This window comes from Humulus lupulus, chromosome 1 (genome assembly GCF_963169125.1).
Source record: "Humulus lupulus chromosome 1, drHumLupu1.1, whole genome shotgun sequence".
In the NCBI taxonomy this organism is placed as follows: Eukaryota; Viridiplantae; Streptophyta; class Magnoliopsida; order Rosales; family Cannabaceae; genus Humulus; species Humulus lupulus.
Window position 1 is genome coordinate 297,138,130 of NC_084793.1, and position 72,089 is coordinate 297,210,218.

At 35.4% G+C, this 72,089-nt stretch overlaps 4 protein-coding genes, 1 long non-coding RNA gene and 1 other non-coding gene across 7 annotated transcripts in view; 2 read left to right on the top strand and 4 right to left on the bottom strand.

Moving 5' to 3' along the window:
* The window catches only part of LOC133779444 (patatin-like protein 2), a 2,234-nt gene extending 273 nt beyond the window's left edge, over nucleotides 1-1,961 (top strand). The window contains exons 2-6 of the mRNA XM_062219405.1: nucleotides 12-229; nucleotides 289-454; nucleotides 565-726; nucleotides 1,186-1,497; nucleotides 1,613-1,961. Coding sequence (XP_062075389.1) covers nucleotides 12-229; nucleotides 289-454; nucleotides 565-726; nucleotides 1,186-1,497; nucleotides 1,613-1,840 — 1,086 coding nt within the window. The 3' untranslated portion in view covers nucleotides 1,841-1,961. The remainder of the gene's footprint in view (nucleotides 1-11; nucleotides 230-288; nucleotides 455-564; nucleotides 727-1,185; nucleotides 1,498-1,612) is intronic.
* Nucleotides 1,962-2,721: 760 nt separating this feature from the next.
* Nucleotides 2,722-4,495, bottom strand: LOC133779448 (peroxidase 10-like). Its single transcript, XM_062219410.1, has 4 exons — nucleotides 4,208-4,495; nucleotides 3,917-4,108; nucleotides 3,656-3,824; nucleotides 2,722-3,329 (listed from the first exon to the last, which is right to left on the bottom strand). Exons 1-4 carry the CDS (start codon nucleotides 4,436-4,438, stop codon nucleotides 2,920-2,922), a joined length of 1,002 nt encoding a protein of 333 aa, XP_062075394.1. The 5' UTR covers nucleotides 4,439-4,495; the 3' UTR covers nucleotides 2,722-2,919.
* Nucleotides 4,496-26,014: 21,519 nt separating this feature from the next.
* Nucleotides 26,015-26,691, bottom strand: LOC133779454 (uncharacterized). The gene is made up of 2 exons (XR_009869149.1): nucleotides 26,455-26,691; nucleotides 26,015-26,338 (listed from the first exon to the last, which is right to left on the bottom strand). It is a non-coding gene; the product is annotated as an uncharacterized LOC133779454 (long non-coding RNA).
* Nucleotides 26,692-27,643: 952 nt separating this feature from the next.
* Nucleotides 27,644-27,717, top strand: TRNAR-UCG (transfer RNA arginine (anticodon UCG)). The gene has a single exon. It is a non-coding gene; the product is annotated as a tRNA-Arg (tRNA).
* A 62-nt stretch (nucleotides 27,718-27,779) lies between these two features.
* On the bottom strand, nucleotides 27,780-31,547 carry LOC133811000 (mitogen-activated protein kinase kinase kinase 5). 2 transcript variants are annotated; one of them, XM_062246108.1, is made up of 11 exons: nucleotides 30,776-31,547; nucleotides 29,981-30,583; nucleotides 29,791-29,878; nucleotides 29,636-29,698; nucleotides 29,377-29,540; nucleotides 29,220-29,295; nucleotides 29,027-29,086; nucleotides 28,822-28,947; nucleotides 28,526-28,738; nucleotides 28,339-28,442; nucleotides 27,780-28,253 (listed from the first exon to the last, which is right to left on the bottom strand). In XM_062246108.1, exons 1-11 carry the CDS (start codon nucleotides 31,300-31,302, stop codon nucleotides 28,178-28,180), a joined length of 2,100 nt encoding a protein of 699 aa, XP_062102092.1. In that variant the 5' UTR covers nucleotides 31,303-31,547; the 3' UTR covers nucleotides 27,780-28,177. The 2 variants fall into 2 exon arrangements, with proteins under 2 accessions (XP_062102092.1, XP_062102091.1); XM_062246107.1 differs by having other exon boundaries at nucleotides 27,780-28,221; nucleotides 30,776-31,546.
* A 39,801-nt stretch (nucleotides 31,548-71,348) lies between these two features.
* The window catches only part of LOC133811026 (uncharacterized), a 1,793-nt gene continuing 1,052 nt past the window's right edge, over nucleotides 71,349-72,089 (bottom strand). The window contains exon 3 of the mRNA XM_062246109.1: nucleotides 71,349-71,923. Coding sequence (XP_062102093.1) covers nucleotides 71,697-71,923 — 227 coding nt within the window. The 3' untranslated portion in view covers nucleotides 71,349-71,696. The remainder of the gene's footprint in view (nucleotides 71,924-72,089) is intronic.

Below are 72,089 nucleotides of genomic sequence, written 5' to 3' on the forward strand. Positions count from 1 at the left end.
TATATCATCAGGAATTGGATGGAGCAGATGCAAGAATTGCAGACTATTTCGATGTAATATCTGGAACAAGCACTGGTGGCTTAGTCACCACCATGCTTACTGCCCCAAACAAGGATAACCGACCCTTATTTGCAGCCAAAGACATCAATGCTTTTTACTTAGAGCATACACCAAACATTTTTCCACAAAATAGGTATAACTACTTATCAATAATACATACAATTATTAGTTGTTATCAATGTCACCTTATATATATATAATTATATGATTTTGTTTTTTCAGATCGATGAGCTGGCTTGACGCATTGACCGGTCCTAAATACGACGGAAAGTATTTTCACAAACTTCTAAACAATCTTCTAGGCGACCTTACTCTTCATCAGACCCTAACCAACATCGTCGTACCAGCTTTTGATATCAAACTTTTTCAACCTTGCATTTTCTCCACTTCTGATGTATGATATCGATACAAAACATTATACCATTTCTTTGAACTTAGTATATATACATGCATTTTTACCATATATATATATATACTAACTTTGTTTTTTTTTTTTCTGTCTAGGGAAAAGAGACGGCTTTGAAAAATGCTCGACTTGCAGATATTTGCATCAGTACCGCTGCAGCTCCTACTTTTCTCCCGGCTCATAGTTTTACCACGACTGATCTCAATGGAAACTCTCGTAGTTTTGATCTCATCGATGGTGCTGCTGCTGCAAACAATCCTGTAAGTGGTAAATTTTGATGAAATAATCTAAGGGCCATTATATTGCACCCAAAAATTTGATTAGTAAATCTCATTTTTATTAAAAATTAATATATATTATATATTTCTTTAATTTGTGCTTGCATTTTTCTAATTTTTTTTTCTTTTTGGTATTCTTAAAAAATACATATAAATAATATATATTTTAAATATTTAAATAAAAAAAACTAAAATAAAAAATATATAAAAACTTATTAAAATAAGATTTTTTTTTTTCTAAAAAAATTATACATTATTTAAAAAAAATTATGAAAACAAGATAAAATAAAATTATTAAAATTAAAAAAAAATAAATAAAGAATCAACTTTTTGGGAAAGTATCTTTTTTGAAAAGCTAAAAGTAATACATTTTACTTTAAAATATATATATCATAGTACGTACAAACTATTAACCCTTTTTTGTTTCTTAATAAAATGAAGACAATGTTGGCAATAAGCCACGTTTTTAGAGAAATGGCAAAGGAGAACTCAGATGATGACGATGATGATGAGGCTCCTATAATGGAGGGTAAAAGAATGCTAGTTCTATCATTAGGGACTGGTTCAGCCAAGCGTCAAGAGAAATACAGTGCAGCCAAGGCCTCCCAATGGGGTCTCATTAATTGGATCTTTGACAATGGAAGCACACCCCTTATTGACATTTTTTCTGATGCAAGTTCTGATGTTGTTGATTTTCTTGTATCAACTCTCTTTCAATCTCATACCCTTAAGAAAAATTATCTGCGTATTCAGGTAGATTTAAATTTCTAATCCAATGATCATTATTCTTTTAATTATTAAACGATCGAGTACTGTATTAATTATATTAAAAATACAAGTATATATAATAGTTTGGTTATACTTATAGGAGGATACATTGGTTGGGGACGAATCATCAGTTGATATGGCGACTACTGAAAATCTGCAAAGACTGGTGGAAATTGGAAACAACCTACTAAAGAAGCCAGTTTCGAGGGTGGATTTGGAAACGGGCAAATGTCAAACTATCAATGGAGAAGGCACCAATGCTCAAGCTCTTACTCATTTCGCCAAACTTTTATCTGACCAGAGGAAACTACGTATGGTTGATCAATAAAAGCTGACAACTTAATTTTCATTAATTAGTCTTATTTTAATTCATTTTTTTATTACTTAATTGACTAGCTTGTATAATTAGTAGTGATTATTCAGATAAAGCTAGATTAATTACACTAGCTAATAAGCGGCATATATACTTTGTATCAAATAATTTTCACATTCATTTTTTGTGTAGTTTCATTCATCATTTAATAAAATTAATTTATTGATTTATTATGTACAGAAGTACATATTGTATCTTGATCACATCTTATATATAATGAAGAAAATAATTATAAAGAGGACTCTCTATTAGTTTGTATATTGATAAAAAATAATAACCGTTTAGATTCTTCTTTTGGACAATTTTTAACTTTATTGCTGATCGAATTTGAGTTAATTAAATATCAACTTTTATAAATTTACAAAATAGAAAGTCATGTTTGTAATTACAGAAAAATCAGAGATTCCAAACCACTATTAAAGCAAAATAATGATCATATCATATACCATTTAAATAACAATCAAATAAATTATATAGAGTTTTTTTTTTTGAGATTTTTACCGAAAATATTTAATTTTGCTAAAAATTATATTTTTAAGATCATTTTTTTTTCAATTTTAAGAAATAAGGAATATTTTTTTACATTTTTCAAGTTGTTTTTAGTTTTTTTAGTTGATATTTAGTTATACTAATATATTATTATTTTTAAGTTTATTTTGCAGTGAGTTGTTTTTTTTTTATTGTTTTTTCTAAGAAATTTTAAAAATTTGAGTAAGTATTTTTGAAAGAAGAGTAAATATATATATATATATATATTTATATATGTATTTAAGAAAAAAAACCATAGTTTTCTTAGTACGAATTTTTTATAGTTAATCGGTACTCTACTAAGACACGTGTAAGAAATTACCATACTTGTACATATTAATATTATTGTTCCAACAAAGCTAAGAGTCTTAAAAAAAAGACTACAAGACAGAGGAGTACAATTACAATACTAGGTATACGTAGTTTAGTAGTCTTGATGAACTTTGCCACATTTCTAGTATTTATATATGTATATAAAATAAAAGATCTGTTTAATTATTATTAATTTAATTTAAAGCTCTACAGTTGGTCCTGATTTCTCCATCTTGTCCAGTGAGCACACCCAAACTGCCCAACTTGAACATGGAAGCTCCAAAGTCCCTAAAGAAGGAAGAAGGGTAGTAAACATATCTCCTGACCATGAATGCAGTGGAATTGTCTGCCATGAGAGCTTGGTCCGACTGGAGAAGCCCTGAGTTATTTACTAGGTTTCTGAAGAAGCCATTGTCGAATTTGGATGAAGACGAAGCATCTAAGCCAACCAAGTTGGTGTCTGAATCATCTTGGTTAGGGCACACACTCTTCAACTTCTGTACAACTGACGAGTCCAGGGCTGGATCAGGATTCCCTGAACCATCGAAGTTGAATAGCCTTTTCTTGAACGTCGAGCATTGAGCAAATCCAATTGTATGGGCACCTATGATAAATAGTCATTCGTAAAACATTTAAAAATATATATATTATTTTAATTTTAACAAAATATTATTTCTTTAAAAAGATTGTAATTTGTAAAACATTCGTGATAAAGTTGGGACACTGACAAAGAACTAGTTGTTAAATTGTGAGAATAGAAAACTTGTCTGCTGATTTTATTTTTTCAAAGAAAGAAAAGTAGACATATATTCTTTCTCCCAAGTATGATGAAATTTACTTTCCTTTCTGTCAACACTTTTGTTACATAGAAATCTTTTAATTTGAATAGTAACATTTTTATATAAAGTTAGGACTATTAGGGAAACAAACCTGAAAGCGCAACAACGTCCTTTGAGTCAAAACCTTTTGAAGTGAATTTGGCAGTGATATTGGCTAGGGGCTCAAAAGGTGAGGGTAACTGGTTCACAACTCCATCCTCATCACTAGCTGTTCTTCCATCTCTACGGCCCAGCTGAACGTTCCAAAATGGGCCTCCAGCCTTATTGATGGTAGACAGGCCCAAAGTCAAAAATACAACATGAAATTTTCTTCAATTAGAAAAATACTAATATAATAGAAGAGATTTCTTACGAAGACAACAGCATCTCTAGCTGCCAGAGTGAGTATATCAGTGCAAGAAACGGTTGATGGGCAAGCTTTTTCCACTTCAGACTTGATGCTATCAATAACCTCGTAACCTCTCACTGAGTTTTTATTAGGCACTGCATTTTTCTCTCCCTTGAATGAGCTTGTTTCATCCAATAATATAGACCCATCACAACCCTATTACATCCAAAGCAAAAGAAAAGCCTCATTAGTGACACATAGCTAGCAAAACAGATTATATATGAGAATAATAGAGGGCTGAGTATATGTATATACATTGACAAAGCAATCATGAAAATGAAGCCTCAAAAGAGAGGCAGCCATCCTTGTATCGTTGGAGATAGCTAAACGAACGCCATTACGAACGATCCTTATAAGGTTTGGACAAGTTTTATCATAGTGTCTATAGTCAAGTTGAGATGACACTAGAGGGCTTGAGAATAAGAGGCAAAGCAAAAATAGGGCAATGGAGGAAAACATGAAAGGCTTGATGAGGAATTGCTCCATTATTATTATTATTCTCTTAACAATAGTTAATGTGCTAGAATATATCTCTGTTTTTCTCTCTAAGTGTACGAAATGAAGTTCTAATAGGACATCAATTTATACACAAACAACACTAGTACTAGACAATAGCAAACGTGTAAATTTTAAAACAAATTTTAATTTTGAAGAGTGACATAGCCACTACTAGAAAAATGCATATGTCACTCTTAATTGTTTGGTACAATTCCACATGAGTTTTATAAGGTTATATATTTAACTTAATATCACTAGCTAAGTGATAGGATGATGTATTAGCATAGTACTACAAAAACACATTTTTAGGACACTCGTATAAATGCGAGTCCTTAAAGAATTTGTTCTAGGACTCGCTAAAAATTATGTGTGTCCTAAAAGTTTGAGTTTTTTTTTTAAACAAACACCTCCTGGACTTTTTAGTACTCGCGTTGCGAGTCCTAAAAGAATGTTTTTAGGACTTGCATTGCGAGTCCTAAAAACTTATGTGTATCATAAAATTTTGAATTTTAAAAAATTGGAGTTTTTAGGACTCGCGTTGCGAGTCCTAAAAGAATATTTTTAGAACTCGTATTGCGAATCCTAAAAACTTATGTGTATCATAAAATTTTGAATTTTGAAAATTTTCGAATTCCCTCCAATTTTTTTTAACAAAAGTTTTATTATTATATATTAAAAAAAACAAAAAAATCACACAGCCCACATTTTCACTCTCTCTCCTCGGTTCCCTCTCTCTCTCTCCCAAAGTTCCTTCTCTCTCTCCCGAAGTGCCACCGCCGAACGCCGTCGTCCCACCGCCGAACGCCGTCGTCCCACCTCCGGCCACCGCCACGCGTCGGACCAATGGAAGCGTCGTCCCCCGAAACCCCCGACCCCCGGAGATGGCGACCTCACGCGCGGCCTAAGGCCCTCAATGGAGCACTTGAAGTTCGGTCGTTCATGGGTTTCTCCCAAACTTTCCGAGCATATTCCGGCCACCTCGAGCCACCACGAGCTAAACCACCACCACCACCATACTCCTTGCTTCTTGGGCTTTAAAACCCAATAGTTTGTTTTCCGAACCACCACCTTTTAATGTTGGCGCCGCCACCGTCGCCGGAGCCCCGCCGCCGAATTCAAAACCCACAAATTAATTTTTTTAAAATAAAAAATAAAACTTTTCAGGACTCGCGAAACCCCAGTTTTTTAAGGATCTCAAATAGAGGACTCGCGGTTTTTGTAGTAGTAACTCTAGGGAGTTGGGGTCTTGTATTATTTAGTAGTATATATATGGACACTAAAAATGGACACATGTTTGACTTAAACTCTCCAATTTGGAAAATTTTGAATAAAACAAGGATAAAGTGTCACTATTTTCATGAAGTACGTATAAATATAGCTATATATATATATATGTATATTTCTGTTTGCGGCTGAAATTTGTATCAGCTATATATTTAAGATGTAATATATTTATGTGGGAGATTTGCTGGAACGCATATATTTTTTTTCTCATGGAAGATGATCAAATTTATATGTAGGAGCCGAAAGTGTGTGATTTTAATAGATAAACTACAATGCGGTTTATCAAATGTAGTAGTGGAATTTGAGTGTACAGTATTATAAATACAATGGGAGCTGTTAAAACAGATATATATACATATATATTTATAGATGAGCCACTACTACATATGCCATGAAAAAGGGTCTTTGAATCGTCAATGAGAGTCAGTACGTAATAAGAATAAGTGGGATTTAGATGGCTAAGGTGGGAGTTGGAGTTGACTTAATAATATGCTAATTGGGTTTGTTTGAAAAGCAAATATTGAATAAAATTTTGTAATTCATTGCGGTTTATTATATTTGAACTACCAAGCCAATTGAAAGATTATTATAAGAGAGAAAAAACACAGCCACACACGAGATTATTGAGCTCCAATTATTGGAATTCCCACTTGTGATGCATGTAGGAGAATATTATTATTTGTTTACAATTCAGAAGCAAAGTTAACATGAATTTGCTAAGTACATTGTATAATATATAATATTTATATATATTGATGATCAATTAATGATCAGTGTGGATAGCATCGACAAACAAAATCAGATTAATTAATTAAATGTTCAGCTGAAAAATTAATAGGGATGGTACTTTTCTCTTATTGGTGATTTAGTTGGAGGAGTTTCGGATCTTTATCTCTTCTCTTGCTTTTCCAACTCACTCCAGTAATTAATGGGGATTTGATTCTTAGATGAAACTGAAGGAAAAGGAAAAAATTTGAGACGTCAATTAAGGTTAAACATGTTAAGAGAGCTTCACAACAATATTATAATCATAGACGTGCATGGAGGAAATCCAAAACCAAAAGACGCAGAATGGGAAGGAATGCCACCTATTACTTCGTGCATAAACTCTTTTTTATTTGAGGAATTTACATAAAATAGAAAATTAACTAAATTTTGATATCTCTTTTATATAATAAACTAGAAAACATAACCGCGCTTCGCGCAGTCTTTTGTAATTATTAAAAAATATACATATTTTAAAATACTTTTACGAGAATGCTATGACATAGATTGTTTTTCACCCTACTCATACAACATGTTCCTTATATGGACACGTGAAGGCGTATTGAATACAATTTTTTTTTCATAATGGTGTCCATTGTATATCAAATCTCTTGCAAGTTTTTGAAAAATTATGAATAATTAAAGTACCGAAAACAAAGTTAAAAAAAAAATTTGTACGTGTGCATTTATTTTTTATTATTATTATCATTATTATACGCTTTGCGTGATTTTTTTTTTTTATAAAAAGTCTAAATTATGTATATGGAAATTTATGTTTTGTGTAAGACTTATTTTGGGCGATTACCCGTTTGAACCTTTTATTTTTAAAAATTAACTTTTAGAACTCGTATTTTATCAAAAGGTTAAATATAGGATTGGATAGATCGATTATTTGAACATTGTATTTTGGCCGATTACCCGTTTCGACCCTTTATTTTTATAAATTAACATTTGGACCATATATTTATTCAAAAGGTTAAAAATTCTTTATAAAAATTCAATTATATATAATTTATGTTTTTTTGTAAGGGTTCACATCATTTTGAATATTGTATTTTAGCCGATTACTCGTTGGGGTCTTTATTTTTAAAAATTAACTTGTGGACCTCAAGTTTTGTCAAGATGTTAAAAATAGGAATAGATAGATTGATTATCTGAACACTATACTTTGGCCGATTACTTGTTTTGACTCTTTATTTTTAAAAATTAACCTTTGGACTGTGTATTTATTCAAAGTGTTAAAAATTCTTTATAGAAAGTAAACTATATATACACACCATTTTGAACTTTGTATTTTAGCCGATTACCCATTTGGACCCTTTATTTTTTAAAATTAATTCGTGGACCTTGTGTTTTATCAAAATGTTGATTACTCATTTGGATAATCTTTTATATACCGCTTGAAATATGTTATGTTATTAGTATATTATGTAGTATATATTTGTAGTTTTTTTTATTATTTTATTTTTTGTTAGTTCATTAGGTATTTAATTCAAAAAATATCTTATTTAAATATCTAAAAAAATAACGTTTAATGTAGTTTTTGTTTTATTTTATTTTTTGTTAATTTATTAGGTATTTAATTAAAAAAATATCTTATTTAAATATCTAAAAAAATAAAGTTTAAATAATTATTAATAAAAATAGATTAAAGAAGAAAATAGAAAAATAGTTTGAAGTAATTTTAGAATGACACATCATCTCCTTATTAATAAAAATGAATTCAAAAATTAAATTAAAGGAGAAAATAGAAAAAATAGTTTGGAGTAATTTTAGAGTGCCACATCATCTCCTTGAAGCTCTCCTTTATATATATATATAGATATGTAGATAACGGAAATTTTTGGTTTTAATGATTTTTTATTTTTTTTAATGATAACTTTAACAGAATATTCTTATATTTAACAGTAGTTTATAAACACTTCAACTTACACAAAATAAAATTTAAAATTTAAAAATTAAAATAAGATATTTTTGAGATATTTTACAATGATAATTATTTAAAAATAATAAATAATTAAACAAATTAAAATAAGATATTTTTTAGATATTTTACAATAATAATTATTTAAAAATAATAAATAATTAAATAAATTAAAATATGATATTTTTGAGATATTTTACAATGATAATTATTTAAAAATAACAAAATCATATGTTTTATAAGTTAAATCAAATTTAATTAAACCTAAACTCACTTATCAGAATAATAATATAATAATATAATCTACTGTCAATTAGCAACAAATTGTTTTTTTTTTAAAACTAGCAAGAAACTTAAATTTAAAATACATGTATAATATTTAATATTACATTAAACCTATAATATATAATCTTTTATTGTCACTCTCAAATTCAAAAGCTAGAATAAACATAAATTTAAACAAAAATAAATAAATTATTTAATTAAAATAGGATATTTTTATTTGAAATTTATATGACATTAATATAAATTTAATAAAAATAATTAATAAATTCTACACATAAAACTAAGCAAACGTGCATAATGCACGTTGTTTGTATCTAGTATATATATATATATGGCTTTTTTTGTGTGCATTTTTTATTGTATTTTTTGTTGTTGAACTTTTTTATAGGATTTGTTTTATGATATTTATCAAATAAATTATTAGGTTTCCATATTTAATTATATAAGATTATGTATGCTAAATTTGAATTTTTGTGAGGGTATTTTAGTAATTGTATGTAATTTTTTTTTTTGTTCAAGTTTTGGAAAACATTTTTTTAACAAAAATCAGACATGTTCTTCCTTCTGCCATGCAGGTACCCGAGTACCTATAGCTACCATTTTTTTTAGGTTGCTTCATTATCACGCTTTTATATTTCCCCCATTTCGTCTTACTTGTATCCATCACCTTTGTTTTTCTTATTTTTTTTCTTCTTTTTTGTTTTGTTTTTAGGGTTTGCTAACAAATTCTGTTTGTGATTTTGTAGCGATTGTGTGGTTTTGACTCAGTGAGTGCCTGGTTACATAGGTTATGTTTTAGTTTTTTAATGTCTATTTTTGTTCATTTTTCTTTGGATTATCTATTTTCTGTCGTGGGTGGTTGATTTTTCCGGTTGTGGTTGGTTTTTTTTTAATTGGTGTTAATGGTGGTTTTTGTTTTTGGTGCACGTTTTGATGGTTAGTTTTTTAGTGTGGGGGGTTTTGGCAGTTTTTGATCAGTTTTTTGGAAAATTTTATGGGTAGTTATTTGGAATTTGTGATCTATATATATATATATATATGTTTTTCATTTTCATTTGTGTTGTTTGTTTTTTATTATGCAGTGTGTTTTGTATTTTAATAAGTTCGAAGATTTCTGATGGATCAGTCTAAGTTCTATAGTGATGAAGTTGGTGGTGCTCTTGGTTCTGAGAAGAAATATTCTAAAGTAGTAGAGGATGATTCAAGGGATGGCTGTGTTGGGGATGATATTGGTGAGGTTCTTCCTCGAAGGAGTAACATTACTCGTTTGAAGTCTGTTGCAAGGAAGAAGTGTAAATCTCCTTTCACTGTTAAACAGAAGAGGGAAACATGTGCATCTAATAGTAAGGATGCTATAGATGATTCTGTTGAGACTAAGCATGTTGTGGTATGTGTTTATTTTCTTAAGTATAATAATAAAAAAAAAATTCATATGTTGATATTACTGTAATCGGGTTCACATTCGAGGGATTGTGTTTGTTTTATTTTTATCGTTGTGTTTTTTTGTTCTTAAAGTGTTACGTTTCTCTGTATCTGGTTACATGTGTAACTGGTTACGGGTAGATAAGTAGTTTATTTTGCATAATGTTCAATTTTTGAGTGTGTAACTGGTTACCTTAGTGAATGTGTTGTCTTTTTTTTTTTTTTTATAATTCAAATATGCAAAAGTTAAAGACATATTATGTAACTGATTTCATAAACGTAAATCAAGATCTATTTTCCATGTTTCTATTTCAAGAAACCGGTTACATGATGTGTAATTAGTTTGTTTGTTTCTTCTGCAGACTCATTTAAAGATCAATCCCTCTAAGAAGTTTGGAAGTAAGGTACAACATTTCAATGAGAAGCATGTCATTAAAGACTTGAAAGCTAAGTTCACCAAAATCAAAAAGCATTGTTTAAGAAGACGCCATTTGGGCACTTCTTAGAATCTTCTGATATTCATTTCCAAACTCAACTTGCACAACTGATTTTGTTGAGAGAGGTGTCTCATGAGAGGGAGGATGAGGAGATGTGGTTTAAGTTGGGTTGTAGGGTTTGTAGATTTTCTATTAAGGAGTTTGTCCTTGTTATACGTCATAAATGTGATGGTCTTTATGATTTAAGTCTTTTTCATAAAAAGAAAGCTCATTTTAAGAAAGAAAAAAATATTTGGTCGTTTTGGTGGTAAAGTGTCAAAGGCAGAATTGTGAAATGCTTTCAATAGTAAGGAGTTAGTAGATGATGACGATGATGTTGTGCAGTTGGGGATAGTTCATATTTTAGGAAACTATTTGTATGGATATACTAGTGAGAAATTGGTTGTTGACTTTTTTTTTTTTTGAGATGGTTGATCATGATCTGTCGAAATTAGGAAGTATTGGTTTTGGGAAGTTCGTTTGGGATAGAACTTTTCATTATATGTGTAAAGACTCAAAAATATATATATTATTAAAAAAAATTCTTTTATGTGGGTGGGACCCACCTAAGTAAAAAAAAGTCAATACTCTTTTTTTTCTTCTACTTTTCCCCTTCTCTTTCCCCAAAACATCTTCTTCTTCTCCTTCTTTCCTTTTCTTTTTCTTTTCTTTCCTTTTTGTTTTGTCTCCAAACCAGCCACGGCCACAACCAGTCGGGTCACTGCCGGAGCGCCATTTCCAACACGCGCCGGAGCTACAACTTCTCTGACCGGCGACGACAGCGACCCCAAAGTTTGGTGACCATCGGAGCAAGGATGCGCCCGTACGACCACTCCGAAGTTTTGCCGTCAAAACTTTGAGGTGACTTTCCAGCGAACTCCGACCACCGTTCGGTGAGTGGGTGGCATCATTGGAATCAGCGTCACGAGAGGAATGTCGCCCACTAAGTCATTCCGGTCAACTCGCCATTTTTCTCTGGCGAGATTTTGGGTTTCTCCGCCCCTTTGGAAGCATTTTCCGATGACATCAGAGGTCATTTGGGCAAAGGAGTTGTACTTTCGTGATGTACCCATCGAGGGGATCGTTTTGATATATGCCATGCATATATTAATTGACGTTTCCGGTACACCGCTCACTGTCGCCACCAACCACTACTGTACACCGCTTGGGTGAGGTTCTAGAACTTAAAAATTTTAAATATGGTCATATTATATGTCGTTGGACATGATTTTGAATAAGGAATGCAATAATGATAATTGTTTACTCATTTGATGCACGTAGGAAAAACGTAATATATAAATTGAATTAAATCACTCTAGGATAATCGTTAAGCTTGGAAGTGTCGCTTTGGGCTCGGATTGAAAATTCTAAAGAGGTATGGACTCAACTTGACTATTGGACTTATTTTACTCGTATTGAATTGCATTAAACATATTCCAATTTTGATATTTATAAAATGTTTGAAAATTTGAAAACTTAACTGGCATGTTTTCTGATCTGTTCTGAGGGTACTGAGTGCCAAATATATTTTTGTTCACTTATTTATGCAGGTTGTGATTTTTGGATTTTATTCAAATGCAGCTGTTATGCTGTCCAGTTTTCTAAAATATAAAGGGAATATGTTTCTTGTGGTTTTTATAGATCAAATCAGAGATTATACGTAGCGGAACAACAATCAAAATTGTTAATTTAACCCCACAAGATTTCTAGATCTACTTCTTCACATACATATATATATATATATTAAATCAAAGATACGAATAGAAAATTACCTCAAGTCTTTCCTTGCTGCTATCTTGACATGCATGGTTATTCATGATGCATGTTGAATGTTTAAATGTGGACATGGATTGAATATTGAATGCTTAGCAAATCTTGCTCACTTGTGTATGGCACTGACTGAATAGTCAGAATTGGCAATGGTGTCAGTATCAACTGTGAAGCTATGACTCATTAGTCAAGTTCGGCAATGGTACTGGGCACTAGTCACACAGTGTTGACTCATAAGTCAAGAACGGTCTTAGCGTGTTTAACGCAAGCCAATAAAGATTGAATCTTATCGACATCTGCATTGAATGACTCGAATGAGGATTGATGCCGGACCGACCTCAAGTTCGATGAATACTATAAGCGCTTGTCTAGCCAAAGGCTAGTCATTTAGAGCCAGGGCCAGCGAGCCCAGTGACTGTTTAGTTGCATGGCTATAGGTGCCGAGCCCCGTGAGACTTACCCATCAGTCACTCATCTGTTTAAGCTAGTGACTTGCTTGTCAGTCACTCGGTATGGTTTACCAGAACCTCAAGTGTTAAATCACTCATCTGATTAGAGATATAAGCTCCTTCATGGTTAACGTAACCACAAAGTGATATTCACTCATTTGTTCAAAGCTTTAAGCTTTGTGTGATTATAATGATAATCATTTGATAATATTTATATGCATTATTGTGTTTTCTTGCTGGGCTTTCGCTCATGGGTGCTATGTGGTGCAGGTGAAGGGAAAGAAAAGCTCACCCAGCCTTAAGTGGAGAGCTTAGGTGGTGATGTGTACATATGCGGCCGCTTGACCACCGGCCAAGGAGTTCTTAGAGGAACTAGGGGGTTTACCCTATTTTTGCTGTTTAGGTCGGCGGGTTGTAAATTTAAACTGTAATGACCATTTTGAGTTGTAAATAACTGGTAAATGTTTTTATGGGCCCATGAACAGTTTTATGTTTTAAATAAAATATATCATTTTCTTTTGATTGGTTTTTCCACCTTAACTTATTAATAACACCTAGAAGCACGTTTTTAACCAAAGAACTTGGGTATCGAGTTAAATTCACGGTTCAACGTTCACCTAACGGTCTTGGGTTAACCAGGGCGTTACACTAGGATTTGGGACTACTAAGTCACCCCGAGGCCCATTGCCCTATCCTTTGTATAACCAGCTTGGAGCTGGCCTAGCATACCAGACGCTTTAGTTTTCCATAACCATTGGGTCGGACAAGCGTATAATGCGCTCCTGATTAGGTCTAACAATATCGACCAGCGCTCAGCGTGCTATTGTCGCCCTTGACTCATAAGTCAATGATTTTTTACCAGCGCTCAACGCTATTGCCGTCCTTGACTAATAAGTCAATGCTTTTCGACCAGCGCTCGGTGCTATTGTCATCTTTGACTGATAAGTCAATGCTTTTCCAATTATACAATGCTAACAGGAATTCATCACAGAACACATATCCATATACAGAGCACTCAACATGCTTAATCAATAATTCACAGACATAATCATAATCATGCACATTTACAAGGGTCTAAGCCCTAATAAAATATGTATTCAACATTCGGACCAAGCCCTAATCATGTATATCACATATTGGGTGCAGTTTTCTTACCTCAGGTCCAAGTGTAAGGTAAAATAAGAACGACCCTCGAGCACAATCCTGATCCCTAGCCCCTAGTGATAACCTAGTCACAACTAAGTATATAATCTCGTAAAAAACGAGTAAATAAAGGCTTCCGGATCGAGTCCTAGCCCTTAGGACATTGAATCCTAACAAACCAGATAATAGGATTGATCCCAAGCCCTTAGGTTTGAGTTCCCACGCTCAAAACCTCCCCAAGGCAAAAAAATCCCTTAAGCGTCGCGACCCCAAGCTTAGAAGTCGCGGCACGCCCAAGTCAGAGGCCTCAGCCTCTCTTCTCACTGAACACATGCCGTGGTGCAGCCTAACAAGTGGCGCGGCGCGACCTTGCAATCAGAAAAGTGTCATTTACACCTGGGTTCAGGAGGTTCGCGGCACCCCAAGAACAAGGCCACCCGCGAACCCAAAATTCTCAACTTCAAATCCTCTAAATCTCACTCCAAATGTGTACCAAACCCACCATTCAATCTCACAACAACCCTAGAACCTCCCAAGCATCAAAACCCGCATTTTCAGTGGATCAAAAACTCATCAAAACAAAAAATCCAAATCAAAACTTAAGAAACTTAAGAAAACGGAAACTCAGAAATTCAAAGCTTAATTTACCTTTAATTATGTCGTTTCCCGCTAAATCCTCCGGCTATAAAGCTTATAATCATCCCTAGAATCGTTATAATTTTAACCTTACTTGAATCTGAGCCCTAAAACTCGAGTTTCCTTTGAAAATACTAACAAACTCCAAATGAGAGAACGAAAGAGAGAATAAGAGTGTTGAACATACTTCTAAATCTTTCAGGTTACTTCGAGCCCAAGTAACCTTAAACAAATTCCAAGGCTCGGGGTCCCAAAAATGCCCTCGATGGTAAAATAGTCAAAGTTCTCAAAATTCCCTCCTGATCTCACTAACTCCCAATATATCATCAAATAATCATTCCCATTATGCAATATCTCGGTAATGTACTAAATACCCAAAATACCCCTTGACTCACCCCGAGTCAAGTATTAGTCCCATTGTGACTTTCCCACTAGCTTGCTCCCTAAGATCGCATTGTGCCGAGTAACCCAAATATATCCACATAATAATATGGTCTCACACATATATCACATATATGCCAAATATACCCTTAGCGGGCCAAATTACAAGAATTTCCTTTTGATAAAAAACGGGCCCACATGCACATTTAATGCACCCAAACATGCATATCAAGTCACATAATAATATAACTCACATAATTTCCATAATTTTTCATCCTGGCCCCATAATCAAGGCCCTAAGTCTTATTAGGTAATTTGGGACGTTACACAATTGTTGTAACAGCCTCCCCCCAAAAACGTTTTGGCATCACTTAACATAATTCACCTAACTCTCTCAAGTAGAGTAATATTCATCCTTTTCGCTAATCCATTTTGTTGGGGAGTACCCTTTATTGTCTTATGTCTCACCATACCTTCAGCTGTACACAAGTTATTAAACTCTTCATTTAAATACTCCAAGCCATCATATGTCCTCAACTTCTTCACTTTCTTGCCCATTTGAACTTTCACCATTTTCATCCAATCCTTAAATTTACTAAAAGCTTTCATCTTTGGACTTTAGTATGTATATCCATACTTTCCTTGAGCAATCATATATTATGGAAATAAAGTATCTACCTCCACCCATGGTTTCATTTCTAGCAGGTCCCCAAAGATCTTAATGTACATAACTAAGTGTTTCTCTAGTTATGTGTGTTGAGTTGCTAAATTTGACTGTGTAGCCTTGCCCAAGACACAATGTTCACAGAAAGTCAGCTTGTCCAACTTGTCTCCACAGAACAAAGTTTGCCTTTGAAGTTCTTGTAAGTGTCTCTCACTAACATGACCAAGGCTCTTGTGCCATGGTTCAGACTTAGTCATTGTGTTTTCAGCAACTATTGCAGCTACACCAAATACTCTACTGGCTTGCAATATGTACAAACCATTACTTTTATCTCCCTTCATAATCACCATAGAACCCTTAGAGACTCTGAGAGCACCACCACCACCTTTATATGTATACCCGTGATGATCAAGAATACCCAAAATGAGATTTCTTTTCAACTCAGGAATGTACCTCACTTCAGACAATATCTGTAACATCCCAAATTTCCTAAAGTGGCTTAGTGCCTGGATTAGGGGGCCAGGAGGCAATAATTGAGTTATTATGTGAGTTATATTATAATATAATTATGCTTTCATGTTAGAGATATTAAATATGTGTATGTGGGCCCGTTTCTTATAAGAAGGGTATTTTAGTAATTTGACTCATTTAGGGAATAAATGCAAATGTGTGTTTGTGCGATTAAGACCACATTATTATGTAGATATATTTGGGTTACTCAACAAGAGGCGATCCCGATAAGCAAGTTAGCAGAAAAGTCACAACGGGGTTTTAATACCCGGCTCGGGGTGAGCTTAGGGGTATTTTAGTAATTTAGTACACTATCGGGAATTAGTGGGTAATGGGAATTTATTGGTAACCATGTGAGAATATTAGAAGTAGCGAGAATTATAGGATGTAAATTGTGGATAGCGGGATTTGAGGCAAAGGACAAAATTGTCCTTGTGAACATTTGATGAATAAACTAAAGGCAACGGGAAAAATAGTCATTTTCTCTCCAAGTATAGTATAAGGTCAGCTAGGAATGTTTGAGAAGGTTAAGGAACTAAAGGAAAACACAGCAGCAACTCTCTCTCTCTCCCCCACGTTTTCTCTGTTTTCACCATAGAAGCTTGAGGAATTTTTGGGGAAATTAAAGATCAAAGCTTGAGAACTAAGGTGCCAAACTTGGGGAAACTAGAGGATTAACTCAGTTGAGGTAAGGGTTTTAATCTGAATTCCTCATGATTAGTTCTGCTGAATTATCTAGAGCTATGGTGTTCATGCATGCTTGATAGTTGGGAGGTTGGGTTTGAGAATTTTGATGAGTTTTACTATGGTAACTAGCTGGGTTTGAGTGGTGTGTAGGAGTATATAGATAGTGGGAATTGAATTGGAAGATTGGGATGGAATTGGATGATTTTTAGTTGGGTTCGGCTGAAGAAAAACCCAGAAAATTCTGGGTTCGTGGGGCTGAGCCACGGCTCTTTTCTAGTGAGTAGCGACCCTCGAAGGGAAAATTTGAGCCAGGAGGGCTCGGAGGCAGAGGCGGGTCGCGGCGCTTCAGGGGCACGCGTGGCGCGCGTTGGTTTCCAGGGAGGCCGATGTATCGCCTTGGTTACCCCAGAACAGTTACGGTGAACAGTGAACCAAAAATTTGACCCGCTACCCGAGTCATTTGGTTAAAAACGTGATCTAAGTGTTATTATCAGGTTAAGGTGAAAAACCAGTAAAAAGGAAAGGATTTATTTCATTAAGTATATAAACTGCTCATGAGTCATTCAAAAGGTTTACAAGTTGTTTATAGTACAAAATGGTCGCTGCTGTTTCAAATTTACAATCCCCGCCGACCTAAGCAGCAAAAATAGGGTAAACCCCCTAGTCCCTCTGAGAACTCCTTGGCCGTGGTGGTCAAGCGGCCGCATATGTACACATCACCACCTAAGCTCTCCACTCAAGGCTGGGTGAGCTTCTCTTTCCCTTTACCTGCACCATATAGCACCCATGAGTCAAGGCCCAGCAAGAAAACGCAATATAACATCATATAATATCAACAATGATTGTAACAATTATTCAAGACTTTTAGTTCAAACGAATAGGTGACAGTCGCAAAAGTCACAAATATGGAGCCAGCTCCCTTTAGCCATGTGACGATAGGATCACCAGGGCTAAATAGATAAGTGAACATCTCACTAGCTTTAACAGGATAGGTGCATGGTGATTAGTCACCAACATAACCTTCCTCATGACTCTAGAGTCATATCCATGGAACATCGTTCCCTAGCCACGTGACAAGCAGTCACCTGGGCCCTATGCCCTGGCTCTCAGTAACTAGTCTTAGACTAGCTAAGCGCTTATAAGTTCATCGACCTTAGGGTCGGTCTAGCATTAATGCCATAGAGCCATTCAATGCTGATATCGATTAGATCTAATCTTCATTTGGCTCGACGTTCATGACGCAATGCCATTTCTGACCCTTAGTTCAGTGTCCCTGACTAGTCAGTGCCATAAACAAGTAAGTAACATTCTCTAGCATTTAATATGCAATCCATGTCCACATTTACCAACCAACGTGCCTCAATAACAAATCAAGCATTTCATATACATATACAGGGTGCAACTATATTCATACACTGTTTTCTTACCTCTGGTTCGAGTGAAAATTAATATAAGAACGACCTTTGAGAACGATCAATTCTTTTAATTCCTTGACGGTCACCTGGTCATAACCAAAATATAGGATTCATCAATGAAAATGATAAGCAAAGGTTCCCAAACCAAAACCTAGCCTCCGAGACATCGAATCCTACTAAACCGGGTAGTAGGATCTATCCCGAGGCCTAAGGCTTGAATCCCCATGCTAAAAACACATTTCTGGCCAAAAATGCCCTTATGGGCTGCGGCTCACCCCTCTGACAGAGGCATTTCCACCCCAGAAACCAACATAGGCCGCGGCTCACCATAGCCATGCCGCGGCCCTTTACCTAAACCAGCAAGCACCAGCTTGTCTTCCCCTGCGTTTTCCCTCGAAACCAAACCTTCAAACCAGTTCCAAACCTCTTCCAAACACTCAATCCAACCCCTAAACATCATCTATATCAAACCCTCATCAAAACCAAAGTTAAACATCAATCAAAACTTCCATTAATCCAAGCTATCCTCAACAAAATTATAGGCTGAAATCTAAAAGAAAACAGAGTAAAACCAAAAAAATTATGGCTGAAACTCACCTCAAACTTGAGATTAAATCCCCTTCAATGGCTGAACCAACTCTATGAACTCAACCCCTTGATTTCCTAGCTTGATTCCTCAATTTGGGCTCAAAAACTCCAAAGGGGAAATGAGAGAAAATGATGTACGGGAAGGAGAAGTAAGGGCTCTGTTTTGTTCTGTTTTCTACAGCCAACTAAAGTTCATATAAATCCAAACCAAATGACCTAAATTCCCCTAGGTCACTTAAGGTTTCTAAAGTCATCCCAAGGGTAAAATTTTCCTTTCCAACCTATACCGTTAATCATAATTAACGCTCTCCAATTCCCGCTAATCTTTTTAATCTCCAACACCAATAATTCTTATCCTGTTACCCTATAATTCCTGGTAACGCTCTAATCATTAAAAACACCCCGAGACTCACCCCAAGACCCAAGCTTAAGCCTGTTATGACCAGACCGATAAATTATATTTAAAGATCGTCTCATGCCGAATAACTCGAACCAATCCACATTATAATGTGGCCTCACAATATATCATTGACATGCAAACAAATATACAATTATGCCTTCAACGGGCCAAATTACCAAAAACACCCCTGTAAACAAATGTGGACCTACATGCATGCATTTAACATCATATTACAATATAATTCTCATAAACATGCATAAATTCATTTAATAGCATAATTAAACAGTTATAGCCCTCTCGGCCTCCTAATCCAGCCATTAAACCAAAATAGGAATTCTGGGGCATTACAGTCGAGCCTCTGGAGTTAGAGGCGGGCCGCGGCTCGGGTTCTTGGGGCCGCGGCCCTTAAGGGGAATTTTGGCCTTAATGGGATTTTTAAGTTGGGGGACTTAACCATTTGGGCTCGGGATCGATTCTACTTCCTTGTTAAGTGGAATTTGATGTCCCGGAGGCTAAGGTTTGGTTTGGAAAGCTTTTATTTACCTGTTGTTGATGGAACTTCCTTATTACGGTTGTGACTAGGTTTTCGCTAAGGGCTTGAATCGGGGATCGTACTCAAAGGGGCATCGCTAGTAACTTGCATACAGACCTAAGGTAAGAAAACTGCACCAGTAATGTGCATGCGTGATTAGAGCTTAATCAATGTGGTGAATATAGAGATGAATAAGGCTTGACTTTGTTAATGAACATGATTGTAATTATGTTTGCGAATATCTGATTAGGTACACTGTAATGCACATAATTATGATTATGCATATGACTGTCATTGGAATGTATTATAATGCATCGTAATTGTTGATATGTATGCTATGTGAAATATATGATTGTTTGTTGTGACCGTGAAGCTTAGTTTATAAACCAGAGGGTGATTAGAATGTAAGTGAATATCAATTTATTAGTTGAGAGTACATTGGACTCTGGGAGACTCGCCTTATAAGTCGAGAGTCCCAAGGCTTCAACTTATAAGTTGGAGGCACGTGGTGGCTTGACTTATAAGTCAAGAGCTTAAAGAACTTAGTTTATAAGCTAAGATTAGCATAGTGCACGTGGAGTGCAGGCCACCATGGCTGGGCCACCCTGGGAGTGCAACACACACTTGACTGGCTCGGATGCCAACAACTTGAAAGAAAGTGTGATACGCACTTGTGTGACTCCATGGTTACCAGTTTGCTTAATGAACACACCAACTTCAGCTATTACTGCTTGATAGGCATTTTATTCTGTGAACTGTTAAACACGTTTTCTTGCTAAGTCTTCTGGCTCACAGGTGCTTTGTGGTGCAGGTAAAGGTAAAGAGAAGCTCAACCAGCCATGAGTCGGAGGGTAGTAGTAGTGATATGTACATATGCAGTCCGCTCGACCACCACGGCCGAGATGCTCAAGGGAACTAGGGTTAAACCCAGCTTTTGCCACCTAGGTCGGCTTATTGTGTAACTTAAGTGTTGTAACTAACTTTTAAACTGATGTTTTTGGGGATCCCGTGTAAAGAACATGCTTTTAACTTAATGAAAATACTTATGAGTTGACCAAAAATTTTAATGCCTAAACCTTTAGTGGCTTAATCGCGCGTTTAGTCCAAATGACTTGTTTAGCAAGTCCAGTACTGGTTTTAAACACACTTGGTGACAAACCCTAATTAGTAGGGCGTTACAATATCCTTTCCATACCATCATGTGTCTTAATCCTCATAGAGCCAATACCCCTGACCAAGCATTGTTGTTATTTCCCAGCAATACTTGTCCACCATCACACTCCTTAAAAGACTCAAACCAGTCCTTTATGAGGAGTCATGTGAAATGAGCAACCTGAATCTAGAATCCATTGTTTATCTGATTTTTCTATGGCTACCACAAGCACATACGCACTTTCATAACCATCATCTACAATGACATTTGCTTGTTCAATATCCTTGCCATTCTCTGCCTTCTTCCGTTTTGGACACAATCTTCTAATGTGTCCCTCTCCGTGACAATAGTAGCATTTTATTTTCTTAGGTTCCTTTTTCTTGGACCTTGATTTTCCCCTGCCTATATACTCTCTTCATTCAGTTCTTCCACATACTATAAGACCCTCACCAACTTGCTCCTCCAGCTCATATCTTCTCTGTAAATCCTTGGATTTAAGAGCACCAATTAGATCATCCAAAGATATGTCATGTTTAAGGATGTCCATGAAGGCTTCATAAGATTTAGGCAAAGAATATAACAATTCCAATGCCTTATCCTCATCTTCGTACTCAATAGAAATATTTTCAAGATCGAGACACAGCTTGTTAAAATCATCTATATGTTCTTTTAAGTTCTTTCCCTTTGGCATTTTAAACGTAAAGATTTTTTCCTTAAGATAAAGCCTAGTAAATAGTGTTTTAGTCATGTAAAGACTACCAAGTTTGGTCCAAAACTCGGTAGCAGTCTTCATCTTCACCACCTCTCTTAGCACCTTATCACATAGACTAAGAATTAGAGTGTTGTATACCTTTTTCAGAATCTCCTTCTTCTTATCTTCAGTGCGAGTCTTTGGCATTTTATCTTCACCCTCCAGAGCATCCTTCAATCCCAAGTTACCCATAAGAGCTAACATCTTCATCTTCCACAAAGCAAAATCTAGGTACCATCGAACTTTTCTATCTCATGTTTGGTCGTCGTTGGGGATGAAATAGCCATCTGGGTCTTTCTTCGAGCACATTCTGAGCTTCCTTAACAATCTAAAAACCACCAGTGTAGAGGGCACAATCAACCTGACTCTAATACCAATTTGTTATGTACAAATGGTAGCTTCAGCACACACACAAGCAAGCAAATAACAACAAAAAATAGCAGTAACAATAGAGGCAACAGAGCAATAAAATAGTAAATTAGACACATAAGTTTATCTTGGTTCAGGGACAATGTGTCCCCTATATCCAGCTTGCTAGCTTTGCCATGTTAAATCCACTGTAGACAAGATAATTCAAATACCAAGAGTTTTGGCAATAGCTGTCATACAAGAAATTAAGCTTACAACAATGGGGTTTTGCTTTTCCTTTCTTTCATCTCACTCACTCAATACAGAAAAATACACTCTATTTTCTCTCGTCTTTTCATGTCGTTATGCCTCAGTAGATGCACCTTCCTTTTAGCTTTATGCAAAATAAATAAAATCTTCTAACAAACATCTTTGTCCTTACCACTACTGAGTCGTACAAGGCCTTTGCAACTCAGCCCATCTTTTTGCCAATAATGATTTCAACATGAAACCACCTGCCAGCCCAATGATTCTCCAATAGAGCAGCTCTACATCACAGCTGCTTTGTTGAGTTATAGCCTTAATATTTGAATCACCAAAATTTTTACAATATGTGTGTGGATTTCGAGTGAAAAATCAAAACTCGGTCGAAAAATCCAATATATATGCTCGAAAATTCGAGTGAGGATAGATTTTGTCTAAGGCGCACAGGTCTAGCAAGTTTAACACGTTGGGTAGGCTTTCAGGCATTTTTTTTTTCAATTAGGCATAACAATGGTAGCCCAAAAAATGTCAAATCATGGTTCATTCATTGCCTGCGAATCAATTTTGAGAGTTAACACATATGGATCCTAACAAATAGACACCATAATTAAATAATTGTCAATGATATATGTCTTATATTGTATTATAGAATTATGTTGTGATTATACAATTTTACCCAAATATTCTAACATGTCATTCTTATAGTCTTATAGTGAATACTAAGAATGATCTAAAGAGTTCCCTTTATAATATTAGGCTTAAAATTTCTAGGATGTTTATAAATTTGAATCGTACATCAAAGAAAGAGAGAGATATCATTGAGGAAAATCTAATGTATTTATTTATAAATAAGGGTATAAGATTATTTATAAGCATCACCCAAAAATCAAAATAAAATATACATATTATTAACACTAAAATGATGGATCTAGGAATTAATATGAGAGATTTAGCATTAGTTAATTGTTTACAACAACGCTGATAGTTTGAGAATTTGGGATAGAGAAAATAGTGATGATTTGTTATAGTTTAGAATATTTGATGAGTAGTAGTTGTAGCTAGAGTAATGATGGGTTGTGATATTATAGTTGATGTTGTTGAGTGGACAAGTGAAGAAATTTGAGTTTGGAGGAGCAAGGTTTATGTTTTAGAGAGTAAATGATAGTAAAAAGTAGTAGAATTTTATTGATGGTTTGTAGTTTCTAGTTACACCATTTGCTACCCATGATGGGGTATTTATAGTGGCTAGCCCACTTTACATTTGTGACTAGAATTATTTGTTCTAGATTTTTCTAGTGTATTTGTTTTACAAATACAACTTATAGATTAATCTACACAAATTTATTTGTTTCTCAAGCATAACTAAAAAATTCTAGACTTAAGTTTTCTAGAAATGCTTATAAGAAATTCTAGAGTAATCTTATTCTACAAATATCTAGAAAATTCTAGAGTAAAGTATTCTACAAATACCTAGTATATTCTAGAGTATTCAAAAAATATGTAACAACTTCTAATAAACGCCATAAAAAAGATGCCACTACCATACCACCAACACCACCATAATTAGCTAGAACAATCAGCACTATTTAGTGTCTCTGCTATCAGCATTCTTCTTTTTTTATTTTATTTTGGTATTTGCTATGGCATTAGTTTGTGAGTGTGTGAGTGTTTTTTTTTTTCTTGTGTGTGTGTGCATTTTTTGTTCTTTTAATAGGATAAGCCTTGATTATAGTATGTCGAGATTAATGCATAATTCGACAGTTTTGCTTAACAATGTAATTTTTTTTAATAATATGGTTCTTAACTTGATTCTCTTAAACAGAGATTTAATGTTGTTAATCAATGCTCATTCGATTAATTACTATAGTTAAAATGAATGTGTAACGATCAGAAATATTGTATTGGTTTGATATTTAGTTTTGGTTCACTATTTTTAGTAATTACCAAGTTAGTATTTAGATTCAATTCTAATAATATCATAAAAACTCAAGTATAAAAGTAAATCACAAAAAGAACACAACAAATTTTACATAACTCGGTGAGATTTCTTCCAACTTATTCTATAGAATATTGTCTAATTGAAGCAAATTTACTAAAAAAAAAAATCAAATGAATTAATGTCGTAATCACAAAGAAAACCAAATAAGAACTCTTTTCTATTCTTGTAAGTACATATTACGATATGGTCTACATTTTTCTTGAGCGTCTGACTCAATTCATAATAAAGTATTTAACAAACTAACAGTTAAAGCATACCTAACAAACTTAAAAACAAAACCAATTGTTAAAACAAGTTCATAATCAACCAAATTTTTTAATCTCTTCTGAGGTTTAGCTTATAAAATAAATAATAATAATAATAAATACATTAATGCAACCATCTTCTCCACTTAGGAATAAAGTTTTTGAAGATGCCAAAAGAATTGGTTATAAAGGGTCCTCTATATATATATAAATATATATATAACCCTTAAAAAAGAACTTTTCTTATAAAGCTATACTTCTTTAAAAGTTCTTGTCCAATGACATTTGAGATTGTACTTTGAGAGAAGAATACTTCCAACTAGTTCAAGGCTACTTTAGGTAGGAGAGAGGAGTTTGTGAATAGAGAGAGAAAGAGAAAGAAAGGTACGGATAGAAAGATATTGAAATGAGAGATAATGAATGGAGATGACAAGTGAAGTACAAAGAAGAAGTGGATGGAAAATGGTAGATGGTGAAAAATAAAAGTTGTGTTTAGTAAAAAATTTATTTTTGAAGTTTTTAAATACAAAAATGGAAATATTATTTTTATTTTTAAAAAATAAAAATATGTTTGATAATTATTTTTTTTTAAATAATAATAATAAATGTATTTGATAACTTTTATTTTAATTTTTTGTTTAACACTATAAAATGAGTTGTTGATTCAAGAGAAGAAAAAAAAAAACAGAAAGTCAAAAACGGTTTAAAAAAATTTTGAAAGTGAAAAAATTCTATTTTCAAAATTTAATAAGTTTTAATTAAAATTTTTAAAAAATAATAAATAAAAATAGAATTATTAAACAATGTTTTATGTTTAATTGTCAAATTTTTAATTAATTAAATAAATAAAATTTATTTTTTTAAGTGTTACCAAATCACACCAAAAAAAAAAAAAAAGTAAAATTCCATCTTTTTTACACATGAATTAAAAAAGAGGAGAGGTAAAACCGTATGGAACGTGGGATGAGAAAGTGAGATATGGAAGCATGATTTTGGATATTTGAAGGATAGAAATTTTAGAGTTATATTCTCTTAAAATTATTTTTTGGTAATTTTCTAATTAAGTACTCATTCTTGCCTAATATTATATAGGTTTTTCATACTTTGTTTTGGAATCATTTGCAAATCACTTGGTGTGGAAAAAAGGCCACTCAGTTGGGTGCCTTTTCCATAGACGGTTCCCTTAAAGAAAATCAGCATGAAACGTGCTTGATTTGATCATGTAAAGACAGTATAGTTGACTTATTTTGTTCCGAAATCAAAGTCTTATATTGTTAGTAGACTAGCATTGGCAATGAGATTATATAGAATTTAACATAAATGATGCTGTTAATAATTGAATTTGGAACCAAAAAGTGGCACATATCTAAAAACAAACTAGTTTCATAACTCAAAATTGGGTCATTTTTACCAGAACACAGACTAGATTCACTTTGATTTCTTCTACTTTGGCCCCAAAATCAAATTACATAATTGTAAAAAGAAAATAAATATCTATATAATAAGTACTCGAGATCATCAAAGTTAGTCAAATGACAAACACAAAATACCTGTTAAGGTTAAGCATGAGATTCTGGGTATTACTGTAAACCACTAAAGAAAAACTACTAGTTAACAAGTATATTATTTTCTTTTATAAACTCTCTCTCTTTTTTTTCCTGTCATAGCAATAAGTAGTAACAATAATAATACTAATATTCTTAATACATAAATAGGACCCAACTAGTCTCTCAACAGAAGTTGTAGCAGCATAAGTAATTAAAGCAGGTCTCTGTGATGTCATAAAAACAAGAACAACTGCATCACAAAGATAAAGAAAAAGAAAAAGAAAAACCATAAACAGATTAACAAAATAACATACACAAAAACAGCTTAAAACCCATGATAGAAGAAAAAAAATCATAAGGAAATACCATTCATTAACAGCTCTGTCTTGTTCAGCTTCTCCAGGCTGAAAAGTCTTGGTGGAAGTGTCTATGGCTTGTGCTGGTGGAGGCTCCATCTTTGTGAGTTGTGACCACAAAACCGCAAAATGGGCAAGCAATTGAGGAAAAGTTGAATGTATGTAATGGGTGTATTTAGTAACCACGTGACTGTATTTTGTCTTTAAGGAAGTGGAGAAAAATATATATATATACAATTAGGTGAGATGAGGTCCAAGCTACTCATCTTTTAATTCACTGTTTAACAACTTTTCTATATTTAATTCTCTTCATTATTTAAATCATAATTTAGATAATTAGTCAAAAACTTAAATAGATAATCAAAAAATTAAAATAATTAATCGAATTTTAAATAAAAGTCATTTTGCAAAAATTAACAAAACTAGATGAAAGTGCAAAATCACTAAAACAAACAATTTTCACCAATTTTTCTTATTATAATTAAAAAGAAAGGAAATGAAAGGTGCCCATATCACATTGATTTGACCAAATGATTCTTTTCTAATAAGGTAAGTAAGTATGGAAGGAAGGAGTTTAGCTCGATTGATTGGTAATCACAGCCGTTGGATCAATCTCAAATGATCATACACCAACTGTCAAATATTTAGACCACTACTTTATCAATATGCTATGTATACAAAGTTGATAAAACCCATTTATATGAGTAATTAATGGGTATTTTTTTTACTGCGTTCTGAGCTGGAAAAGCACTTGCATACAAAAATGGAGTAAAGGGTATTATTATTTTGGTAGTTTTAGCCAAGCTGAATATTCAGATTAAGTTTTTATGTATCTGATGTGTTACCATGACAATGTTTAACCACCTAAACACTTGCTTTATCTTATCTGACATGATGAGCTTTAGTAAGCTTAGTTAATTAAGATAATTTATACAATGAATATACAACCACTCCCTCATTGAAAATAATCTTGAATGACACGTAGCCATTTTTTGTTATACTTTTCTATATTTAATGTTGTCGTTTTCCTCACATGTCGGTTTATCGTTAGGTTATTAGGTTCTTGTTTTCCATAACGCCATGTGGTTATTTTAAAACCAAAACAACAAGGATTTTAGAAGTACGATTACTTGATTATACTTAATTTGGTTTGGGTTTTTTATTGTTATATAACTATAGAAGACACAGTTAACATACAAGACCGCATAGCGCAGTGGATTAGCGCGTCTGACTTCGGATCAGAAGGTCGTGGGTTCGACTCCCACTGTGGTCGTTCTGTTTAATATTTTGGTTTAATAACCTATAATATGCACCGTATTTGGCAATGTAAGGAGGTAAAAGAAACAAAGTTGAATGATATGATAAAATTTTTGTAACAATATCTACATATCCACTTTTGACTCAATTTTTATTGTACATGTTGGTGAAAAGTATGATCTAAACAAAAATTGAATTTCTAGAAAAGCCAGCAACCAAAAACAACTGATGTCTAAATTACACACAACTTCATGATTTAGCTTGACATTTTTCTATTTGTGTTAAGTAGAGTTTATATATAGCTCAATTATATTACCAAAACCAATTACATGAAGTAGGAATTTCCTCTCTACATGTCAATTGAAAGCGCCCCTCTCATGGCCAGTAGGCTGCTGCGCGAGGGGACCGCGGAGGAGATAAGCTTGGAAAGGCCTCAAGGGTAGAACGCGGTGTACGGCTGGGCGGGAGCGCCACTGTCAGCTTGGAAGTATCCCAACAACGAGCTTGGTGTCCAATCTCACTGGAGAAAAACAATATTGCGTGAAGCTGGAGCTGGAAGGCATTTCAGTGAAACTGATGAAGAAGTCTTGAAAGATGAGGTTGATGCCATTTGTAGTAAAACATTGCACACTCTTACCTCTCAGAGGCAAACTTTTCTCCATTGATTTGTGTAGGAGTAAGATAATATGTTGATTGACTATGTTTGTCTTCAGTTGTCGTTGGACTGTGAGTAGTTTTATCCTGTTTTACATAACAAAAAACTATAATACAAACAACTAAATTTTATCAAAACAAACACAAAGGCATGGTATAGATTTTCTTACCGCTATGTTAATGCCACTAAATGCTTGTATGCAACAAGAGGAGACATCTAACTGCTGCGAGTTCTTTAAAAATCGATGTTCGAGTAACAAGGCTGCTGTTGGTCTATCTGCAGGATTTCTCCGAAAGCAGCATTGCAAGAAATCCTTGCCCTCTGATGATAGCGTTTCGGGTATGGGTGGGGAATCTTTCAAAACTTTAAACATGGCTGCAGCCTGCAAAAATTGACAAGATGTTTAAGGGTGACATAGTGAACACAAATGAAATCCATGAGCACTGTTGTGTGTGCTTCACTTACCCCTTCATATTCACTCCAAGGAGGTTTTCCAGTGAGCATTTCGATAATGGTGCAACCCAAACTCCAAATGTCAATAGCAAAAGCAAGATCAGAGTTGTTATCTTTCTGCATCACTGCATGCATGAGCTGCGAGAAAGAAGTAATTTCATGTCAGCACCAAAAGATAAAACAGTCCAAAAGAAATGCCAAAGCAACAAACAGATACCTCTGGAGCCATCCAATATGGACTTCCTTTCATAGAAAGTTCCACTACATGTCCAGTAAGCTGTGCAACAAAATAAAGCAAGATTAATCGTGTCAAATCTCAGAAGCTGAGTATTGATGAAAAGGGACTAGAAAGACTACAGTTCTGATCAGGATTTTGATTATGTATAGTAATTTTTACAATCATTACTCACATGTTTAGCCATTCCAAAGTCAGCAAGCTTAACAACACCCGTTGAGTCAACCAGCAAGTTAGCTCCCTTAATGTCCCTATACATATTAAAGCATAATTACAAAGTTGCAAATAATGCAAGATAAAATCAGCTAATCAGATCAAACATGTGGTCTTACCTGTGAATGGTCTTTTTGCTATGTAGGTAAGCCAATCCAGAGAGAATATGTCTAGTAAAATTGCGAACAACAGACTCTGTAATGGCTCCACAATGTTCTCTTACATACTTATTTATTGAACCAGGATGAACATACTCCAAATATATATAAAATCGATCATCAACCTGCAATTTCCAAAATTATATTGTAACTCTTTCTAGAGATGCATAAATTACATAAAAGCCTGGATAACTAAACATGAAATTGCGAGATTACTTACTGTTTCACTTCCATAATACTGGACAATATTTTGATGCTTGAGCTGACTGAGTACTTTGATTTCCTAAAAAATAATAACATAAAAGAAACAGTAAACAACAGCAATGTAAACTACTAATATACATTCTAAAGCGATATTCAGATTTGGAAAATAACCTGCTCCAACTGCTTTATACACTCTGCAGATTTTGGGTCATCAGGAAATAGTTCAACTTCTTTCATGGCACATAATGCTCCAGTTTCACTACTCATAGGAGAAATATAGAAAAAACTAAGTCATCATCATGTAATGAGCATAATATATATATATATATAAAAAACAAAAGAAATAAGGAAGATCATATACCGGTTGCTGGCAACATAAACACTTCCAAATGTTCCACGACCAATAAGCTTTCCCTTTTGCCATTGACTTTGCATTAACACTGGCTCTGGTTTAGCAGTAACTTGGGGAACATGATGGGAAGGTGAAGGGCTTGCAGCTACAGGAGGAAGAGGTAACCGATGAACCTCAAGAGGAGCAATACTTTCCCTACGTGAGGTGTCAAAGGATAATCTTCCTTGGTATAATGGGGATGAAGACCCATTTGGGCTTTTGCACATTTGGCTTATACTTCTTCCTGGTGGACTGTTGGTAGGAGAACTGTATGGAGAACCATCATAGTATGCAGGGGGAGGCCCTGTCATCATATCTGTGAATGGCATCTCTGGCGCGGACCAGACTTGATTTGGTTTAGGAATCATGGCACGATAGTATTTTGCCATATCAAAACTTGGCCTCTGGGGACTTAGTGCAGGACTTGAGAAAGGACTAGTTGGAGCACTCCTAATTGGAACCTCCACTCTGAAATTTTGTAAACCTTTCTCATTTTGACGACCCTTCCAAGCTGCCCTTCTCTCAGACAAATCTGAATTTGCACTATTTTTCATCTCTTGGGAAAAAAACTTACTGAAACAAAGATATAAACAAAAACCAATACAGCCCAGAATGGTAAATCACATTGCAATAAAAGATGTATAAACATATTTCCCAAAACAAGACTAAAGAACAAAATTTTCATCAATTTTTAAAACATGGGTTTCTACTGTCTAGTCCTACAATTGAGTCAACCAAGCAAATATGTATGAAGAAATTATTTACCTCTGAGTTTTAGGGCTAACCAAGACACCATCTCCGGCAACATGGTCAGCTCTGTCCTTATCTCGGTCCTCAACTCCTTTTGTATTCCCATTAAGCTTGGGCGAGGGGAGGGGGCAATCAAAGTCCCGATAAGAACTAGAACCAACCACTAACCCCTCTTTCCGGCGACAAACAGGAGAAATCTCCGGTAACGGCAGAGGTTGAGGAAGAGCCGAAGCGGAGGCAGTACGAGCCGGTAACCTATCATGACCACTAGCACATTTATGGAGACCCCATTGGGAGTCAGACCATTTGGGTTGTCCCGATACAACACCACGGTCGCTCAAAGGCCGAAGCTTCCTCTGACGGGAGATCTTCATTTTGGAACCAAATCGCCATACCCCTCGGACATGGCGATCCCCTTCTGCAGATGTCTTATGGGCAGAGTCAGCGGGTCCGGGTCCGGGTCCGGGTTGGGTCGGAGAAGCTCGTAAAGAGGAAGAAGAAGAAGAAGAAGAAGAGAAAGATATGTTCGGTAACCAACGCATAGCTGAAAAGCATTGGGATCGTACGTAGTTTCAACAAAAGGGTTGAAGAAAAGACAAACGAAGAAGAAGAAGAAGATGATGATGATGATGATGATGAAAAGAAACCATGACAATGGAGGAAGTTAGTTCTTCTGGTTATGGTTATGGTTTGAGAAAGAAGATAACGGAAAAAGAAAGCAAAGCCGAGTGGCTATGGAAGACGCGTTTTGCAACGTACTCCCACGCCAAACGGGAAGATTGTCTCCATTTTGAGAGGTCAATCTCTCTCTTTTATATTAATTTCTTTGTACGACAAAAACCAAGTCAAGACCTTTTGCTCTTGCTTGCATGTGTAATAATAATAACGTTTTATTTTTCTATATTAAATTAACTTTGTTTCTTTATATACTCTATTTTATTTATTTAATCAAAAGCAATATATTTATGTTATTCGATTAAGTTTGTTGTCGTTTACCGCCAAAATAGAAACTATATTTGGTTTAATCTCAACTGTCAAAACTATCTAGAAAAAACAAAATATCATGATGTCACTTTTATACCACAACAAATTTATGTAAGTCATTTGATTTTGTTAATAATTTAGTTTAGTGTGTGTCTTTTTTTAGTATTAAAAAAATTAAAAAATAAAAACTCCTAATAGCCTCTTATGATTGTATAGATTTGCATAACTTAAGCCTCTTATTAATGTTATGATAATAATACTTAAGAATTTAATTAAAGTGTAAAAAATCTACTAAAAAGCATCACATACCAAGTTATTATGGTTTTTTCTTGTGTTATAAAATTGACTCAAAATATGTTGTTTTTAAAAGATAAGTTATAATGAAGAATGAATTGCATTCCCAAATAATTAAAGAAAATGTTCCCCTTTTTTTCCAAAGAAGAAAAGACAAACTAATACAATGTATCATTAATATATAATATCGAACGACTTAGTGTGAAAATAATAATATTTAAGTGTGAACCAGGCAAGTATTTCCAACAAATCAAAAGATGTGTGCAAGCTTTTTCAGATATAAAGTTGCGAAAATATACTATGCAATATTACAAATTATTTGTTTAAATATACATTTATAACTAATGTTAAAAGAAATTAACGAATAATCATTTTTACCCTAAATTACGTAACGAAAGTATTATGTATTTATACAAAAAAAAAAAAAAAATTGCTAATAGCCTAATATATAATACTGGTTTTTTATACCTAAAAATAGAAAGTTGTTTTTTCTTTCTGTACTTTTTATTGCCCAAATTACAATTCTCCACTAAGAAGAAATTAACTAACTATTTTGCATAAACATAAGCCAAAAACAATCTTTTTTTTTCATGTTTTTAAAACTAGTCAATTAAGTTTTAAAATATGGGGAATGTATAATGAAAATCACTAATTAATTAAAACTAAGCACACAAAATTTGAAAGAGGTCATTGCTTTGAAGACTAGATTATTATTCAGTTTGAAACCCTCTAGTAAGTATATCCCAATAAAAATAAACTTATTGGATAGAATATTTTCTATGCTTAAATTTCTTAGGTCACAACTTAAAATACCATATGGACTAGTCACTAGTCCATGACATTCCCTAGTACCAATTATTCCTTAATAATTTTGTAATATATTTGTTCGTTATATTTATATTACTAATACCGAAATGGAAAAGGTCCAAGCATAAGAATGAGATTATTAAAACAAGTGTTTTTAAAAAAAAATATTAAGTTAGGAATTCACTAATGATTATGGCATAAACAAGTAATAAAAAAAGGGTGAGAATTATTATTATTATTATTGTTGTTGTTATTTAGAGCTTGACTTGCTCTAACTTTAATGAGCTTAATTGTGTTAAGAAGTCCACTTTAGAAGATGGACCATGTGCCACGTGGAACGCAAGGACCTGGTCCACTTGTCAACAGTCTCCCTCATGTGGGCAACGTCAAAAGCTAAGAGTCAATGCTCCGTACACCACACGCTGCACAGGCAACTCGACACGTGGGAATATGAGCCAGCTTTGGGCTTTTATGCCTAACACGGTTTGGGTTTGGGTTTGGGTTTGGGTTTGGGTTTGATCATGGATATTTTAAAAGAGAAATGGTAACCGGCATCAACCGCTTCCAACACCATGTGAAAGTGGTTTGTTGTTGTTATCCAATATTATTAAGCTTCACACAACGTCACTCATTTTAAAATTAATGGGATTTTAAAATTTAATATATAAAAATTATAGTTTTACCATATGTTTAAATTTTAGAAAATTAAATTTTTTTAATAAAGAAAGTTAATTTTTAAAAAGTCATAATTTATATAATTTTTTTATAAATAAATTTTTAAAAAATTTAGGACCTGATTAGTTTGCGATTAGAAATCTGTATTTTAAAAAATGTGTGATTTTGAAATAAAAATTTAAATTTTGTTTCTGAAAATATGATTGAATCAATGGAAATAATTTTTGAGTTTAAAAACAAGATATGTGATTGGTATAAAATCTGAAAATACAGCAAAAATAAAATGTGAAAAAAATTATTTTAGTTATATTAAATTTAATTTTAACAAATGTTATATAATAATCAATAAACTTTAAAATTAAAACATTAAATTCATAATAATAATTTATTCACATAAATTTTTGTTTTTTTAATTAAAGTTAACTTTTTTTTTAATTAACTAGGTTGTTTTAGTTTGTAAGTTAAAAAATTTCACAAGATTTTTTCTATTGTTTAGAATTAAAAATAAAAAATAGAGTTGAATTTAATATTAAAAAAAAGTTGATTATAAAATCAAGTTGTTAACTTGTTAGTTATGACACATTTTCTTTTATATGTTTTAGGTCTATTTTAATAAAATCAATTGTATTACTGTTTAATCTCGTAAACTAATTTCGAATTTTTTTTAATGGTATTAATTGGATTTCAAAGTTTTATTTTATTTATCCATGAATGATTTATTTAATTATATAAGAACACAATTTTTGTTTCATTCCTGAATAGAAAGTTTATACTATATTTATATTTATAAAAAGAAGACTATATGCAAGAAAACAAATTCTCATGTAAGTTAAATTTATTATGTGCCACGCACTACGAAAAATGTTATAAAAAATTTGTGACTAATGAAAAATTATATAACTTGTGTCATCATTAAAAAGTCTGTACCTAAAAGTATTAGTTACAAAAATTATAATTTATTATCATCAAATATATTTTTAGTCATAACAAATTTTATCACTGAAAATAATAGGTTGTGACTAAAACTACATTAGTGACAACTTGTGATTAAGTATGATTTTTTGTCACATATAATTTTTCGTTGTGACTAAAAGTGACATTTAATCCCAAAATATATATTGTGACTAAAAAATTATCACAAAGATACATTTATTTGTAGTCACGTTCAATCCATAGTATTATAATTATTAAAACAATTAGCAACAACAAAAAAAGTTAACAACTACATGAGGGGACCACAAATTTAAAATGAAAAAAAGACAGAGTTCCATTGTACTACATAAAATTGAGATATAGATTTAAAATGAATTTTAAAACCAATCTACCAATCACTTATTAGGGTCCACATATTTTAAGTTTCCATGCACATATAATTAGATTTGAATGGCCTACCCATCGTACTCTTATATTCTCCTTTATATTAACGTTCTAAAAAATATACAAATTATTCAACAACTAAAAATATTAATTCTAAGTAATTAATAAATGATACATATAAAATAAATAATAATCAAGAATTAACATAACTCATTTAAATTTGTATATACGTATATCACTATATTTATGAATAGCTAACGTAGCTTTTTTTATTAGTATTTTATGTAGTTTCGTTTTTTTTTTTTACAGCTATTTTTAAGGGATTTTTATATGTATGTCAATTGTGGTAGATTATAACTTCATATGTAGAAATGATTATTTTTATCCATTTATTAGAATTTATGTAGTACGAGTATTTTTAGTATTTTTAATCACTACTTATATATATTTTTAGTATTTTTTGGTATATAAATAAAGTGTAACTCTAATTTTTTTGAAGTGATAGTGTATAATATTAGTTACATTGGATCTCCCACAAATTGTCGAAAAATTCTGAATAATTTAGAATTTCAAAATCAAGATACAAAGAAGTTGTTCCACACGTGTTTATTTCAATATTTATACGTGTGTACAATAAGCTATTTAAATTATGATTTCAGCGTCAAAAATTATCTAAAATTTTTTAAAAATTTGTGAGATGTCTATTATAACTGCATTATATACCGTCATGTAAAAAAATAGAGTTACAGCTTATCCATATACCAAAAATACTAAAAATATCTATCGGTAATGATTACATGTAAGATATGTCGCAAGATAATTTATTTTGAATTTTAAATTTGGGTAGGATAACTTTAGAATTTGAACAATTATTTCACATATTAATGTAGATAATTTCGTTAGCTTTCTAACACATTAAAAAATAATCAATTCTAAGCTGTGAGTCAAAAGTAATGTTAATTTTACTAAAGTGTGTTTGCTGTTGGGCCTCTCAAACAAATTATTACGGGAATTAGGTCTTGAGTCCAATACCTAATTGAATAATTAAGCCCAAATATTGTATTGAAAGACTAAGTTTAATATTGATCATCCAATTAATTAGTTTATTTCTAGAGAAAATTACACCAAATATGATATTTTTTCTTAAATTTTGACAAATATGGCAGTTTTTTTTCCTTAAATATTTTATGGCATCTTTTTTTTGTTTACATTTTTATGGAAGTTTTTTTCCCATATATTTGTATATTATATTTACATTTTTAGTGTTAGTTTTGATATATTTTGAGATTATTTTTATAATTTTAATTTATTTGTATTATTTTTTATTATTCATATTTTATAAAATATTTTTTTAAATAATTCTTTGAAGAAAAAAATTTGAGACCTTCATCACCATACTTTTTATTCTTATTTCTTCTTCTTTTCTTCCATTTTTTATCTTTTTCAATCAACATTTTATCTGCAGTAATTAGTTACCACTATCAAAATAATTTTAATTTTTTTTTGTAATAGTATTCATGTGTCACTGTCAATTTTTTTTAGTGATGTGTAATAACTAGTTATAACAATAAAAATCAGTTTTATTTTTTAAGTGGTGTTGTAGTAACTAGTTACAACTATAAAAATAATTTTGATTTTTTTTAGTAATGTACTATTATCAAAATATCAGCTGAATTGTAACTGGTTGCTTAATGAGATTTTGAAGAAAAAAAAACTGATATGAAAAAAAAATTAAATTGATCGTGAAGGTAACTAGTTACTATAGATATGAAGAAAAATATCAAGTTGCAATGGTAACCGGTTACTTTGCCAGACTTAGAAACAAATAGGATCACAAACAAAAAGCTAAATTGATCATAATCGTAATCGGTTACAAATTCATATCTAAAAAAAAACAATCACCATGATACCTGGTTACTTAGTTAGGTGTGAAAACAAAATCAGATCTAAACAAACAAATCTAAATTAATCGTTATTGTAACTGGTTATAGCTAGATCTAAAAAAATCAGATATGAATAAAAACAATCAAACGACATTGTACCCAGTTACTTAAACAGATTTGAAGAAAAAAAAACCTAGAAATCAGAACAGATCGTGACTATAATCGATTACAGTTACGTTTAGAAGGAAAAAAAAATTAAATATGAAGTTGTTATACCCATTTTTGGGCATTTATGACATTTCAAAAAATAGCTATTATAAAGGGATGATGAATGGAACACATAGCCTTCCTGTTCTCACAAAGCACAAAGGACTTCCTGTTCTCACGAAGCATAAAGGAGTTATTGTTCTCATAAAGTACAAAGTATTTCCTATTCTCACGAAGTATTAAATACTTCACGTTCTCACGAAGCACAAAGTACATCCTATTCTCACGAAGCAAAAAGTACTTCCTGTTATCACAAAGCACAAAATACTTCCTATTCTCATGAAGCACAAAGGAGTTCATGTTCTCACAGAGTACAAAGCAGACTACCAAGTGCTAACAGAAGGGTTTTGGTCGTGTAGCCACATCCTTCAACCTCTGTTCGCACAAGACAAACAATTACACGCTAACAGGAGGATCTTGTTCGTTCAACACACAAAATACACACTAACAGAGTTAGCAAAGGAGTACAAAGTTGTCATTTATCAAAATATAACTATATTTTTGTTGTAATGTATTCTTTGCGAGCAAAGTCCAATAACTTAGGCCCATGATCTAATTGTAACCCTAAACTCCTCACTATAAATAAGAGGATATTAGATAGAAATAAGGGGAGGCAATCTATAATGCCAAATCTCCATTCTTGTATAAACAGTCCTTATGTAATGTAAAGGGAAGGAGGACTATAGAACAACTGGTGACGCAGATTCACCGGAAACTATGGTTCAAGCTTAAATATTAATAAAAGTGACTAAGTGGGCATAGGTCATCTTTTTGGAGTCGAACCACTATAAAATATGGTGTATTTATTTTATCATATCTTTATTCTTGAATGCATGCTCTTATGTTCGCACGTTGACGAAAAACAGTGTCAACAAAAGTGCAAAAATAGATTTGAAATGACAAAACCAGATGTGAAAAAGAAGAAGAACAAGAACAAAGAAAATAAAAATAAAACTAGATCTGAAGAAGAAGAAGAAGAGGAGGGGGAGGTACGTCGCTGTCAGGGGTAGGGGCGGAGGTACGTCGTCGGGGGTGGAGGTAGCATCGCTGGTGGAAGGTTGAGATGAGAGAACCAAATGGGGGAGGAGAGAGGAAGAAAGGATAAAAGAAAGATATATATCGTGAGGGACAGAAAGGAGAGGGTGAGAGAGAGATTTGTGTATTTATGATTATGGTAATCTATTTTTTATATTATATGGAATTACCATATTTTAAACTTTTTTTTTCAAAACTTACCATATTTTGTATAATTTTTTTTTCAGTGGCCGCGGCCAATGAGGTTGACAGACTATATGATTTTTCAGTTTTTTCCAAATTGAACGGTTCTAACATCCCAAATAACTCTCAAATCTCCATTTTAATTCCATAAACATCCAATTAAACATTGGTAACAACCATGGAGGTTGGTGGAATTTGAAATTCAAAGGGGTATCTCAAACTCTATAAATAAGAGTCTAATGCTCACTTGTAAGACACACCATTTTCCATCCACAAAGTACTTGGCTGGAAAATACACCATAGAGGCTTGATAATTCCAGAGAACTATTTCCTAGAGAGATCCCTTAGTGCTTAGAGAATAGGGGGAAATAAGCTTTTGGACAAAGGTTTTGAACCTTGTTCAAGTTGGTGATCCCCACTATTCTACACTTTGGTTGTGTGAGAGTTTGTTTATTCATTGATCTTTTCATTATGTTGTTCTTCTTGTATTATTATTGTATTAAGTTTGTAATCCTCTTCCTCTATTTCTATTCACATACTCATTGGTATATTTTGTTTTAGGGTTTTAGTTCTTATAATTCTCTTCCTTCTCTTATTTGTATTTACTTGTATTTTGAGCAACTGAGTTGTAATATTTATTTAATCAATTACCTTGTCTATTGTATTTTTTGCATAGAGTTGTATTGTGGTTTTTCCATATTTCCATTGAGCAATAATATATATTCTCTAACAATCAAAAGCTTATCTTCCTTTTCAATGGAAGAAGAAACCATGGAGATCATATGAGGACCCAACTTTGAAAAGATGGAAAGATAAGTTAATGTTCTTCTTTGGTTTTCTTAGAAGATCGAATAGTTTTCATATAATGATAGAAATGAGAAAAAGAAAAGTTTATAAATGAGGTTCATTGTTTTCTAATCTCCTTTGTTTTTTAGTAGTTAGATTAGAAGATAATATAATATCTTGAGTTTTTGTTATATGTAATTAATATGTAAAGAATCTAGTAGATTATTGGGTAATATGTTAGCATGTTATAGAATTGTCTTATTATGTGATAATGATAAGTTATTAGAATGACAATTTTATGAGTTCTATATGACATGCATAAATATATTGATTTTGTGAATCAATAGAAATATGAAATCATATGTGTATGATACTTATTATTTATGTTTACATATTAATAAAGAGCCATGTTAGTATGATATAAGTCATATATGTTGACAACTATATGAAATTATATTGAAATATAATCATGCAAACATTTGTGAGATGTTAAATAGGTTTTATTCTATATTATTGTTAGTATGTAATTTGTGAATAAAAGAATTATTTGAGAATTTAAACTTTTCTCATTTAAAAGATGAGCATCTCATTTTATGAGATAAGAAAAGATGAACCTAAGGGGATTACATCTTTTAATGGTTGTGTCTTGCCATTGCAAGAAAAATGGATCAAAGTGGATTCAAAAATTGTGGGATGACATGTTGACTCAATAGACTTATAGTCTAGAGTGTGGTCAAATGAAATATATTTGAGAATTATTTAGTGACAATAATTCTTAAATATTCAATGAGGAGACATTTCGAAATTGGAGAAGCAATTTTGAATCTTTACACCAATTGTATATAAAAGAGAATTTTATTCATTTTTGTTAAAGATTGTGATATGCTTAAATTAATCTCAATGAAGAGATAATTTTAAACAAAAGCATAAGAAATCAAAGTATTTAAATAAATCAATGAGGGTTTATTTTCTTTGATTTAAAGTGTTTAAAAAATTGACATTTTCATTTTCATTTTGATGAGAAAATCAATGGATGTCAAATTGATGTTTGCAAAAGAATCTCAAAGAGACTCTTAAAAATGCACAAAAGTTGTTTAAGTGATTTTGAGATTATTTAGACAACTAAAAGTAAAAGTTGCTTTGAAAGAAATGTGTCTTGCTTTAGCAAGTAAATAAATCAAGATAAACATTGCGGTTTTATCTCGAGAGTTTATCATGTGGCATAGAGGACTCATGATGAATTTTGAGAATCATAGGTCTAGATTTATCTTTGAGGATAAATGACTTAATAGAAATGAAGAGATTTATATTTTAAAGTGATATTTTATTATCACTATGTGAGAAATGTGGAGGTGATGCTCCAAAGTTAATCAAATTATTTTGTTGTTGATCAATTGATTAATTTGGTCATCCTATCAAATAGATGATTTAGAATTCCACATTCTAAATCACATTGGCTATATGTGTATAAAAAGAACAAATATAGACATTCTTGGTGTCTAAATTTGTTGTTTTGTAATATTTTGATGTTGGGTTTATGCCCTTATAAAACCATGTCGGACATGTAGTACGATTTCATATTATCAATAAAAGTAGTAGAAATCATTTAGTTTGACAATTGTGTTGCTTGCTTGTTTTATTACATGATTATTGAAATAATACAAACATTTATAAAATCCTGAACATATGGATAGTTACAATTATAGTGACTAGGTCACAGTGGATTATAGTTGTAATTATATGTTCAAAAGAACAAGTCCTAAGATTAGATCAGTGCATTGGATTTTCACTGATTAGGCAATCTACGATATGATCTACTTACACATTCAGGGTGTGATGTCTTGTCCAAGGCATCGACCAAGTAGATAAGATCGGATGTATTTAGTTACATCGGACTAGGACTGATATTGATTATTGATTGATAAATAAGTATCGTTGTTATCAAATCTAATCAATGTCACAACGTTGACCATATATTAAGTCGATCTTAATTCTGAGTGATAATATTCTACTAATTATATTATTTAAATATTTTGACTTGTTCGTTACCAGCTTACCCTACGGTCTAGCCCATACTTATATCTTGGAGATTTATTAGAGTAATTGAGTGGGAGTATTATTCATAGATACGAAATCTATAACTTCTGTATGAGAAGTGAAAAAATGATTCCCTTAATTGCTTTGTTCAAAAGGTTAAATGATTGAGATCTCATTTCTGTGATTAAGTTCACGGAAATATCATTTATAAGGAACTTAGTGGGAGTTAAGGATAAAATACTGATAAGGGGTAAAACGGTAATTTGCACCCAGCTCGTTAGTAATGGATAGAGGATTGACTGATTGTAATGGTTATAACAATGGATAACGTATTTGTGGTTTTGAAAATACGTTCTATGAATTCAAGAGTTCAATTCCGAGTCTATAGTGGAGTCACGAGGAATTAATAAGGTAGTGAAATTATTCGTAAATAAATTCACGGTAACTTGTTGGAGCTTGATTTCATGGATCCATGGTCCCTGTATCACCTTTGAGTAAATCATCTAGAATGTCTCAATTAATTGATTTAATTATCAATTAGGATTTTTAAAAGTTGACTAGGTCAATTTTGGAAAATTTACAGAGATATGAAATTTAGAGAATAAAAGAGAATCTTTGGGTAAATTTATTAATATTGATAAATTGATATCAATATAAATAAATAATATTAAATCAAGTTTCAAATTATAATTAGTTAATTTGAATAAGGATTAAATTAATTAATTAAAAATAAATAAATAAAAGATTTTGAATTTAGACTCAGTTGAGATTTAAATTCAAAACAAAGAGATTGGGCCCAAGTCCATTTATGGCAGCCCAAAACTTTTATTTTTGTTTATTATTTTTAATTAATTTAAATTTAAATAAATCCCATTAAGTTGCCTATATAAGGAATATGATATCTAGGGTTTTCAGAAACAAGTCAGTCTCAGTTGATTTGGGTAAGTGAAAACCTAGACACTCTAATCCTTTCTTAGCCACAATATCTTCTTCTTTTCTAGACCTCTGTCTCATGTGTTGAGAACCAGCCCACACTAGTTCTAGGTTGATCAAAGGCTTGGTGAGGAAGACTGTGTTGCTGATCTTGTTCAATCTCTTGATAATACTCTGCTACAGAAAGGAATCAAGGGTTAGAGAGATTGAAGGATGGAGTTGTTCCAGTTCCGCTGCGTAATGTAAGTTTTTACTTTACTTTGTATTTGTATCAATTTCATAGGAGCATGTTGTAGGAATTTGCATGTTTGTTTGATAATATGTAAATTGCATGAAAATAAATAAAGACCCTGCAATTAATTTTTCCTACATTTGATTCAAGAAGGAATCACTTTAAAACATAAATGAGAATTCTAGAAACAAAATAGGTTTCTAGAATTAATATTTAAATATTTATCTTGGATATTAAACTATAAAATTGTGGGGGTGTTGACTATAGTCAAAATCACTATTTTAAAGAGGTAACTATTTTAATCAAACTATGGCTAGCAACAAAGTTTGAATAAAATAAAGAGAGTGTTTAAAGTATGCATACATGAGAAAATAAATGATTCAAATAGAATCACTTCTACATTTCAAGGGGTGGAACTTAGACTCCCTAAAGAGATTCATAGTTGATGGTAACCTGTCTTAATACTAGTCACCAAACTAGTATTAGGTTCAATAGGTAATAACAAATCAATCAAGTGAATAGTAGTAGTACTCAAATTTTGTCCCGTCTGAGATATGAGTACTAGTGTGTTACCAAAATGAGGGTTAAAACCGAAAAGTTTTTTAATAAAACTCAGTCTTGAAAAGACAAGTATTTTAGGGTAACAAAATATTGTAAGAGTTCTACCTATATAGACCTAGGGGTGGTGCCGCCCCTCATGAGAATTGGGAGTAATTCTCAAGAAAATTCTATGAATGGAATGTGCACATGGCCATTAACGGTGCAAAAACGAGACATTGATGTCTCAAGTGAACACAACAAAGATGTGTGTGTTATCACCGGTTTGTTATCAAGGGATAGTGGTTCAATGCTTCGGCAACCAAAATTTCAACAAACTTTGTGATAATTACACTAATGTAAAATTTAAGTCGAAAAACATTTTACTTTATGCACCAATGCAAAGGTTTCTATAGAGAGTGATTATTTAATCAAGTGGGGAAATATTATATTTTAATATAATGTTTGATTGATTAAATAAGTGTTACAAAAAGTGATTATTTAATCTAGTGGGGAATGTTATATTATTTCATATAATATAATGTTAGATTAAATAATGTGACAAAATATGATTTTTCACACCTTGTAACATATTATTGAGAGTCACAAAAATTAGACACATGTGTGTGCCCAAATGTGATATATTTTGGAGTTACAAAATCAGTTACAAATTTGTAACTCTCAAATATTACCCAATAATGTGTATATTATATGTTACACATTTGATATTGGATTTCACAAAACCATGATGAAATATGGCTGTTGGAGACATGTTTTTAACTCCTAATAGGTGTTTAGAGGTTACAAAATCATGTGGGAAAGGATTTGGGACGTTTTGGAACGTTTTGGAAAAATGATTTTTTTGTGCTGAAAATGGCCTGTGGCTGCGGTCACTGACTTTCAGTGGCCGCGGCCTGGGGGATAGAAGCCAGTGGCCGCGGCCAATGAGGCTGACAGCCTATATGATTTTTCAGTTTTTTCCAAATTGAATGGTTCTAACATCCAAAAAAACTCTCAAATCTCCATTTTAATTCCATAAACATCCAATTAAACATTGGCAACAGCCATAGGGGTTGGTTGAATTTGAAATTCAAAGGGGTATCTCAAACTCTATAAATAGGAGCCTAATGCTCACTTGTAAGACACACAATTTTCCATCCACAAAGTAATTGGCTGGAAAATACACCATAGAGGCTTGATAATTCCAAAGAGTTATTTCCTAGAGAGATCTCTTAGTGCTTATAGAATAGGGGAAATAAGCTTTTGGACAAAGGTTTTGAACCTTGTTCAAGTTGGTGATCCCCACTACTCTACACTTTGGTTGTGTGAAAGTTTATTTTTTCATTGATCTTTTCATTATGTTGTTCTTCTTGTATTATTATTGTATTGAGTCTGTAATCCTCTTCCTCTATTTCTATTTACATATTCATTGGTATATTTTGTTTTAGAGTTTTAGTTCTTATAATTCTCTTCCTTCTCTTATTTGTATTTACTTGTATTTTGAGCAATTGAGTTGTAATATTTATTTAATCAATTACCTTGTCTATTGTATTTTTTGCATAGAGTTGTATTTTGGTTTTTCCATATTTCCATTGAGCAATAATATATATTCTCTAACAATATGGCTTATAATATTGGGACTGATCCCAATCATATATGAGTGTGACTATGCGAATACATCCTGATTTTCCCACAGGAAGCGAATTAATTGCTATATCGCGTCATTTAGGAGGTTCTTCACATTCTTCACCACCTTGGTGGTGTTCTTCTTATCGAGTTGAATATCTTCGAGCTCTTCAATTGGCCCGAGATCGGCCTTGTTCTCATCTACCCTTGGGTTGATCTCTTCTTCAACCTCGTATATCGCCTCGCTTATTTTCTCAATAATTACTAGTGCTTGTGCATTATTTTAGCTCTTCCCCCTCATCGAGATGCTATAGCACTCTCGGGCAGCTAATTGATCTCCTTTCAGTGTCCCAATACCACTAGGTGTTGGGAATTTTATGGCCAACTACCTGACAGATGTAACTGCCCCCAGCCAAATCAGGGCTGGTCTCCCAAGCAATACATTGTAGGCATAAAGGGTGTCTACCATGATGAACTCCATTATCTTGGTTATCGAGACCGGATAGTCTCCCAATGTCACTGGGAGCTCGATAGATCCTATACTGGCGATTCCCTCTCTTGAAAATCCATACAACATTGTCGCACAAGCCTTCAGGTCTTGAACAGACAATTCCATTTTTTCCAAGGTTTCCCTATAGGGGATGTTGACTGAGCTCCTGTTATCGATTAGGACTCAACACACCCTCTCATTGGCGAGTTGAAAAGTTATGACTATATGGTCATTATGAGGAAACTAGACATGTGAAGCGTCCTATTCGGTGAAGGTAATGGGTTAGAACTCAACCCTTTGTTGTTTTAGAGCTTGTGGTTCAGGCTCATAGGGAGATACATCCCCTGTTTTGAGCTCCTGGACATACCTCTTTTGGGCGTTCATGTCTGATCCTGCAATGTGCCGTCCTCCTGCGATGGTTATTACATCTTCTCCATCGATTGGGGGAGGTCAATTATCCTCCCCCGCATGTGGGGCCGCAGATTGCTTCGCAGGTTGAGCCGGAGTTGCCTTTTGTCCATGCGAATTCTGGGCTAGATTTTGGTTTCGGATTGATAACTCTCCAAAATAAAGTTATTTTACGATATTTTACATGCTAATTGTTGCTTAGTTCTTGAGTTTTTAATTAACTTATTAAGTTTTTATGTAATTTTTAATTTATTAGTCTTAGTGTAGTTTTCTAGATTTTTATATGTTTTTATAGATATTTTATTATAATATGTTGTAGTTTAATTATTTAAAATTAGTATTGTTAGTTTGAATGCTAAAAATATGATTTTATTGAAATTAAATGTTATGTAAATTAAATTTTAATTAATGTTTTCATGGGAGTTATATGATATATTTTATTAATGAAAATATTTAATTTTAATTTAGTTTATACTTTATTTTGTAGGAAAATTATTTCATTTGTGGCTCTTGAAAAGCAAGGAAATCAAAGGAAAGGTGGTAGTTTTGAAAGAAAATAACAAGAAAAATGGTATTTTTCTTAGGCCCAAGGAAGCCTGCCAAAGCCCAGGCCCACGAAGCCTCTCTCCCACTGCCGCCACGTGTCCAGCTGCCACTCCTTCACCCATCTCTCTAGCCGCCACCTGTCCCAGCTGCTGCCTTCATCACATGGCTGAAGCCTTCGCCATTTGGCTATCACCCAGCCTCGGCAAGAAGCTCCTTCCCATATCCTCCCTTTCAGCTGAAGACACCTGCCCCTTCCCAGGCCCAGCTCCGTCCGCCACGTGTCCAGCTACCGCCACGTGTCCAGCTGCCACTCCTTCACCCATCTCTCTAGCCGCCACCTGTCCCAGCTGCTGCCTTCATCACATGGCTGAAGCCTTCACCATTTGGCTATCACCCAGCCTCGGCAAGAAGCTCCTTCCCATATCCTCCCTTTCAACTGAAGACACCTGCCCCTTCCCAGGCCCAGCTCCGAAGCCCAACTAGCCAGGCCCACTTCTCCACTCCTGCGCCTGGCACCAAGCAGCCACCAGCCCAGCGCATGCCAGCCGCCTACCACCAGCAGCCAAATAGCTGCATTTTCCCATTTTTTAGCCTAAAATTGCCTAAGTGTACCATTTGTCCCCTATGCCCAAAATGCCATTTTTTACCCATTTTTCTACACATTTTTCACCACAACATCATTATTACACCCTATAATTTACCTCTACATACCATATTTATTTTATTTAATTAAACTAATCAATTTAATTAAAATCTCATTTTGGCTATAAATATGGAGTTTCAAGACCATTTTAGGGTGCTTAATTTTGGTTACCATCTTTTTTCTCCCATTTTCTCTCTACCATTCTCTCTTCCATTTGGGTTTTTCAAGAGCATTTTGCAAGTATGTATGTCCTTTATTTTATAATTTCTATTTTAGTTATGTGCTTCTAATCTTTTTCATAAGATTATTAAGATCATGATGAAGCAACTTGTAACTAGGTAATATTTATGTTGTATGTTGATTTCCCTTGTAATGCAACAAAGTTTATGGATTTTTCTTCTTCATATATTTCTTTCATCTTAAATATCTTGTATTTTAGATTGTTAGAATACATTTACACTTTGTTCTTCATTAGTGCAAAAACATAATATTCTTTGTGTAAGATGTGTCATTAAATTGTACACATCCATGCTTAGAACAAAAATATTATGTTTTGCCTTATAAATAACTTTCATTGATTTATTTGTTATTTCATTAGATTGATTTACACTAAATGCTTTGAAATTATAATTTTGAAAAGTGAAGAAAAACCTTATCTTTTTAGAAGTAATTTGTGCTTAAAATTATAAATCTATTTGGAAAATGATAGTTTGAATTATTTTAACTATCACTAAAACTTGGGAATCAATATACTAATAAATATTATTAAACTTACATTTTGTGGATTTTAGTATCTTAATAATATTTTCTTTTAACACTTATTGTCAAATCATTATTGGTTTATTTTCATTCTCTTAAATCGCTTTATTTTTCAATCTTTTATTTTATGTTTGTAATATTAAAACTCATCAATCTTTGGAGCTAGGTTAGAATTTATTACTTTTGATTTAAAATAGTTTTCTTTTTTATTTTAGACAACTCATTTGAGTTCGATCTCGTGCTTACACGAAAACTATTCTATAAATACGATTCGTGCGCTTGCGAGTATAAATATTTAAAACATACTCGTTTTTGGTCCATCACGGACATACTGCCTGAGCTAGCCTCTCGAGATTAATCCTTCGATCTCATCTTTTAACTGCATGCATTCATCAGTGGTGTGACCCACATCCTAGTGAAATCTGTAGAATTTGTTTGAATCCCTTTTGGATTTTTGGTTTCGCATTGCATCAGGTCGCCTGAAAGAGACCTGATTTTCATTCGCGACAAATATATTTTCTTGAGCATATGTGAGCTCGGTATAAACTGTATAAATGGAGAATTATTTATCTCCTTTCTTTTTCTTACCCCATCAGCTTCTAAGTTACTCCCTTCAGTCTTCTTTCTTTTAGAAGGGTATCTCCTGAGGGTAGAGTCGTGGAGGGTGTAGCAGAGGTGGTGGCTGAGTTAACGTTTGTCGTTGTAGTTATTACGGGCAGAGGAGTGAGTTTAAGTGCCAACCTCACCTCTTCTACATTGACAAACCTCTGATCCCGAGTATTGAACTCGACTATCGACCTCACAGGCTTTCTCTGCATGTTGTCCCAAAGAGGACTCTCTGGCAGTACTCCAGCTCATACTGCCATGAGATGACCACTGTCATCGACATTGCGAGCTCGTACCACTTCTATATTGAACCTTCCTAGGTAGCCCTTCAGTGACTCACCCGACTGCTGCCTGAAATTGGTCAATGTGGACGCCTCAGGTTTGATGCTCTTCATAGCTTGGAACTATTTCTTGAATTCCCTGGACAATTGTTCCCATGGCGAGATCGAATGTCTTCAGAATTTGTCGAACCAATTCTTTGCTGGTCCAATGAGTGTGGTCGGAAAGTGCATACATCTGAGCTCATATTTGACATTACTCGCCCGCATTACTGTATTAAATGTACTCATGTGGCTGCCTGGGTCGGTGGTTCCATCATAGGGTGCCACGTGGGGTATTTTGCAACCATGAGGAAATGGTGTACTTGAGATATAGGGGACAAAGGGCTCGAGCTCCTCGTCGGAATTGTAAGCCTTTTCTTTATTTTTCCCTTCTTGGAGGAGTCTAAATGCCTCCTCAAGTTGGTTGATCATCTCTTAGACCAAATCCACCGGAGGGGGAGCTTGCACTATTGGCAGTTGGTTATTGTTTGTAAGAACTCCAGCTCCTTGTCGCAGCATACGGTTATATTGATTTCCATATACTGGTTGTAGGGGCTGTCTCCAAGTATTTAAGTGTGTTCGTAGGTCTGGGTTTGGCTGATTAGATTGTCCCCAGTTCTGATTTAGGCGATCTCGAAGATCAGGATACTCACTTTGATAATTCTCGTAATTTCTATGCTCAGTGTTATATACACTCACCAACTTGCTGTAATCCTGACTTCTACCAAGGAAGCTGACATTCTTATTTGGTTGTTGTTGTTGTGGGGCTCGATTTCGAGGTGGGTTTTCCACATGTACCCTCATTCCGATTGTTTGTGACCTTGACATATGACTCCTTGATGGATGGGGTTGTCTATTTTCCTGATGCGCTCCCCGTGAGGCCTCGCGTTCACCCCTGTGCTCGGATTGAGCCCAATGACTACTGTCTCGGCTTCCACTTAGAGCACTTTGTGAAGGCCTCTGAGGTGCCCCCCTCCTGCTGGTTCCCATTGGGAACTTGCTGGGATACACCCCGTGCTGGAGAGGGATGTCTTATCGGAGAAGGAGGATGCCTAATTGGCGAGGGTGGTAGCCTTCCATTATTCGGCCTAGCAGGCTCAGGATTAGTCCTGGAAGGCTCTGGGTTATTCTTGGCAAGCTCTGGGTTATCGCTCCGAGCTATTGAGGGAGCTCAGTTATTCCCAGGTTCTACAGGAACACTCCCTGTTGGATTGTTCCTAGCAGGGTTCCGAGAAGTCCCCCTAGGTCAATTTTTCCCAGTATTTGTCTTAGGCCTCGGTTGAGCCTGTTGGGCCCTTTGTTCGGCCATCCTGGCAGTCATACTCCCCAGAGGTTGACCCTAGTCCTCCGGGGCCTTGACTTCATCAGCTCGCTTAGCTTCGGCTAGCTGTTCACGCAACCTGCAATTTTTGAGCTCAATCGCTGGCATGTATCTTTTAGGATTATAGTAATACTCCTCATTAGGTCTAGAACTCTGACCATGCCGTCTTCTAGGAGATGATGAGGCACTCTCCTCATCGGAGCTCTGGTTCACAACGGGTTGTTTACCAGGCCTTCAACGATGGTCCTTAGTTCGTGGAGTACTCTCCTCGGGGATTTGAGGTAAAGATCGCCCACTAATTCCAAAGATGTTCAAGGCGGTCATCGTCGCTATGCAGGAGATTTTATACTAAATAGTAGGAAGAATTGTTTAATGCTCTCAATGAAAGCACAAAACTGTTGACGTCGTTTTTCGTCAACTTAATTATGTAAAGCAGTAAACAATAGATTAGGAAGAAAAGAAAAGAAATAGATTTTTACGTGGTTCAATAGTTAAAATATGCCTACGTCCACGAGTCACTTCTTCAAGCGAAAGCAATTTTGCTTAGTCTTTTCCAATACAAAATTGTGCGTGAAAAATAAATGACTAGAATATAGGGTATTTAGAAGCCTGGTTACAATAATATCTTCCCATAAATTTAAGGAAGTTACGACAGTTATTCAAATTTAATTCAAATGAATATTTGAATTATAATACAAATAAAATGCATTATTTTAAATAAAGATCCTATCAAAATATTGTTATATTATTTGATAATATAATCTAATATTATATTATTTTATAATATAATTGTTATCCAATAAATTAGCATTTGTGACGTGGCGAATAATCTCTTGACACGTGCCTGACACCTGGAGCGTCTGCTAGAGTATCGACCATGAGACACACCAGAAGCAGGACATACCTGTTTTTACCACGACCAGACTGGTCGGTGGTTCCGCTGGCAAAACAACATTTATGGAAAGATCTTATGTATCCCGAATTTATTTCATGCAATCTTCTGAATATCCCATGATTCAAGGGATAATATCTGTAACAATATTGGGCAACTCCCCATGGGCCTATAAAAAGCAAGAGATGGCTCATGGGAAAGGCCCCTTTTTGGCAGCTAAAAAACCATAGGAACATAGAAATTATCTGTGAAAACGAGGATTGTTTATGAGGAGTGTTGAAACTCATTGAGCCCAAGCTCTCTGATCGCACTTTTGTTCCCATATCAATATCATTCTAAGTGGACGTAGGTCATTACCAGATTCTGGGGCCGAACCACTATAAATTACTGTGTTTTCTTTACTTTTGTCATTACGTTATTATCTATACATATTCGCCTATATCATTCATATTTTGACTCCGTGTCAGTTGGCTAAAACGAGGGTCAACATTCTGGTGCTTTCGTTGAGAGGGCGACTCATCATTGTTGATAAAACTAATGGCGAAAGCAGGGAAGAAAGCTGCTCAGACTGCCGCTGCACCGTCGAACCCGCCACCTCCTCCTCCCCCAGTAAGCATGGCGGAAGATGAACCGCAACTAGATGTTGAAGAGGAGGAAATGGACGATGCGACTTTGAGGAGCACCTTGGGCACGTTGCAGGAAGAGCTGGCAAGTCTGAGAGCCAATCAAGAGACTACCGCAGAAGCTATGGCGAGGCAACAACAGGAACTTGATCGTCAGAGGGCGGAGTTGAGCGAGAGACAGGCGGAGGTGGATCGCCGCCAGACTGAAGCCATGGCAGTCCTTGAAGCGGCCTTGCTGTTGGCCAGAAATCAGGCCGCGCCTGCCTCGCAGCCTAATCAACCTGAAACTGGGCCACCCCAGGGAGGTCCCAATCCTAGCCCACCAGTCCATCCTTCAAGTCTGCAAAGGCCTGAACAGCCCCAGATGCCCCATGACGACGTCCCACTGGACCCCGAGGCAGATCCACCATCCCACGCTGCTCGAGGTAATCCCCCGCAGCAAAGGCAGAATAGGGCCGAGCGACAGCCTCGTAGTCTTAGACGCCGCGAGAATGATGGGCCACACCAAGCGAACAGGGGTCACTACCCTCCTGGTAACAGGAGAGACTCGGAGTTAGGCTCTGCGGTCCGTGGACCCCAGCAGCATGATAATGCACGGGGACATCGCGACCAGCGCAGGCCACCCCCTAACGCTCGAGGTGTTTCTGCCAGAGACGGGAATAGAGGGAACGACCAGTCTTACCATAGCCAGTCAAAGTTCAAAGATGGCCACGGCTACAACGAGGCCGACTCAGGCAAGAACAATGCTGATGGGAGGAACGGAAATAAAGGTAGGAGCAGGAGCCAAATACCTCAAGATGATCAGCCAAATAGACAAGATGCTGGGGGGCAACCCCGGCAAAATAATGTCTTCAACCGGCTCGGAGGTAGCGAGCAACGGGGAAGAGAGGAAGATCTAAGAGACATACTCAATGATCGTCGAGAGAAGCATGGTGAGAACATCCCCCCAGCAGCGGAGAACGTAGCTATTCCTACTGCCTTGCAAGCCCAGATAGACGCACTAAATCAGGCTGTGCAACAATTGGTCGGAGGAAGAACCTCTTATATTGACCACGATAGAAGAAAGGGCACTCCATTTATCCAAAGAATAGCCAACGCAGAGACTCCCGGCAAGTTCAAGATGCCCACGCTCCCGAACTTTGATGGATACGGAGATCCCGTCTTGCATGTGAATAAGTTTGAAATCTAGATGGACATTCAGAAGGTATCCGAAGACGCTCGGTGCAGGATCTTTCCTGCAACACTTTCTGAAGCCGCGCAGGAATGGTTCTTTAAGTTCCCACCTGCAAGCATAGTTTCCTGGGAAATGTTCGTAAGGGAGTTCTACGGACAGTTCTACGCAGGTCGTGTCCACCCGACCGAAGCAAATCAACTGGTTGAGATCCGCCAGCAAGATGGAGAATCGCTAAAAGATTACATCCAGCGCTTTATGCGAGCGGTAGCCGGAGCAAAGACAGTCGGGGATGAAGGAAAGATGATGGCTATAACTGCGGGAGTGAGACGCCGCTCGCCCCTGTGGAAAAGTCTTCGTAAGGATGGGGTCAGAACCACCCAGGAATTCTTAGACCGAGCTGATCGATATATCAAACTCGAAGAAGCCATTGCCGATGATGGAAAATCCTCGAACAAGGGCAAGAAGGCTGCCGAACCCGCCAAAGCCGCCAATGGCACTAAACCAAATGGCAACGGCAAGGGCAATGGAAACGGCAACGGTAATGGCAAGAATGGTGGGAAACGGCAACACAATGAGCCTTCCACCTCCGACAATAAGCGAGCTAAGAGTAATCGTTATGAACCTAGGTTCACTAACTACACTACCCTCGTTGAGTCTCGAGGAGAGGTATACCAGGCCACAAGCTCTAGCGTGCCCTACAAGAAGCCTGGGCCCATTCGAAAAGACATTTCGAAAAGAGACACTACCAAATTCTGTCGTTATCATAACGACTATGGACATGACACTAATGAATGCAACCAGCTAAAAGATGAAATCGAGTTCCTCATTAGACAAGGACACTTGAGAAGGTATGTACGGGCCTCGGGAACTTCCCAACGAGAAGCTCCAGGTGGCAACGAGCAGACGTCCACACGCCAACGCTCGCCACCATTACAGCCTGCCCCCGTAGCCGGAACACTTTTAACCATCTGTGGAGGCCCACACCTCGCTGGAAATAGCGGAAAGGCTAGAGAACGATATGCTCGAACTCTGCGCCACGACCAGGACATCGAGATGATGACTGTGGAGGACCGAGCGCCGAAAAAGGCCCGCTCAGAGGAGTACGGGATAACCTTTTCTGAAGGCGATGCCCAACACGTCCGGTTCCCACATTCCGATCCGCTGGTCGTAGATATCCAAATGGCCAATATGATGGTAAAAAGAATACTGGTCGATACAGGAAGTTCAGTAAACATCCTCTATAAATCAACGCTGGAACGCATGAAGCTGTCCGTGAAGGACTTGGAGCCCTGCAATCAAACCATATACGGCTTCTCTGGAGAAGGACTCGTTCCAGCCGGAATGATCAAACTCCCAGTGACAACGGGTACAGCGCACTCTTCAAGGACATTACTCGCCACTTTTGTAGTGGTCGATTGTCCTTCAGCGTATAACGCCGTTATTGGAAGACCCATACTGGTTGAACTGAGGGCCGTCATCTCCATGTGGCACCTAGCCATGAAATTCCCAACGAACGCAGGGGTAGGATGCGTTTTGGGAAACCAAAGGGAAGCCAGGGAGTGCTATAACGCCTCGATCACAAAGGCAAAAAGTGGAACATCTAGGAGCGCTACCCCAGAACGATTGCAGATGACGGAAGACAGCAAAACCCAATCAGGTGGAAAAGTCACCAAATAGGGTGTTGCCCAAAGTGAGGATATAGATTTGGATCCTCGCTTTGGGGATTTTGAAGAAAATGTTGGGCCCGTCGAGGACCTGGAGGAGGTCCATCTCGATGAAAGAGACCCGACTCGAATCGTAAAGATTGGGAAGAATTTAGAACCTACTGCGAAACAAGCGCTGGTGGAATTCTTGCAAGGGAACCAAGGGGTTTTCGCCTGGTCACATAAAGACATGGTCGGAATAGATCCTGCGGTGATCAGCCATGTCCTGAACATAGACAAAGTCTTTCCACCGGTGCAACAAAAAAGAAGGCTGCTCGATAAAGACAGGTCAAGAGCCTTGAAAGAAGAAGTCGAAAGACTTAAAGAAAATGGGTTCATCAGGGTGGCGTTTTATCCATCATGGGTCTCCAATCCGGTGTTGGTCCCCAAGCCTAACGGCAAATGGCGGACCTGTGTGGATTTTACAGACCTCAATAAGGCCTGCCCAAAAGACTGCTTCCCACTCCCGAGGATCGACCAGCTAGTCGATGCAACTGCTGGGAATGAGACCCTTTCGTTCATGGATGCGTATTCAGGCTACAATCAGATCAGCATGCATCCCCCTGATGAGGATCATACCAGCTTTCGGACCGATACGGGCTTATATTGTTACAAAGTAATGCCCTTTGGACTGAAGAACGCAGGTGCAACTTACCAGCGATTGGTCAACCACATGTTCAAGGAGCTGATCGGGGTAAGCATGGAAGTATACGTGGATGACATGCTGGTAAAGTCCAAGAAGGCTGAAGGACATGTGAAGGATTTGCAAAGGTGCTTTGATGTGTTAAATAAGTACCATATGAAGTTGAATCCCCTCAAATGTTCCTTCGGAGTCGGGTCAGGAAAGTTTTTGGGATTTATAGTGAATTCAAGGGGAATCGAGGCCAACCCCGACAAGATAAAAGCCCTGATCGATATGAAGTCGCCAGAAAAGATCAAGGATGTCCAAAGCCTGACCGGAAGGATAGCTGCCCTTAGTAGATTCATCTCAAAATCAACTGACAAGTGCGTTCCATTCTTCAATCTACTTAGGGGAAACAAAAAGTTTGAATGGACGGAAGACTGCGAGCAAGCATTCCAGACAATAAAAGCTCACATGTCGCAACCTCCTGTCCTATCAAAACCAATGGAAGGAGAGACTTTGTACATTTATCTGGCAATTACCGAAGTTGCTGCTAGTGCGGTACTGATACGGGAAGAAGAAGGCGTGCAGAAAGCTGTTTACTACGTCAGCAAAAGGCTGATCGGTGCAGAATTAAAATACCCACCGATCGAAAGATTAGCGTATTGCCTAATTCTAGCTTCCCGAAAGTTGCGACCGTACTTCCAAGCCCATCCTATCACGGTTTTGATTGACCAGCCCCTTCGGCAGGTCCTCCAAAAACCTGAGGCGGCTGGACGACTGTTAAAATGGGCGGTCGAATTAGGACAGTTCGACGTGACTTATTCACCGCGAGCAGCAATAAAGGGGCAAGCCTTAGCCGATTTTATTGCGGAGTTCACCGAACTCCCCAGCAACGAGTTGTGCGAGAAACCTGAGGCGCCCATGCCTCAAGACAAGACTCCTTCGTGGAAACTATTCACAGATGGATCATCTAATGAATCTCACGCTGGAGCAGGAGTGATATTGATAACGCCCGATGGGCATCGATTTCACTGCGCAATCAGGTTTGATTTCGCAGCGTCAAACAATGAAGCGGAATACGAAGCACTCCTCGCTGGACTGAAAATGGCCAGGGAGATGAACATAAAAGCGCTCGATATTTTCAGCGACTCTCAGCTGGTCGTAAACCAAGTCCTGGGAGAATATCAAGCACGAGGGTTAAAAATGATGGCCTACCTTAATAAAGCAAAAGATTTGTTAGCACAGTTTACAAAATACACCCTCCAGCAAATTCCGCGAGACCAAAATTCGAATGCAGACGCCTTGGCCAAACTTGCAAGTGCCAAAGACGCTGACACCTTGAACATAGTCCCAGTAGAGAGATTAAGTGAACCAAGCATTGATGCAGCCGAAGCCAGCATGGAAATTCGAGTAGAAGATACATGGATGGCACCTTACCTGGAGTATCTGACAAATGGGACATTGCCAGTAGATAGAAACAAAGCCAGAACTCTGCAAAGACAAGCTGCTAGGTACATACTGCTCGACGGTGTTATGTACCGAAGAGGATATTCAATGCCACTGCTCAGGTGCATTACATCAGAAAAGGCTAAGGAACTCATGAAAGAGGTGCATGAAGGCTTCTGCGGAGATCACGCTGGGGGGCAGAGTTTGGCGAAAAAAAATTCTTCGACAAGGCTATTTTTGGCCAACGATGAACGAGGATTCAATGGAGTACGTACGAAGGTGTGATAAATGTCAGAGGTTCTCCAAAATCCCACGAGCAGCTCCAAACGAGCTAAAGCAGATGCAAAGCCCGTGGCCTTTCGCAATATGGGGAATAGATTTAATTGGATCACTATCGACGGGAAAAGGAGGAGTGAAGTACGCAGTTGTGGCAGTCGATTACTTTACAAAATGGGTCGAAGCTGAACCACTCGCAACCATAACGACCAAGAAAGTTCTCGACTTTGTCATCAAGAACATTGTGTGCCAGTATGGATTGCCCAGAAAGATAGTTTCAGACAACGGAACCCAATTTGACAGCGACCTGTTCACCGATTTCTGCGAAAGGCATGGGGTAATCAAGAGCTTTTCTTCAGTCGCACACCCCCAAGCGAATGGGCAAGTCGAAGCTGTAAACAAAACCCTCAAGGACACCCTGAAGAAAAGACTTGAAGAAGCGAAAGGAGCATGGCCAGAACAACTACCGGAAGTCCTCTGGTCATATAGAACATCACATCGAACAGCCACAGGGCGTACCCCATTTTCCTTAGCCTATGGGTATGAGGCCATGATACCCGTCGAGATAGATCCCCCCTCACATCGGCGTTTAACGTATGATCAAGAGAAAAACAGCCAGCTAATACTGGAGTCCTTAGACTCAATTGATGAGATACGAGAAAAGTCTCAACTCCGAGTTGCTGCTTATCAACAAAAAGTCGCCCGGTACTTTAACTCCAAAGTTAAAGAAAGAAGATTCAACGTCGGAGACTTGGTGTTACGACGAGTCTTCTTGAATACCCGCGACCCCACTGCCGGCGTGCTCGGACCTAACTGGGAAGGACCTTACCAGATTGAAGAAGTCCTTCACCCAGGCACCTACAAACTTGCACGCTTAAACGGAGATCTCGTTCCACGTTACTGGAATGGAGAACACCTGCGCAAGTATTATCAATAAACAGCCCTTCTTAAAGGGCTGGCTTGTTCAAATTTTCCCATTAATTTTTACAAGTTTTGCAAAGAGGGTTAGCTACGAATATGGCTAACTGCTCGTATATGTAAGATTCTGTTTCAGAATCATTCGTAAAGACATGATTAGTCCATTTTTAATACGAAATTATAAAGGACTGTGCTCAGCCAGTCGTTCTTGCCAAACTTTGTGAATTTACATTTACAAGTATTTGTTCATTACGTGTGTTGTTTTGCTGTATTACAAGTATCATTTTTCCGCGCGAACAGTAATGTTCGAACAGGCCATGGTCAAGGCAAGTGACCAAGGACCTAAGAGCTCCTCGCTCACTTGGGGGGCATATAAGGCACATCGATAGCAAAGCATACTCTCAAGGTATGTAAACACATGAACAAAATGAGTGAAAGCATGCTTCAAGTACTTAGAGTATTTTTTCAAAATATATGATGCCAAAGTACTATGCTAAGTTCGGTCATACGGACAAATGTTATAATAAGTAAAAATATTATAACACCAAGAGTTAAGCTTTTACACCGCAAGCATTGCTGCTTGGATGTAATTGTTCAAACAAAAAGATTTACTGCCCGTGCAGCAAAGTTTAAAAAGAAATTATTGTCTTTACATGGCGACCCGTGGGTCGCGTGTTTAAAAAGAAAGAAGAACAGCTAAATAAATTAAGAGGCATGGGGGGCAGGAGGATCCTGGGCAACAACCTGGTCAGTCTCTTCCTCAATGGTTTCTTCGTCCAAACCAACGACGCTTGGGGTTGCAGGAGTCGCAGCTCTCGCCTCCTCTTCAGCCAGTTGAGCAGCGCACCGAGCCAACTCTGCAACTCTAACCTCCTCTGAAAGGTAGCTAAAGTCAGCACCCCGGTTATGTTTCCAAAAGTTATAGAAACATCGGAGTGTCGCCCTCTTATACTTTTCCAGATTCTTGGAGTTGTCGAGCTCCGACTGCTGCAGCTTGCCCTCGAGAGCGGCAATAGTCTCGTCCTTAGACTTGACTACCCCCTCCAGATGCTTGATCTCGCGAAGATGAGTTTTGTTGTACGACCGATACTCTTCCCTCAGCTTAACCGCTGCATCTTTAGCAGCTTCAGCCGCAGACAGTTTGGTCACCGCTGCATCCCGCTCTTGGACCACCGTCCCCAACTCCTTAGCATGTTTGGCTTCAGCAGCCGAAAGCTCCTCAGCCGCCTTCACCTGATGTTTCTCGAGAACTTTAACCTCAATCTGCTCAAAGTAGGCCTGGGCTCGGGTACGAGCAGTAATGGCAGAAAGTAAGGCCTGTAAACGAAAGAAAAAGAAGTCAAGACTCATCGCGAGAACTGAAAAAACAAAGACTCGAGAAACAAAGAAATACTTACGCTGGAGATCTCGTTCAGAGTCCTGTTCAGGATCTGATCGACTGGTAGCTCTACAGCTTGGATCATGGCAGCCCCAACACGCTCACCTCTGTCAATCCGTTCAATTCGATCCTTAGCGGATCGAATGGTATGGCTCACGAGCCTGGCTTCATGAGCCTCTTCGCGAGAAAGATGCTCCCTAGCAGGCGCAGGTGGAGGATTGGACCGAGCAGGGGTGTTTTGCTGTTCAGAAGGAGCTGGAGGAGGGGTAGGAGTTCGCCCAGTTGGCGCAGGACTTTGCCCAGTTGGAATGCCCTGAGGAAGGTCTTCTGGTCGACTCTTCTTGGCTGAAGGGCCTCGACTGGTTTCACCAGTTCGTTTCTTTGACCTCCGTTGAAGTTGAGGGACTTCTTCTTCCTCTTCGGCCTGGTACATGTCAAAGATATTGGGAGTCGACATATCTGCATGAAAATAAACACAAAAGGTTAATAAGGGAAGAAAAAGGTGGAAAAGAGTAATACAACAGAAAGAAGATAATAAAGTGAATACCCGAGCTACAACTACTGGTCGCTATACTATTGACTCTATTAATCATATACTCATTTTCTGGCATGAAGAAGTTTGGCCCTAGATTTGGAGCATATGTAAAGTTGCCATCCCCGTCGAACATGTGACAGGGAATTGGCAGACCATTTAAAAGCGAAATAACGTTACCATTGTCATCAGAAGACTCTTCCAAGTTAACAACTGGTTCTTTGGCCTTTTCTTTCCCCTTGCCTTGGGGAGCAGAAGGCTTTTCTGCAGAAGGGCTGCCCGTGGGTTCCCTGATCGTAACTCCTGTTGGCCTCCTCCTTGGAGAGGGCACAGGAAATTGCTGCTCGGGGACCCCCCCAGCAATGGGTTCGTCCGTTTCGGACCCTCTATTGTCATGGCGAGGAGCCAGAAGGCCAGACGACCTCAAATTCTTTTCTTGTGTCAAGGTCTTGACACATTTGGTAGCGGCAGACATCCTGGCCAGAGTGTCAGACCTCGACACCATGTCTGGTGTTGGGGTCGGGCGCAACCAGGGGCCTGAAAAATGAGTCGAGTTTGAGAAATGACGAAGAGAAATACTTTATGATAAAGTATCGACCAGGACAAAGACAAAATTGTACCTCCTCTCGCGAAGGCCAAGTTGTTGCTGGATATATCCGGAGTAAAGAAGTACTCCTTGTTGTAATGTCCCACGTTTGATATGTGGGTGGTGCCACTCAAAAACGTCCGGCCAGTTTCCTGATGGCAGAAGTGAAAAAAGCCCGTCCCGTTGTGTTGAGGATTGGACTTAAGATCAAAGAGGTAATTAACCTCATGAGGTGAAGGTTCTGGCCACTTGTTAAGTTTGTACAGGACATAGAGCGCAGCCAACATCCTATATCCATTAGGGGTTATTTGAAAGGGAGCGACGCCGAAATAATTGGCCACCCCCACGAAGAAAGGATGAAGAGGGAGATAAGCCCCCGCTTCAATGTGATACCGGGACCAGGCGCTGTTTGCCCCTCCTGGACGGTTAGCCCTCTGCTCCGCAGTAGGACGTGTAATGGTCACCCCCGTTAGGGGGTATTTTCTGAAGCAGTTCGCGACCATCCGAGGGGTCATCGAACTGGCTGGAGGAGTGTACCACTCGACATCAGGCGGATTGCGATGACGAGGACGAGCCCTAGTTTGGATATTGGGGTCAGGAGTAAGATTTTCTCGACCACTGGTCGAGGGAGCCCCCGCCTGCGAGTCAGGCTGAGCAGAAGAAGATGGGTTACTCTCAGATTCGGGCCTTTTCTTGCCAGAGGATTTTGAACGGGCCATAGAAGGATGCGGTCTGGAAGAGACTCGAGAGAAGGGTATCTGGTGGATGCGATCGGATATTTGTTCTTCTCCCTCGAGCAGTTGGGCAAGGAGGTCGTCGTCGATGGGTCTCTCACCTCCCCACAAATCTGGCATTAAAATCTGCAAACAGAAGAATGGGGAGGCGAGGTCAGAGGGATCTAGGAGATTCCTAAAGTAGCGCTGGTCGAAGTATGAAAGCTAAGCCTTTATATAACAGTATTCTGACCAAGTCTCTCTGCGCAAACAGTTTAAAAAGCGGGCCAAAAGGGTGAGAGTGAAAAGTTTTCCTGAAAAGCTTTTTCGACTCCCCTCGCAACGGGAAGAAATTATTTCCAACCGGATTAAAAAATCGAAATGCTACTTCGATCCTACGTCCTAAAAAGTGCTAATCCTGGGTTTTAAACCTACCCAAAAGCATACGTTGACGACAAAAAACATCTTATCTACAGGCGTTCAAAAAACCAGAAACCAAGAGATTCAAACAGTAGACCATTTAAAAGCATGCACCACGAAAGGTTAGAAGCATGGAGTTGCAGAGTAACTTACCAAGGAAAGTGGTCGTGAAGATGGAAATGAGAGTTTCGGAAGTCAACGAGCCCACTGTCTGATCCTACAGCACGAAGGAAGGTTCGCCGGAGAGAGTAAAGCTCTGGTTTTTAGGGTTTTTCGACAAAGAGATGACGTGCGTAACAAGGAAGAAAATGGCTCAAGTAACCTTATATAAGTTTGTCTCTGGTACTCAAAAGGCGTGATCATTAATTTTCCATTTTCGAAGTATGGGGAAGCGTAAAGGCCGTCAAAATTGTTTCTGGGAAACTGAAAAGCCTTGATTAGACAGGAGTGGTTTGCTTTTTTCAAGAACGCACGAAAGGCTCTGACATGTCAGGAGGGGTTACCGAAGGGTCGTACGCTCAAAGTTTATTTACTGTTCGTAGTAAATAAACTTTGGGGGGCAAATGTTATCCAATAAATTAGCATTTGTGACGTGGCGAATAATCTCTTGACACGTGCCTGACACCTGGAGCGTCTGCTAGAGTATCGACCATGAGACACACCAGAAGCAGGACATACCTGTTTTTACCACGACCAGACTGGTCGGTGGTTCCGCTGGCAAAACAACATTTATGGAAAGATCTTATGTATCCCGAATTTATTTCATGCAATCTTCTGAATATCCCATGATTCAAGGGATAATATCTGTAACAATATTGGGCAACTCCCCATGGGCCTATAAAAAGCAAGAGATGGCTCATGGGAAAGGCCCCTTTTTGGCAGCTAAAAAACCATAGGAACATAGAAATTATCTGTGAAAACGAGGATTGTTTATGAGGAGTGTTGAAACTCATTGAGCCCAAGCTCTCTGATCGACTTTTGTTCCCATATCAATATCATTCTAAGTGGACGTAGGTCATTACCAGATTCTGGGGCCGAACCACTATAAATTACTGTGTTTTCTTTACTTTTGTCATTACGTTATTATCTATACATATTCGCCTATATCATTCATATTTTGACTCCGTGTTAGTTGGCTAAAACGAGGGTCAACAATAATGTTTTAGATTAAATAAATGTGACATGGAGTGTCACATATTGTAACATATAATAGAGAGTTACATTATTTGGATATATGTGAAATATCCAAACATGTAACATATTTGGTGTTACAAATTCATCACAAATTTGTAACTCCTAAATATCACCCATTATTGTGTAGATTTGTTGTTACACAATATTGAGATGAATTTCTTAAAGCCATTTGAGAAATGGCTGATAGAGATGTGATTTTAACTCCCATATTGTGCATGGAAGTTACAAAATCAAGTGGGAATAAATTGGAACGTTTTGGAAAAAATTGAAAAAAATGTCTTGCTGAAATTGACTGAGGGCCGCGGCGCCTGGAACTAGCGCCGCGGCCCTAATGGCTGACAGCTTCTATAATTTTGGTTTTTTATCCAACTTTGAACGATTCCAACAGCTAAGTAACTCCCAAATCTCTATTTTAATTCCATAAAACACCAAATTAATCATTGGTAACAGCCATGGGGGTTGGTGGAATTTGAAATTCAAAGGGTGTCTCTAAACTCTATAAATAGGAGCCTAATGCTCACTTGTAAAACACACCATTTCTATCCACTAAAGCACTTGGCTAGAAACACCTTGAGGCTTGATAATTCCATAAAGCATTTCCAAAATCTGAGAGAGATCCCTTAGTGCTTGAGTTAGGGGGAAATAAGCTTTTGGACAAAGGTTTTAAACCTTGTTCAAGTTGGTGATCCCCAATCCTCTTCACTTAGGTTGTGTAAGTGAGAGTTTGTTTGTGGTTTATGTTCTTCCTTTTTTTCTATTGTTCTTCTTCTTATTCTCTTGTTTTATTTACTTGTATATTTTGTTTAAGAGTTGTAATCTCTTCATTTGGTCCAAACACTTTATTTTATTTGTAACTTTTGTTTTGAGTTGTATTTTACTATTCACTTCTTCTTCATCATCTTCTTCATTTCCTTTGTTTTATTTGTATTTTCAGTTATAGAGTTGTAACACTTTATTTAATCAATCTTGTCCATTGTAATATTTTGCATAGAGTTGTAACATAATCTTACCATTTCCATTGAGGCAATATTATTTTTCCTAACAAATATGAACTAAATGCACAGTCAAACTTAATCCCTAAGAAATAGGGATTTTCTAACAACCTTCCGTGTTGTTGTTTAATCGTGTCTTTGAGCCTAACTTCTGTCTCGAGACACGTTTGAGAATATACTCTACTACGAGTTCACTAATCCAGTCATCAATACCTCGGTACTAGATGAGTCTGTCGAGCTCATTTCCTGGGGAAGACGATTTCCTTCAAGCTTACGACTTATGCTCACAAGTTGATGACGTGGCTATGACATTCCATGATAATTTGCACAAGTATAATGTGGAAATTCATTTATTTCGAGCCTATGCTTTTACGAGCATACATTTCGTGGTTGTTTACTTTATCGCAAAATTTGGGTGTAACAATATCTTTATATATGCTTAAATATTTTATTTTTTTTAAAATATAATATATACTTATAATATATTAATTTATAAAATATATACTTATATATGTAGCTAAGCAAAAATGAAGAAAATGAAAAGTTTGGATTCATAATTTTATAACAAGTATATGTATATACATAGTTAATTTTTTAATTAATAAAAATATTAAATTAGGAAAAAATTGGTTCTTGGCCTTAGCACTGTTCAATAGAAGAAAGAAATAAGGCAAATAATATCTTAATTTGTAAATAATGGGGCAAGTGAGGAAAAATGTAAAAGTCATGGGGTAAATGATAGCTCTTAGCAAAAGAAAAGGGACTCTAGAAGTTTCTGTCCTTTAAACTTTATTGAAAATTATGTGAGGTATGGTTTTCTTTTATTTGTTTTCATAAATATGGATTTGTTTTTAGATTTTGTATAAACTATTGTTATCCCCGTTTCTTTTCGGGTGTCCAGATCCACCTCTAAGCCCGTGGATTGCCTGATTGAGAGTTAAGGCCCAGATCGGGCCCATTTGATGAGAGGAAAACAGATGTTGGCAGCCCAAGTCTAGGCAAGGCCCAAAGGGCATCCAGGAGTGGGGACCGAGACCACCGCGGGGGCAGGTGGTATGAACCCGGGACTGCTCACCGCGGCGTCCCCCGAGGTGCGGCAAAGAAGGTCGCGGCTCCCAAAATCGAGATGGGAGCCGGGATCGCTGTGGATAGACCCAGATCCTGGTAAACAGTCCGAGCTCCTGGTAAATGGTCCGAGACCTTGGTGAACGGAGGGGGACATTGGTAAACGAACCCGAGTCGGTTGTTCAAGTTTGGCGAGATAGAGTGTCCAAGACACTGACATCGTCCCATGAAGCGTGGGGGTTGTCTCCACGCTTAACCTGCAGAAGAGGCTACCTCAGGATTGTACGCCATTGGTTCAGACCTGTGCCGCCACTACTCTGACCGATCTTGTCCCCCAAATCTTCCTCGTAGCCCAGAATACCCAGATTGAAACTCCAGTTTGTCGCATGTCTTAGAATAAGATATTATTTGGTTTGGCCCAATGGGCTTTGATTAATGTACGTTTCATATTTTAATCCTTTGTATTGGGTTCCCATCAGAGAAGCTAATGGTATTTACACCCTTATTGGGTCCGGGTCAGCTCGGCCCAAGCCCAGTGCACTTATGTGCCTATAAATACGAATAGTGGTGCACTGAGGAGGGGATCTGAGATTTTTATTGTAAGCAGTTACTCCGCTCAAACTTGTAGAAAACTCTATTGTCAAAGGTTCTCTAAGCTCTAATATAACAGTCTCGTGGACTAAGGCTCATTAACGCCCCAACCACGTAAAAAGCTTGTCTTTATTCCTCAAACCCTTTCTTCTAAGCTCTCTAATCTTCTATTATTCTAGTTTCCGAAAAACTCAGTAAACAACTATGACTTTTTTTAAATAAAGCTAATTATGTGGATAAAAATGTCCATATATTTTGTGTTTGTTTGAATTATTTCCATATTTTAATTGTTAACATAGGTGCTGTTTGGTAGGGCTGTGCAAAAAATCCAAAAAATCGAAAAAACCGCTTAGACTGATCGACCGACCAAAAACCGAAGAAACTGAAATCGATGAAATAGAAAACTGAAAAAACCGATGTGGCGCAAACCGCCCTTAATTTGGTCAGTTTATAATTCGGTGTCTGAACTGACCTAAGAAACCGACACCGACCGAATATGACATTCTTTTATAAAATTGATTACATATAATATATAATAAATTATATGTACACAATCTATTAATATTATTAATTATTAAGGAAAATGACAACACATTCACTCACACTGCACACACACACGAGACTCACACTCACTCAGTGCACACACAATTTTATTATAAAATTGATTACATATAATATATAATAAATTATATGTACAAAATTTTAATATGTTACTGTTCGTGCACACACAATTCTTTTATAAAATTGATTACATATAATATATAATAAATTATATATACAAAATTTTAATGTGTTACTGTTTGTGTTTGTGTTTGTGGAATGTGGATTTTTAAGTTTAACTACTGCTTTTGTTCTTTTGGATGCAAGTTGTTACTATGATATGATTATTTTTTTTTTTAAAAAAACTCTAGTTTGTTTCTAATTTACCTTTTGAATACATGGATAAGTTGAATGATTCTATTTCAGATTTAAAATGCCAAAAAAAAAAAAAATTCCAACAATCCGATTTAGTTTTTCTTCAATTTTTTTTTTAATTTTAAAAAGTTTTGAATTCGATTTTTTCAGTTTGAACCGACTAAATCGTGGTTTAGAACAGTCGGTTATTTAAGTAGTTTATGTTGGTTGGTCGGTTTTTGGATCGCATTAGTCCGAACCGAAAACCAAATTCTGGATTTTGAAGCTGTAAAAAACCGACTAAATAGACCGTTGCACAACCCTACTATTTGGTAACACTTAAAAAAATTTATTTATTTATTTAATTAAAAATAAAATAGTGTTGGGTAACTCTATTTTTATTTATTATTTTTTAAAAAATTTAATTAAAATTCATTAAATTTTGAACATAGAAATTTTTTCACTTTCAAATTATTTTTAAACGGTTTTCGACTTTTTTCGTTTTTTTTTCTTCTCTTATTCAAATCAACACTTCATTTTGTATTGTTAAATAAAAAATAAAAATAAAAGTTATCAAACGCATTTATTATTTTTTGTTTTTAAAAACAAAAAGCAAAAATAGTTACCAAACATATTTTTATTTTTTAAAAATAAAGAAACAAAAATAAAAATAATATTTCCATTTTTGTGTTTAAAAAATTCAAAATAAATTTTTATACCAAACACATAGTATTTGCGGTTTTGTGTGTGTGTTTTTGTATTTTCGTCATTTCATTCAATTTTGTAAGGATATTTGTGTAATTTTATGTGTGTTTTTATTTAATTTTAAATTTTTTTTTTTTTTACTGAACATCAATTTTGCATATTACTTTTAGTTCCAGATTAGGTTACCATCAAGAGTAACCTGTACATTTATTCTAGAATAGGTTATCATCATCACGAGTAATTTTGCTGTATTGGTTTCGAATTAGGTTACCATCAAAAGTAACATAATACTTTTTATTGATGGTTGTAATTGTTCCATGTTACTTTTATAGTATCAAAAAGTACTAAGTTATATTTTATAGTGTTAAAAAAAATATCATGTTACTTTTGTTGTAGTCTTTGTTAATTTTATAAATTATAAAATTTACGATTATTTTTTGTTATTATCTTTATTATGCTTGTAATGCTTCTAAGTTAACTTTATGGTATTCAAACATATCTAAGTTATTTTTTGTTGTTGTATTTATCATTTTCATGTTACTTATTTATAGTTTTTTCTATTATTATTATCATTTCAGATTAAGATAATCTAGCACTTTAATGCTCCGTTTTAGTAGCAAGTTATTTTCAGTAATCTAATTATTAGATAAATGTAGAATCCCAAGTAACTCAATCAAAAAAAAAATCGGATACCCATAACTAATTAAACATAAAACACAAGTTAATAAAACCAAGAAATAAGGTCTCTTTCTTGAAATTATATATTTTATATAAATAGTGTGTAGATAACGAAATTTTTTGGTTTTAACAGTTTGTTTTGTTAACTTTTAACGAAATATACCTTTAAAATTAACTTAAAAATATATACATTTATCAATTATATTAATATAAATTTAAATATTATAAAATATCATTATTATAATAATATTTAATATAAGACTACATATATATTAATATAAATTCAAATTCAAATGTTATAAAATATCATTATTAATATATAATACAAAATTAGATATTTAATAACTATATTAATATAAATTTAAATGCTATAAAATATTATTATGATAATAATATATAATCTTATTTTTTTTTACTAATTATATTAATATGAATTCAAATATTATAATAATTATAATAATATTTAATACAAAACTAGATATTTAATACTTATATCAATATAAATTTAAATATTATAATAATTATAATATATAATATATACTATTAACTTTTATTAAAAAAATTATCATTTATGTTTAGAAAAATTATCATATTATGTATATATATATATATATAAAAATCGTAATCAGTATTTTAGTTTAATTTTTCATTTAATATTTTTATAGGATTCTTTTATAAATAATATTGTTTATTTATTTAAAATATTTATATGACAATGATACAAATTTAATAAATATAATTAATAAAGGAAAATTTGAGATTTTATGCATAATGATGGGTCTTAAATCTAAATCACTCTCAATCTTGACATCATATAAAAGTGATGCTAAACTTTGTCCAATTACCGAAAATACCCCTACCAGATTTTCTAACTCTCTTCAAACATCACGAAGCTCTATTCTCTCTCTCAATCTCAAATACTTCCATAGCACAATCACACCACATCTACCTCTATTTCTTTAAGATTTGAATACTACACATCGACCCACGAACACTATGGAAGCTCTCTTGCCATCTTTTTGCTCTTTGTTTTTCTTTCTTTCTAATTTCATTTGTTTTTAATGATTCAAAGCTTAAAGTAAGTAAAATGTTTAGTTAAAACACTAATATATGCATTTCGAACAAGTCTGTATTTGATTTTTTTTTACAATTTTTTAGATTTGAGATGTAAAAATTTGTAGAAAACTCGATATACCCCAATGCCCAGCTCGTTGGGCTCTTAAAAATAATGTTTTTCATGAAAAAAGCCATCTGCCTCGATAGGCCTCGATAGAACTTGATGGAATTCGATGCAATTTATAGAAAGTGCATAACTTTTCATTCGGGTGTCCGTTTTGGGTGATTTTTTTTAATTTTGGTATTTTTTTGAGATCTACACGTCTATGATTTGTACGCACACATTTGTAAAGTTAAAAGATTAAAAACATACCCAACTTTGAAAATATATGGGCATTGTTTTTAACTTTGGGGTGTTTTTAATCTTTGAACTTCCCAAATATGTGTGTATATATTATAGATGTGTAGATCTCAAAAAAATACAAAAATTCAAAAAAAAAAAAAATCACCCAAAACGGACACCCGAGTGAAAAGTTCTGCACTTTTTATGAATTGCATCGAGTTCTATCGAGATTTGTCGAGGTGGCATCGATTTTTATCGAAGTTTGTCGAGGCAAATGATTTTTTTTCATGATATGTCTCGATACACCTTGATGCCCTCCTTGATGGGCCCTCAAAAATCAAGTTTTTCATTAAAAAAGTCATTTACCTCGACAGGCCTCGATGAAAATTGATGCCACGTCGACATGCGTTGATAGAATTCGATGAAACTCGATGCAATTCATAGAAAGTGCATAACTTTTCACTCGGGTGTCCATTTTGGGTGATTTTTTTTTGAATTTTTTAGATCTACACTACACGTCTATGATGTGTACACACACATTTGGGAAGTTTAAAGATTAAAAACACCCCAAAGTTAAAAACAATGCCCCTATAATTTCAAAGTTGGGTGTGTGTTTAAATCTTTGAACTTCCCAAATGTGTGTATACACATCATAAATGTGTAGATCTAAAAAAAAAATACCCAAATTTAAAAAAAAAAATCACCTAAAACAGATTCCCGAGTGAAAAGTTATGCACTTTCTATGAATTGCATCGAGTTCCATCAAGTTTTATCGAGGCCTGTCGAGGTGGCATCAAGTTTCATTGAGGTCTGTCGAGGCAGATGACTTTTTTCATGAAAAACATGATTTTTGAGGTGGCCCATCGAGGTGGGCATCAAGGTATATTGAGTTATATAATGAAAATCATAATTTTCATGAAAAAAATAGTTTGCCTCGACAGACCTCGATGAAAATCAATGCCACCTCGACAAACCTCGATGAAATTCGATTCAATTCATATAAAGTGCATAACTTTTCACTCAGGTGTCCGTTTTTTTTTTTTTTTAATTTGGGTATTTTTTGAGATCTACACATCTATGATGTGTACACACACATTTGGGAAGTTCAAAGATTAAAAACATACCCAACTTTATAAATATAGGGGCATTATTTTTAACTTTGTGGTGTTTTCAATCTTTGAACTTCCCAAATGTGTGTGTATACATCTTAGACGTGTAGATCTAAAAAAAATACTCAAATTCAAAAAAAATAAATCACCCAAAACAAACACCTGAGTGAAAAATTATGCACTTTCTATAAATTGCATCGAGTTCTATCGAGGCCTGTCGAGGCAGATGACTTTTTTCATTAAAAACATAATTTTTGAGGGCACATCGAGGTGGGCATCGATGTATATCGAGGTGTATCGAGTCATATCATATCATAATTTTCATGAAAAAATCATTTTCCTCGACATACCTCGATGAAAATCGATGCCACCTCGAAATATCTTGATAGAACTCGATGGAACTCGATGCAATTCATAGAAAGTGCATAATTTTTCACTCGGGTGTCTGTTTCGAGTGATTTTTTTTTTGAATTTGGGTATTTTTTTTTAGATCTACACGTCTATGATGTGTACACACACATTTGGGAAGTTCAAAGAGTAAAAACATACCCAACTTTGAAAATATAGGGGCATTGTTTTTAACTTTGTGGTGTTTTCAATCTTTGAACTTCCCAAATGTGTGTGTACACATCTTAGACGTGTAGATCTAAAAAAAATACCAAAATTCAAAAAAAAAAAAAACCACCCAAAATGGACACCGAGTGAAAAGTTATGCACTTTCTATGAATTACATCGAGTTTCATCGAGACCTGTCGAGACATAAGACTTTTTTCATGAAAAACATGATTTTTAAGGGCCTATCGAGTTGAGCATCGAGGTATATCGAAATATATTGAATTTTCTGTAAATTTTTACGTTTCAGATCTAAAAAATTGTAAAAAAAAAACAACAAATTCACACACAAACTTGTTTGAAATGCGTATATTAGTGTTTTGACTAAATTTTTTACTTAGTTTAAGCTTTGAATCATTAAAGACAAATGAAATTAGAAAGAAAAAAAAACAAAAGGCAAAAAGATGGCAAAATAGTTGCCATGATGTTCAGGGTCAATGCGTGGTCTTCAAATCTAAAAGAAATATATGTGGGTGTGGTGTGATTGTGCTATAGAAGTGTCTGAAATTGAGAGAAAGAAAGATAATAGAGCTTTGTGAGGTTAAGAGAGAGTTAGAAAAACTAATAAAGATATTTTTGGTAATTGGGCAAAATTTAGCAACTAGATTTAGGAGCCCTCGTTAGGCATAAAATCTCAAATTTCAATGCAAGAAATGCATTCATATCTATTAAGAAGATCAAGTTGGTGGTTGATAATTGGTATGTATATGTTTGTACACATTCGGGAGAAAAGCATCAAGTAGTATTTATCATTAATGCACCCAGGAAGTGAAATCAAACAACAATTAAATCATGCAAGGAACGACAAAGAATTAATAAGTAGTTTACGGATCAAGTAGGACTTCTTCCACCCCATTTTGTTGTGCTAACAGAGTGGTGAGATTGGAGTCGGTGGAACTTCGGCGACGTCCTCGCGGCACTCCGGCAAGATTTCGGCATCGACATTGTGAAAGAAAAATATGATGAGGCATATCGGAAGGAGTAATATATATTTCCCAGATTTTTTTAATTATAATTCTTTCTTCCATATTTTTTTTTAATTTTCTAAAAAAGCCATAAGTATTATTAAACTCTCCATAGATATTAAAAAAAACCCTGAACTTTATCAGCAAATGCTAGACACAAAGATTCCACAATTTTACTTTTCACATGGGACGACAATATATTAATTAGTGTGGTTGAAAATTATTAAACATTATTATTTGCAAATTTTATTATAAGAAATATTATTTTAACAGTGTTATTTTGTTTGAATAATTATTTTATATTTTCTATTTAAAATTAATTGACTTAATAGGATTATTTGTCAAATTATTAGAGTTAGGTTGTAATACTAAAACCGCATGAATAATATTATACAGTTAAACAAAACAATGAAAAAGAAAAGCCCTCTAATTAAAAAATAACAATAGCTTTTTCTCCCAGCTATCCAATTTATAATTCAATTCTAACAGATTACAAACCACCACTTCCAAGCATCCTAATTTCCATGGATTACCACTTGAATCATTTTTAATGAATTTGACAGTAATGCAAGATAATTGATAACAATCAGAACCATAGGATATAAGAATAACAAGCTCAAATTCTTGCCTACTATAGAATCCATGAGAACAACCTCAATGATTAGCTTAGTAAAGAAAGCACCAGATTTATTGTTTAATTGATTGTGATTCACAGTGCAAAATCTAGGAAAGGCCTTCAACTATGAACTTTCAGTACCTAAACTCCAGCATGTTTTGAATTTTCCAACTCGGTTGCAACTATCTTACAAATGGGCATGTCTTCATTCTTACTCAAAAGCTTTAACGATGGGTGCACTTCCACGTCACGAATGAAAATTCTATCACCAACGTCTAGATTGCTCACATCAACCTCTATTTTGGAAGGAATGTGTTCAGCTGGGCAAATGTACTTTAGACTAGTTCTTATTTTGTTCAGACAACCACCTGTTTTTGGCAACACAAAGGACCACAATCAATGTATCTAGTGCATCATTATCATACTTAACCAATGGAAACTTACATTGACTCCCATTCAATCATATCAACTATTCACTATCAATTCAAATACATGTACAAATGAAGTGAAGAATAAAACTGAATAACATGGTAA

Excerpts from the sequence above, each read along its gene's own strand:
- LOC133779448 (XM_062219410.1), bottom strand. The coding sequence starts at position 4,438 with ATGGAGCAATTCCTCATCAAGCCTTTCATGTTTTCCTCCATTGCCCTA. Across the intron at positions 4,109-4,207 it reads TTCATGATTGCTTTGTCAAT|GGTTGTGATGGGTCTATATT; the intron begins GTATATACATAT and ends TGGATGTAATAG. Across the intron at positions 3,825-3,916 it reads CTAGAGATGCTGTTGTCTTC|GCTGGAGGCCCATTTTGGAA; the intron begins GTAAGAAATCTC and ends ACCATCAATAAG.
- LOC133811000 (XM_062246107.1), bottom strand. The coding sequence starts at position 31,302 with ATGCGTTGGTTACCGAACATATCTTTCTCTTCTTCTTCTTCTTCTTCT. Across the intron at positions 29,879-29,980 it reads GTTTATGTTGCCAGCAACCG|TGAAACTGGAGCATTATGTG; the intron begins GTATATGATCTT and ends TCCTATGAGTAG. Across the intron at positions 29,087-29,219 it reads ACTTTGGAATGGCTAAACAT|CTTACTGGACATGTAGTGGA; the intron begins GTGAGTAATGAT and ends TTTGTTGCACAG.